Source organism: Aegilops tauschii, chromosome 4, assembly GCF_002575655.3.
Source record: "Aegilops tauschii subsp. strangulata cultivar AL8/78 chromosome 4, Aet v6.0, whole genome shotgun sequence".
NCBI lineage: Eukaryota > Viridiplantae > Streptophyta > Magnoliopsida > Poales > Poaceae > Aegilops > Aegilops tauschii.
In genome coordinates this window covers 15,198,425-15,270,513 of record NC_053038.3, presented here as the reverse complement: position 1 = coordinate 15,270,513, position 72,089 = coordinate 15,198,425, and the positions used below count along the sequence as shown (strand labels likewise).

The 72,089-nt window shown below is 48.9% G+C and overlaps 3 long non-coding RNA genes across 3 annotated transcripts in view; all 3 read left to right on the top strand.

Moving 5' to 3' along the window:
• The window catches only part of LOC109739277 (uncharacterized), a 3,214-nt gene extending 1,757 nt beyond the window's left edge, over positions 1–1,457 (top strand). The window contains exon 2 of the long non-coding RNA XR_012181209.1: positions 700–1,457. This is a non-coding gene — a long non-coding RNA (uncharacterized lncRNA). The remainder of the gene's footprint in view (positions 1–699) is intronic.
• Positions 1,458–16,482: 15,025 nt separating this feature from the next.
• LOC141021170 (uncharacterized) lies at positions 16,483–18,715 on the top strand. The gene is made up of 2 exons (XR_012181208.1): positions 16,483–16,588; positions 17,958–18,715. It is a non-coding gene; the product is annotated as an uncharacterized lncRNA (long non-coding RNA).
• A 26,807-nt stretch (positions 18,716–45,522) lies between these two features.
• LOC141021169 (uncharacterized) lies at positions 45,523–47,778 on the top strand. The gene is made up of 2 exons (XR_012181207.1): positions 45,523–45,650; positions 47,021–47,778. It is a non-coding gene; the product is annotated as an uncharacterized lncRNA (long non-coding RNA).
• Positions 47,779–72,089: the final 24,311 nt, after the last annotated feature.

The window sequence follows — 72,089 nt, the reverse complement described above, 5'->3', positions numbered from 1 at the left end:
TTTATCAACTGTGTTTGAGCGTAGTAGATTTGTTGCATATTCATGTTCTAGCTCTGTTTGGATAGGTAACAATATTTTTTGGGATCCTAAAATATTTATGCACAGCACTTAACCTGCAGCTGCTGATTAATGTTCTAGTCATATGTGCTGCTTTTCAGCTCTGTTGTTTGGATAGGTATTAGGTTATCGTTTGGGTTTATTTATTATATGTGATACTAATATTTGCCAATGATGATGTATCTTTTGCCAACCAATCTCTAGTCTTCTTCTTGAGGACTGTAAATGCTGGTTTGGTTTTCTGTGCTCACTATGCCCTTGCACATGGGATGCAATTTTTTATTAGCAATTATTTCCCAGCTGTTTAGTTTATTGTTTCCTTTGATGGTGAGGCATTAATTCTGGAGATGCAATTTTCTTGCTCACACAATAATACAATGAATGATGGGATCTCTATCTACTTTGAACCAAATTATATTATATTCCCTCTGTTAATTATTTTTCTGTTTTGGGTGATTGAGTGTATTCATTCTTTTTGTTTAGTTGCCTATCAGAATACATGGTTGAATTGCTTTCACTTCATATTAATAACTATTCTGTCGCACAATGCAAATATGCTGCTGTCCTAACTAATTAAGTAGAAGCTTGGTGCTCTATGGTTTCTTCCTGACATTAAATCCTCCCCTGTTTATGCTGTACCAGCTGGTAGCAGCAACTGTTATGCTGCAGTCTTCTTTGCCGCCAAAAGGAAAAGATGCTCTACAAAATCCACTCCCATGCCCAAATCCAAGACCTGCAGGCCCGCTCCGATGAGCTGGGCCACTCCAATGACATGCAGGTGAATCTTGTCTCTCTGGAGTCGGTGCGCATAGCGCGCGAGTCGTATGCACTCCTCTGCCCGCTGATCATGGAGTCGAGGTCCTGGGCATGCCCGGAGCTGGATTCCCTCTCGGTTGTGGCAGGCTTGTCGCTGGAAATCCAAAAGCTCGAGCATGATGTGTTACCCCAGCTCATGGTTCAGGAGGCCAAGCTGGAACGGGGCGCCCTGGAAGCCCTCCTACTCATGAAGAACTCAGCAATTAAGCTCTTACATCGGAGTAAGTGCTTTAAGGAAGCCTTGGGCTTAGTGCTTGACGAGGAGGATCTGGTCTCAGACCGAGTTGAAGAGCTGAGCATAGTGCTAAAGGATATTGCTGTTCATGTACTCGAATATAATTGCAACATTGACTGGATTCAGGTGCGTCTCCCGTGGCTGGTCCAGCGGGTCACCGATGTGTTGGAGACCCCGGTTCGTTTCCGTGATTCTAATGAGTACTGATGAGTAGACTTATCAGCCAGCTCGAGGCTGTTGTGATGAGTATTTCTTAGGGGCGTGGCAAACAGTTTAGAATCAACCCTTTATGTTTGGATGTGTTATTAATGGATTTTAAATGATATGTATCTTGGGTAGTGTTTTCTCATTCTGTGCTAGTAGGGTACAACTTGCAATTACTTTCATTTTTTTTTGTTGAGAAACATCCATTCTGTGTTTTGCTGTACAGTCGCATGGAGGTATTCTCTCTTTTTGGGGAATATATGCCAAAAGAATATAGTATGTTAGAAAAGAAATCCCAAATTTAAGTCTTTTAAGAGGTACTACATACGGATGAATATAGACATACTTTAGAACGTGGATTCACTCATTTTGCTCCGTATGTAGTTTCCTAGTGAAATCTCTTAAAATACTTGTATATTTAGGAACGGAGGGATCTGTGAGTGTCCATGATTAAAGCTTTGCAAATATCATAAACAAAACATTACTTGAAGCTGAATTGAATTGAAATGTGATTAGCCTTCCACTAGCCAGCCAAGGAGGAAGGAGCCCATCGTGCGCCACCATTCCATCCTCCATATCTCCATTTCCTCTTGTCGCGCCGCAGTCCTCAACTCCACCTTGTCGTCACCAGCCCCTTCTTCGCCCACCCCCCCTTCTCCTGACACGTAGATCTAGTTGCATCGGTCGCCGCGCAACAATCCTAGCCACGACGAGCTCCACCACCGTGCGGTTCCGGAGCCGCGTCGCAGTCCTCAACTAAACTAGGCTGCTCCACCTGTTGGGCATCGTAGCATAATTTTAAAATTTTCTACGCATCACCAAGATCCATCTATGGAGTGTACTAGCAACGAGAGGGAAGGAGTGCATCTACATACCCTTGTAGATCGCGAGCGGAAGCGTTCAAGTGAACGGGGTTGATGGAGTCGTACTCGTCGTGATCCAAATCACCGATGACCGAGCGCCGAACGGACGGCACCTCCGCGTTCAACACACGTACGGTTGGGAAGACGTCTCCTCCTTGATCCAGCAAGGGGGAAGGAGAGGTTGATGGAGATCCAGCAGCACGACGGCGTGGTGGTGGAAGTAGCGGGGATCCTGGCAGGGCTTCGCCAAGCGCAAGCGGGAGGGAGAGGTGTCACGGGAGGGAGAGGGAGGCGCCAGGGGCTAGGGTACTGCTGCCCTCCCTTCCCCCCCACTATATATAGGCCCCCTGGGGGGGGGGGCGCCGGCCCTTGGGATCCCATCTACATGGGGGGGCGGCGGCCAAGGGGGGAAACTTGCCCCCCAAGCCAGGTGGGGCGCCCCCACCCCCAGGGTTTCCAACCCTAGGCGCAGGGGAGGCCCATGGGGGGCGCACCAGCCCGCCAGGGGCTGGTTCCCCTCCCACTTCAGCCCATGGGGCCCTCCGGGATAGGTGGCCCCACCCGGTGGACCCCCGGGACCCTTCCGGTGGTCCCGGTACAATACCGATAACCCCCGAAACTTTTCCGGTGGCCGAAACTGGACTTCCTATATATAATTCTTCACCTCCGGACCATTCCGGAACTCCTCCTGATGTCCGGGATCTCATCCGGGACTCCGAACAACTTTCGGGTTTCCGCATACTAGTATCTCTACAACCCTAGCGTCACCGAACCTTAAGTGTGTAGACCCTACGGGTTCGGGAGACATGCAGACATGACTGAGACGACTCTCCGGTCAATAACCAACAGCGGGATCTGGATACCCATGTTGGCTCCCACATGTTCCACGATGATCTCATCGGATGAACCACGATGTCGAGGATTCAATCAATCCCGTATTCAATTCCCTTTGTCAATCGGTACGTTACTTGCCCGAGATTCGATCGTCGGTATCCCAATACCTCGTTCAATCTCGTTACCGGCAAGTCACTTTACTCGTACCGTAATGCATGATCCCGTGACCAACCACTTGGTCACTTTGAGCTCATTATGATGATGCATTACCGAGTGGGCCCATAGATACCTCTCCGTCATACGGAGTGACAAATCCCAGTCTCGATCCGTGTCAACCCAACAGACACTTTCAGAGATACCTGTAGTGTATCTTTATAGTCACCCAGTTACGTTGTGACGTTTGATACACCCAAAGCACTCCTACGGCATCCGGGAGTTACACGATCTCATGGTCTAAGGAAAAGATACTTGACATTGGAAAAGCTCTAGCAAACGAACTACACGATCTTTGTGCTATGCCTAGGATTGGGTCTTGTCTATCACATCATTCTCCTAATGATGTGATCCCGTTATCAATGACATCCAATGTCCATAGTCAGGAAACCATGACTATCTGTTGATCAACGAGCTAGTCAACTAGAGGCTTACTAGGGACATGTTGTGGTCTATGTATTCACACATGTATTACGATTTCCGGATAACACAATTATAGCATGAACAATAGACAATTATCATGAACAAAGAAATATAATAATAACCATTTTATTATTGCCTCTAGGGCATATTTCCAACAGTCTCCCACTTGCACTAGAGTCAATAATCTAGTTACATTGTGATGAATCGAACACCCATAGAGTTCTGGTGTTGATCATGTTTTGCTCTAGGGAGAGGTTTAGTCAACGGATCTGCTACATTCAGGTCCGTATGTACTTTACAAATATCTATGTCTCCATTTTGAACACTTTCACGAATGGAGTTGAAGCGACGCTTGATATGCGTGGTCTTCCTGTGAAACCTGGGCTCCTTGGCAAGGGCAATAGCTCCAGTGTTATCACAGAAGAGAGTCATCGGGCCCGACGCATTGGGAATCACCCCTAGGTCGGTAATGAACTCCTTCATCCAGACTGCTTCTTGTGCTGCCTCTGAGGCAGCCATGTACTCCGCTTCACATGTAGATCCCGCCACGACGCTTTGCTTGCAACTGCACCAGCTTACTGCCCCACCATTCAAAATATACACGTATCCGGTTTGTGACTTAGAGTCATCCAGATCTGTGTCGAAGCTAGCATCGACGTAACCCTTTATGACGAGCTCTTCGTCACCTTCATAAACGAGAAACATATCCTTAGTCCTTTTCAGGTACTTCAGGATATTCTTGACCGCTGTCCAGTGTTCCATGTCGGGATTACTTTGGTACCTTCCTACCAAACTTACGACAAGGTTTACATCCGGTCTTGTACACAGCATGGCATACATAATAGACCCTATGGCTGAGGCATAGGGCACGACACTCATCTTTTCTCTATCTTCTGCCGTGGTCGGGCATTGAGCCGTGCTCAATTGCACACCTTGCAATACAGGCAAGAACCCCTTCTTGGACTGATCCATATTGAACTTCTTCAATATCTTGTCAAGGTATGTACTCTGTGAAAGACCAATGAGGCGTCTTGATCTATCTCTATAGATCTTGATGCCTAATATATAAGCAACTTCTCCAAGGTCCTTCATTGAAAAACACTTGTTCAAATAGGCCTTTATACTTTCCAAGAATTCTATATCATTTCCCATCAATAGTATGTCATTCACATATAATAAGAGAAATGCTGCAGAGCTCCCACTCACTTTCTTGTAAACACAGGCTTCTCCATAAGTCTGTGTAAACCCAAATGCTTTGATCATCTCATCAAATCGAATGTTCCAACTCCGAGATGCTTGCACCAGCCCATAGATGGAGCGCTGGAGCTTGCATACCTTGTTAGCATTCTTAGGATCGACAAAACCTTCCGGCTGCATCATATACAATTCTTCCTTAAGAAAGCCGTTAAGGAATGCCGTTTTGACGTCCATTTGCCATATCTCATAATCATAGAATGCGGCAATTGCTAACATGATTCGGACGGACTTCAGCTTCGCTACGGGTGAGAAAGTCTCATTGTAGTCAACCCCTTGAACTTGTCGATAACCCTTAGCGACAAGTCGAGCCTTATAGATGGTAACATTACCATCCGCGTCCGTCTTCTTCTTAAAGATCCATTTATTTTCTACGGCTCGCCGATCATCGGGCAAGTCAGTCAAAGTCCATACTTCGTTTTCATACATGGATCCTATCTCGGATTGCATGGCTTCAAGCCATTTGTTGGAATCCGGGCCCGCCATCGCTTCTTCATAGTTCGAAGGTTCACCGTTGTCTAACAACATGATTTCCATGACAGGGTTGCCGTACCACTCTGGTGCGGAACGTGTCCTGGTGGACCTACGAAGTTCAGCAGTAACTTGATCTGAAGCTTCATGATCATCATCATTAACTTCCTCTCTAGTCAGTGCAGGCACCACAGGAACATTTTCCTGAGCTGCGCTACTTTCCGGTTCAAGAGGTAGTACTTCATCAAGTTCCACTTTCCTCCCACTTACTTCTTTCGAGAGAAACTCTTTCTCCAGAAAGGACCCGTTCTTGGCAACAAAGATCTTGCCTTCGGATCTGAGGTAGAAGGTATACCCAATGGTTTCCTTAGGGTATCCTATGAAGACGCATTTCTCCGACTTGGGTTCGAGCTTTTCAGGTTGAAGTTTCTTGACATAAGCATCGCATCCCCAAACTTTTAGAAACGACAGCTTAGGTTTCTTTCCAAACCATAATTCATACGGTGTCGTCTCAACGGATTTCGACGGAGCCCTATTTAAAGTGAATGCGGCAGTCTCTAAAGCATAGCCCCAAAATGAGAGTGGTAGATCCGTAAGAGACATCATAGATCGCACCATATCCAATAGAGTGTGATTACGACGTTCGGACACACCGTTACGCTGAGGTGTTCCAGGCGGCGTGAGTTGTGAAACGATTCCACATTTCCTTAAGTGCGTACCAAATTCGTGACTTAAATATTCTCCCCCACGATCTGATCGTAAGAACTTTATCTTTCTGTCACGTTGATTCTCAACCTCACTTTGAAATTCCTTGAACTTTTCAAAGGTCTCGCACTTGTGTTTCATTAGGTAGACATACCCATATCTACTCAAGTCATCAGTGAGAGTGAGAACATAACAATAGCCACCGCAAGCCTCAGCACTCATTGGACCGCACACATCAGTATGTATGATTTCCAACAAGTTGGTTGCTCGCTCCATTGTTCCGGAGAACGGAGTCTTGGTCATCTTACCCATGAGGCATGGTTCGCACGTGTCAAATGATTCGTAATCAAGAGACTCCAAAAGTCCATCCGCATGGAGCTTCTTCATGTGCTTGACACCAATGTGACCAAGGCGGCAGTGCCACAAGTATGTGGCACTATCGTTATCAACTTTACATCTTTTGGTATTCACACTATGAATATGTGTAACATCACGTTCGAGATTCATTAAGAATAAACCATTGACCAGCGGGGCATGACCATAAAACATATCTCTCATATAAATAGAACAACCATTATTCTCGGATTTAAATGAGTAGCCTGTAGGGGAACGCGACAGAAAACAAAAATTTTCCGACCTACGCACCAGCCCAGGACCACTATGGAGACTGCATACATGGTTTGATCTTTTTCGTTACCGACTCGTAGCGCAGCGGGAAGTAGAGTCGATGACGATCGGCGGTGCAGATCCCCGCAGCTAGGATTTACAACCTCCCAACCGCGAGGATGTATACCCTCATCTGCTCCTCAGACAGCCCTCCGGGAGGCGGTCGAACAGCCCCCCCCGGACGGTGTCGCGGACAGCCCTTCGGGAGGACCTTCGAAACTCGAACGGTCACTCGGACAGCCCTTCGGGAGGACCTTCGAAACTCGGACGGTCACACGGACAGCCCTTCGGGAGGCACTCACGAACTAAGACCGAAACTACGATCTCTCTACAGAGTTGCACACATACGATGTCATCTATCCGGCAGGGCTTCGCCGTCCAGAACTAGTTCCTGCCGGAACCCAGACAGCCTTACGGCTCTACGAAACTCTTTTCGTGGGAGGGAGAGAAGAAGCCAGATAATGCATGGCATGTGTATGAGAGCAAGGGATGAGTGTGGAGGGCTGCCCCTCCACCTCTATTTATAGGAAATCCCAAGGGGGTAGGGTAGTTTCACAAAAAACCCAAAATGCACATGAATGAAGTCCTTCCACAAGGACCTAGGAGTGAAACCAAGGAACAAGAGGGTCCCCAAGGGGGGATACCCCATGTGGACGGCCACACCCCCATGAGGGGCCCAAAAAATGGCTCCTATCCATCCATGTCATCCCCAAGATCTTTTGGAGCAAAGCCCCAAAAGGTGGCTTTCCATAAAGTAACCATAAAGCTGATTTTCACTATTCACGACGACATTTTTCAGCGTCTGATCGAACTGAAAATATTTATGTGGGCTAAGAACATTTCCAGTACCCACTAAAATGATTTTCAACGCGTTCCGAAACAATTCCGGTTTTAGTGATTTTCATCTGCGAAACGCATCTGAAGTGGCTCCGGCAGCTCCGGAACATTTCCGGTTTTTATCTCAGAAAATTCCAAAAAGCTTCCAGAATGATTCTGGCATCCTCCAAGAATTATCAGGCATGTGCCGAAACCAATTTGACTTAATGGTGTATCCCGAAACAACTTTTCGGTATCATCGAAACTTATCCGATGACCTCTCTCTGCGGTACGATTCCGCTGTCCGAAACTTTTCGGTGTCCGAAACTTTTTCGGTGATTTTCTCTCAGACTCCCTGTCTAGTATTCAGCAGATAGATGACCCTTAAGCGTGTGACCCTATAGGTTCGGTGAAGTATAGACATGACCCGGAACCCCTTCCGATCAATGATCAACATCGGAGCCGTGGACACCCATATTGACCCCTATACCCACACGAATAAATATTCGAGTGAACCTCCAGTTGCCGTGTGCTATTCCTGTTGCTTCGCGATATGTTACAAATACCCGAGGTGAGACATGTTGGCATTCCCGTGGATCAACAACTTGTCCACTATGCTAGTTACCTCATTACCGGTATTGTTCTCTTTTCTCGTTATCGTATTCCGGCATCCCCGTGATCAAATCACAAAGTGTCTGGCCAGACGATGATGGATACCGTAACACCGAGAGGGCCCAGAGATATCTCTCCATCGTCGGAGGAGCAAATCCCAATCTTGAGCTATCAAGTTACTTGACACACTTTTCCATGAACCCGTAAGCCGCCGTAATAGCCACCCATTTACGGATGACGTTTAACAAACCCCAAAGTTCATGAAGCAAGCATGAAGAAACTCGATACTCTCATGGTCTAAGGAATCATGCAAACGTTAACCATCTCTGTGTTATGTACCAATAAACTTGTGACGAATGAATCTCATAGCATAACATCAATTCGGGTCGATTCAACACAAATGTCATTCCTGACATTGTGCCCTCAAAGTTGCTTGGCATAGACATGCCCATGATTGGGAAAACATAATCATCATGCAACACTTGAGCTAGTCTTAGAGGCACGACTAGGAATACATTTTACCGTTTATTATTCCACACGTGCATATGGGTTCTCCCCAGAGCCTTTATGGATATACGGGCTCGGGAACCACAGCAGTTATAGCATGGAACATAAACATAATTATGAACAAGGAGATAATCAATAACATTTATTATTGCCTCTAGGGCATATCTCCTACATAGCCATCTCGCATTAAACGAGATCCAGATACAATGTTCATGCTCAAAGCTGGCACTAAATAACAATTATTGAGGTTTAAAACTAATCCCGTAGGTAAATGTAGAGGTAGCGTGCCGACGGCGATCACATCGACCTTGGAACCATTCCCGACGCGCATCGTCACCTCGTCCTTCGCCAGTCTCCGCTTATTCCGCAGCTCCTGTTTTGAGTTACAAATATGAGCAACCGCACCGGTATCAAATACCCAGGAGCTACTACGAGTACGGGTAAGGTACACATCAATTACATGTATATCACATATACCTTTGGTGTTGCCGGCCTTCTTGTCCGCTAAGTACTTGGGGCAGTTCCGCTTCCAGTGACCACTTCCCTTGCAATAAAAGCACTCAGTCTCAGGCTTGGGTCCATTCTTTGGCTTCTTCCCGGCAACTGGCTTACCGGGCGCGGCAACTCCCTTGCCGTCCTTCTTGAAGTTCTTCTTACCCTTGCCTTTCTTGAACTTAGTGGTTTTATTCACCATCAACACTTGATGTTCCTTTCTGATTTCTACCTCCGCTGATTTCAACATTGAATATACCTCAGGAATGGTTTTTTCCATCCCCTGCATATTGAAGTTCATCACAAAGCTCTTGTAGCTCGGTGGAAGCGACTGAAGGATGCTGTCAATGACCGCGTCATCCGGGAGATTAACTCCCAGCTGAGTCAAGCGGTTGTGCAACCCAGACATTTTGAGTATGTGCTCACTGACAGAACTGTTTTCCTCCATCTTACAACTGAAGAACTTGTCGGAGACTTCATATCTCTCGACCCGGGCATGAGCTTGGAAAACCATTTTCAGCTCTTCGAACATCTCATATGCTCCGTGTTGCTCAAAACGCTTTTGGAGCCCCGGTTCTAAGCTGTAAAGCATGCCGCACTGAACGAGGGAGTAATCATCAGCACGTGACTGCCAAGCGTTCATAACGTCTTGGTTCTCTGGGATGGGTGCGTCACCTAGCGGTGCTTCTAGGACATAATCTTTCTTGGCAGCTATGAGGATGATCCTCAGGTTCCGGACCCAGTCCGTATAGTTGTTGCCATCATCTTTCAGCTTGGTTTTCTCTAGGAACGCGTTGAAGTTGAGGGCAACGTGGGCCATTTGATCTACAAGACATATTGTAAAGATTTTAGACTAAGTTCATGATAATTAAGTTCATCTAATAAAATTATTCAATGAACTCCCACTCAGATAGACATCCCTCCAGTCATCTAAGTGAAACATGATCCGAGTCAACTAGGCCGTGTCCGATCATCACGTGAGACGGACTAGTCAAACATTGGTGAACATCTTCATGTTGATCGTATCTTCTATACGACTCATGCTCGACCTTTCGGTCTTCCGTGTTCCGAGGCCATGTCTGTACATGCTAGGCTCGTCAAGTCAACCTAAGTGTATTGCGTGTGTTCCGAGGCCATGTCTGTACATGCTAGGCTCATCAACACCCGTTGTATGCGAACGTTAGAATCTATCACACCCGATCATCACGTGGTGCTTCGAAACAACGAACCTTCGCAACGGTGCATAGTTAGGGGGGACACTTTCTTGAAATTATTATAAGGGATCATCTTATTTACTACCGTCGTACTAAGCAAATAAGAAGTAAAACATGATAAACATCACATGGAATCAAGTAGTGACATGATATGACCAATATCATTTTGCTCCTTTTGATCTCCATCTTCGGGGCGCCATGATCATCTTCGTCACCGGCATGACACCATGATCTCCAACATCGTGTCTTCATGAAGTTGTCACGCCAACGATTACTTCTACTTCTATGGCTAACGTGTTTAGCAATAAAGTAAAGTAATTTACATGGCGTTATTCAATGAAACGCATGTCATACAAAAAATAAAGACAACTCCTATGGCTCCTGCCGGTTGTCATACTCATCGACATGCAAGTCGTGATTCCTATTACAAGAACATGATCAATCTCATACATCACATATATCATTCATAACATCTTCTGGCCATATCACATCACATGACACTTGCTGCAAAAACAAGTTAGACGTCCTCTAATTGTTGTTGCATGTTTTTACGTGGCTTCTATAGGTTTCTAGCAAGAACGTTTCTTACCTACGTAAAACCACAACGTGATATGCCAATTACTATTTACCCTTCATAAGGACCCTTTTCATCGAATCCGCTAAAGTGGGAGAGACAGACACCCGCTAGCCACCTTATGCAACTAGTGCATGTCAGTCGGTGGAACATGTCTCACGTAAGCGTACGTGTAAGGTCGGTCCGGGCCGCTTCATCCCACGATGCCGCCGAATCAAGATAAGACTAGTAGCGGCAAGTAAATTGACATGATCTATGCCCACAACTGCTTTCTGTTCTACTCGTGCATAGTAACTACGCATAAACCTGGCTCATGATGCCACTGTTGGGGATTGTAGAAGAATTTTAAAACTTTCTACGCATCACCAAGATCCATCTATGGAGTGTACTAGCAACGAGAGGGAAGGAGTGCATCTACATACCCTTGTAGATCGCGAGCGGAAGCGTTCAAGTGAACGGGGTTGATGGAGTCGTACTCGTCGTGATCCAAATCACCGATGACCGAGCGCCGAACGGACGACACCTCCGCATTCAACACACGTACGGTTGGGAAGACGTCTCCTCCTTCTTGATCCAGCAAGGGGGAAGGAGAGGTTGATGGAGATCCAGCAGCACGACGGCGTGGTGGTGGAAGTAGCGGGGATCCCGGCAGGGCTTCGCCAAGCGCAAGCGGGAGGGAGAGGTGTCACGGGAGGGAGAGGGAGGCGCCAGGGGCTAGGGTACTGCTGCCCTCCCTCCCCCCACTATATATAGGCCCCCTGGGGGGGCGCCGGCCCTGGGGATCCCATCTACATGGGGGGGCGGCGGCCAAGGGGGGAAACTTGCCCCCCAAGCCAGGTGGGGCGCCCCCCACCCCCAGGGTTTCCAACCCTAGGCGCAGGGGGAGGCCCATGGGGGGCGCACCAGCCCACCAGGGGCTAGTTCCCCTCCCACTTCAGCCCATGGGGCCCTCCGGGATAGGTGGCCCCACCCGGTGGACCCACGAAACTTTCCCGGTGGCTGAAACTGGACTTCCTATATATAATTCTTCACCTCCGGACCATTCCGGAACTCCTCCTGATGTCCAGGATCTCATTCGGGACTCTGAACAACTTTCGGGTTTCCGCATACTAGTATCTCTACAACCCTAGCGTCACCGAACCTTAAGTGTGTAGACCCTACGGGTTCGGGAGACATGCAGACATGACCGAGACGACTCTCCGGTCAATAACCAACAGCGGGATCTGGATACCCATGTTGGCTCCCACATGTTCCACGATGATCTCATCGGATGAACCACGATGTCGAGGATTCAATCAATCCCGTATTCAATTCCCTTTGTCAATCGGTACGTTACTTGCCCGAGATTCAATCGTCGGTATCCCAATACCTCGTTCAATCTCGTTACCGGCAAGTCACTTTACTCGGACCGTAATGCATGATCCCGTGACCAACCACTTGGTCACTTTGAGCTCATTATGATGATGCATTACCGAGTGGGCCCAGAGATACCTCTTCGTCATACGGAGTGACAAATCCCAGTCTTGATCCATGTCAACCCAACAAACACTTTCAGAGATACCTGTAGTGTATCTTTATAGTCACCTAGTTACGTTGTGACGTTTGGTACACCCAAAGCACTCCTACGGCATCCGGGAGTTACACGATCTCATGGTCTAAGGAAAAGATACTTGACATTGGAAAAGCTCTTGCAAACGAACTACACGATCTTTGTGCTATGCTTAGGATTGGGTCTTGTCCATCACATCATTCTCCTAATGATGTGATCCCGTTATCAATGACATCCAATGTCCATAGTCAGGAAACCATGACTATCTGTTGATCAACGAGCTAGTCAACTAGAGGCTTACTAGGGACATGTTGTGGTCTATGTATTCACACATGTATACGATTTCCGGATAACACAATTATAGCATGAACAATAGACAATTATCATGAACAAAGAAATATAATAATAACCATTTTATTATTGCCTCTAGGGCATATTTCCAACACCACCTTGCCGTCACCAGCCCCTTCTCCTGACACGCAGATCTAGTTGCGTCGGTCGCCGCACAACAACCCTAGCCACGACGAGCTCCTCCACCGTGCGGTTCGGGAGCCGCGCCGCAGTCCTCAACTAAACTAGGCTGCTCCACCTTGCCGTCACCAGCTCCTTCTCCGCCCACCTCCCCCTTCTCCTGACACGCAGATCTAGTTGCGTCGGTCGCCGCACAACAACCCTAGCCACGACGAGATCCTCCACCGTGCGGTCCGGGAGCCGCGTCGCAGTTCTCAACTAAACTAGGCTGCTCCACCTTGCCGTCACCAGCCCCTTCTCCGCCCACCTCCCCCTTCTCCTGACACGCAGATCTAGTTGCATCGGTCGCCGCGCAACAACCCTAGCCATGACGAGCTCCACCACCGTGCGGTCCGGGAGCCACGCCGCAGTCCTCAACTAAACTAGGCTGCTCCACCTTGCCGTCACCAGCCCCTTCTCCGCCCACCTGCCCCTTCTCCTGACACGCAGATCTAGTTGCGCCGGTCGCCGCGCAACAACCCTAGCCACGACGAGCTCCACCACTGTGCTGTCCAGGAGCCGCGCTGCAGTCCTCAACTAAACTAGGCTGCTCCACCTTGCCGTCACCAGCCCTTTCTCCGCCCACCTCCCCCTTCTCCTGACACGCCCTAAACCCTCTAGATCTTAAAAGCCCCGTATCTTTTATTCTGTTAGGTTTTTGGGGATTCTAAAAATCTTCAACGGGGTTCCCCCAGTTGAATTCGGATGTAACTTTTCGAGTAGATGATTTTTCATATAAAAAACTTTTTAATCCGAGTTCATATGCAAAAGTTATGCCCATTTTACTAAATTGCAGAGAGATTTTGCAAATAAAGTCGAAATTCATATTTGTAAATTTTCCCAACAACTAGACAACATATCACATAGGAAACTTATTTTCTTTTATTTTTTTGACATTTCCATCATTTTATTTTATTTTTATTTTAAACTGAAAAGGCGGTCAGGGGGTGCATTTAGTAATGGCGCACCTTTACAAAGTGCGTCATTACTATATATATGACTTGGTCAAACCTTGGTCAAAGTTAGTAATGGCGCACTTTGTATAGGTGCGCCATTACTAAGTTTGACATAGTAATGGCGCACCTATGCAAAGTGCGCCATAATAAGTTTGACCAAGGTGTGATCCAGTCGTACACATAGGTATGACGCACTTTGTAAAGGTGCGACATTACTATGTCAACTTAGTAATGGCGCACCTATAAATATTTAGACACCAATATTATGCACCGCAATGCATATTTAGACACCAATATTATGCTTTCCATTGGCGGCTATGTAACAGCGTTGACTGACAGGATGTGTCGAGTTCGCTCCCTCCCGTGCCCGACATTTTTAGGAATTTTATGCCGCTGGAGTTGCTCCTTACAAGTTTGCGCTGCTTATTATTAATAAAATTTATTCAGCTCTTGCGTCTTAGGACACGCAGTCATGAGTCATGCGCCGCGAGTTCGGTCCCACTTTATCACCAAGTATTTTTCGGATGTTTTTGGGGAGTCGCTACCAACTTTGGGCAATGCGAATGGGCGGGCACGTTAGTTCGGCACCCCAAGAAAGAAGGCTATCCGTGAAATGAAGAACTATTGTACAGACATGGGGATGAACACGAAGCGAAAAATTTGCACCCGTTCTACCTTAGGATGGAAGCGAATTGTAAATATGAGACGAAAACTAATTTGGGGAACAAAAGCGGAAACGAAAATGAAATTGGGGAACATAATTTTCATATCTGCACATGCATATTGTGTTTTTTCATGTATAGCCAACTCTAGACCAGACTAGATACATGGGCTAACTCAAATGTCCTTGAACTTATACTTGTATATGCTGCCAAAAATAAAAATCACGCATAATAGTATACATTATTGTGATATATCATAATAGTTACAGTCACCTTAGCAATTGTCTTTTTGGATTTTATTCTATATTTCTTTGAAGTTCAATAGTTTTTTGAGTTCCAACGATTTTCCACTTTTTATTTGTGCCCCCATGGTAGTATCTTCTTTCCTATTCATTTCCACACAAATTTATACTCCCCCATATCCATATCTCAATTAGCGAAAGGTAGTTTCGCTCCCGGACGGCGTCCAAGCTTGAGGATCTGTCAGTCTATTTCGATAGAAGATGGTGGATCCAAGCAGTGGCAGAGCAAGACAAAAGCCACTAGGGGGCAAAGGTAGATGACAAAGATCTGGGGGGCACAACACTAATTTTCCTCTCATCTAGGCCCTTCAAAAAATCTTCTCACTTTTCTCCAAAGTTGGGTGGGTGGGTCCCCTGGCCTCAACATAGCTTCGCCACTGGATCGAAGACCTGTGGTCGTCCATGCGTCCTTTGGTCACCTTTCCCCTGGAAGCAGCTGTGGTAACTGCTCCAGGGCGTTGGTTCGTCCATAGGTGGTTGACTTCCTGACCGCAAGATAAAAAGTCTTGCCGGCTCTACAGAGGAGCAACGTCGGCACCGGCGCGCCATCCCCTTGTCCTGAAGGTTGTTGTCGGAGATACCCCAGATGTTTGTTTTTGATTTCTTGTTTGTTTGGGTTGTTTTTTGTAATGTTGGTTCTTTGAATATATTGAGCTTAGGCTTTTTTTTCACTAGTGCTAATTTTTTGGTTCTTAGGCCCTGTTTGGTTCATAAGTCCTAGGACATTTTTAAGTCCTAACTTATAAGTCCCAAGTCCCTAAAAAGTCCCTACCTGTTTGGTTCCTGGGACTTAACATGGACTAAAAGACCATATTACAACTATAAGTCCCTATAAGACTCTCCTTGAGAGTCTTATTTCATAAGGCCCAAATGCCCACTTTAAGTCCCTATAAGTCCCTCCTATTTGGTTTAGATGGGACTTATAGGGACTTTTTTAAGTCCCTAGACCAATAAGTCCCTGGAAACAAACACCCTCTTAGATTAGAATAATTTGCTTTTTGAGACAATATAATTCTCTGATAAAAGGCATGAAAATGAAGGTAAAATATGGTAGAAATCAGCCCACTCCGTTTTCACCCAATTGACAATGGATTGCTCAAACGCGGGAGCTATTTCTCGCATTCAACGAGCCTAAAGATTTCTCTCGCTGAAGGATTCCGACTATCGCGCCGGCCCACTATCGCACAACAAAATAGAAAAACCTATCAAGAAAACGATGGCGCGAGCAAAGTTGGCCGGCCCGGCCCAGCCTGGGTCCAACGAGCCAGGCACAGCACGGTCCGGCCCGGCCAGGCACGCTAAGTACGCATGCCGGCCTCTTTGGCCCAGGCACGACCCCTTCACTACATGGGTCGGCACGTCGGCCCGTTTGTCCTGAGTAGGCACGTCGAGGCACGGGCGCAACATCGATCGTTATTGCCTCATTGGCAAACCTGGCCAAATGGGCCAGCCCGGCGCGGCAGGGCACGGCCTGGGTTAAACGGGCCAGGCACGGCTCTGTGCTTTTACCTCCTATAAAAGCCGCCCGCCTCCGTCTCTCCCCCGCACTCCATCTCCATCGCCTCGCTGCCGTTCCCCGCAACCTGTCGACCCAATCTCAATCTCACATCATCTACATCGTCCTCTCCAGATCTTACGCCCGCCCCGCCCGAGGTGAGCACTTGTACATCCCGATCAGCTTGGAGTTCCGATTGGTTGGTAGGCGCTGGTTCGTAGGTCTCGGATCCAGCCAGCGTGGTCTCCCTCCGGAGTTGCTCGTTCCGATTGTGGTTGGTAGGCGCGGCGCGGGTTCATAGGTCTCGGATCCAGCGCCGTCTTGTATCCTGCCTGGCTTTGGCTTTGAGTATTCGTATGAGGAACCTCGACTAGGATAGGATTTAATTAGTTAGGGTTTGTTTGGTAACACCACCTAGGGTTCGATTATCCGTAATAAGGAATCAATCTGACATTTTAGTTAGGGTTTGCTTGGTTGTGGTCAGATTTTGGTTTCTCAACTCTGCCTGTCGCGATTTTGGGCGGAAATTGATGATTTCGGGGGCAAAATTGGAGGGATTTTGTGGATGAAAGATGGGGAAACTTGGGGAAATGCTAGATCCACTCGAAACCAAGCAAATCCATGGATCAAAATCAACAAAACTTCATCATGCCAACAAATCAAAAAAAAATTGGGGCTATTTTTGGTGGGGAAATTTCGAATTAGGACGAAAAATCAACAATATCAAGCTAGAAAACGAAAAAGGACATGTTAGCTTGATAGGTATTAATTTGGATGGAATTCATGCTATGTTGTTCGATTTCAGTTTATGCCAGAATGTTAATTTTTTTTATCAACTGTGTTTGAGCGTAGTAGATTTGTTGCATATTCATGTTCTAGCTCTGTTTGGATAGGTAACAATATTTTTTGGGATCCTAAAATATTTATGCACAGCACTTAACCTGCAGCTGCTGATTAATGTTCTAGTCATATGTGCTGCTTTCCAGCTCTGTTGTTTGGATAGGTATTTGGTTATCGTTTGGGTTTATTTATTATATGTGATACTAATATTTGCCAATGATGATGTATCTTTTGCCAACCAATCTCTAGTCTTCTTCTTGAGGACTGTAAATGCTGGTTTGGTTTTCTGTGCTCACTATGCCCTTGCACATGGGATGCAATTTTTTATTAGCAATTATTTCCCAGCTGTTTAGTTTATTGTTTCCTTTGATGGTGAGGCATTAATTCTGGAGATGCAATTTTCTTGCTCACACAATAATACAATGAATGATGGGATCTCTATCTACTTTGAACCAAATTATATTATATTCCCTCTGTTAATTATTTTTCTGTTTTGGGTGATTGAGTGTATTCATTCTTTTTGTTTAGTTGCCTATCAGAATACATGGTTGAATTGCTTTCACTTCATATTAATAACTATTCTGTCGCACAATGCAAATATGCTGCTGTCCTAACTAATTAAGTAGAAGCTTGGTGCTGTATGGTTTCTTCCTGACATTAAATCCTCCCCTGTTTGTGCTGTACCAGCTGGTAGCAGCAACTGTTATGCTGCAGTCTTCTTTGCCGCCAAAAGGAAAAGATGCTCTACAAAATCCACTCCCATGCCCAAATCCAAGACCTGCAGGCCCGCTCCGATGAGCTGGGCCACTCCAATGACATGCAGGTGAATCTTGTCTCTCTGGAGTCGGTGCGCATAGCGCGCGAGTCGTATGCACTCCTCTGCCCGCTGATCATGGAGTCGAGGTCCTGGGCATGCCCGGAGCTGGATTCCCTCTCGGTTGTGGCAGGCTTGTCGCTGGAAATCCAAAAGCTCGAGCATGATGTGTTACCCCAGCTCATGGTTCAGGAGGCCAAGCTGGAACGGGGCGCCCTGGAAGCCCTCCTACTCATGAAGAACTCAGCAATTAAGCTCTTACATCGGAGTAAGTGCTTTAAGGAAGCCTTGGGCTTAGTGCTTGACGAGGAGGATCTGGTCTCAGACCGAGTTGAAGAGCTGAGCATAGTGCTAAAGGATATTGCTGTTCATGTACTCGAATATAATTGCAACATTGACTGGATTCAGGTGCGTCTCCCGTGGCTGGTCCAGCGGGTCACCGATGTGTTGGAGACCCCGGTTCGTTTCCGTGATTCTAATGAGTACTGATGAGTAGACTTATCAGCCAGCTCGAGGCTGTTGTGATGAGTATTTCTTAGGGGCGTGGCAAACAGTTTAGAATCAACCCTTTATGTTTGGATGTGTTATTAATGGATTTTAAATGATATGTATCTTGGGTAGTGTTTTCTCATTCTGTGCTAGTAGGGTACAACTTGCAATTACTTTCATTTTTTTTTGTTGAGAAACATCCATTCTGTGTTTTGCTGTACAGTCGCATGGAGGTATTCGCTCTTTTTGGGGAATATATGCCAAAAGAATATAGTATGTTAGAAAAGAAATCCCAAATTTAAGTCTTTTAAGAGGTACTACATACGGATGAATATAGACATACTTCAGAACGTGGATTCACTCATTTTGCTCCGTATGTAGTTTCCTAGTGAAATCTCTTAAAAGACTTGTATATTTAGGAACGGAGGGATCTGTGAGTGTCCATGATTAAAGCTTTGCAAATATCATAAACAAAACATTACTTGAAGCTGAATTGAATTGAAATGTGATTAGCCTTCCACTAGCCAGCCAAGGAGGAAGGAGCCCATCGTGCGCCACCATTCCATCCTCCATATCTCCATTTCCTCTTGTCGCGCCGCAGTCCTCAACTCCACCTTGTCGTCACCAGCCCCTTCTTCGCCCACCCCCCCTTCTCCTGACACGTAGATCTAGTTGCATCGGTCGCCGCGCAACAATCCTAGCCACGACGAGCTCCACCACCGTGCGGTTCCGGAGCCGCGTCGCAGTCCTCAACTAAACTAGGCTGCTCCACCTGTTGGGCATCGTAGCATAATTTTAAAATTTTCTACGCATCACCAAGATCCATCTATGGAGTGTACTAGCAACGAGAGGGAAGGAGTGCATCTACATACCCTTGTAGATCGCGAGCGGAAGCGTTCAAGTGAACGGGGTTGATGGAGTCGTACTCGTCGTGATCCAAATCACCGATGACCGAGCGCCGAACGGACGGCACCTCCGCGTTCAACACACGTACGGTTGGGAAGACGTCTCCTCCTTGATCCAGCAAGGGGGAAGGAGAGGTTGATGGAGATCCAGCAGCACGACGGCGTGGTGGTGGAAGTAGCGGGGATCCTGGCAGGGCTTCGCCAAGCGCAAGCGGGAGGGAGAGGTGTCACGGGAGGGAGAGGGAGGCGCCAGGGGCTAGGGTACTGCTGCCCTCCCTCCCCCCCACTATATATAGGCCCCCTGGGGGGGCGCCGGCCCTTGGGATCCCATCTACATGGGGGGGGCGGCGGCCAAGGGGGGAAACTTGCCCCCCAAGCCAGGTGGGGCGCCCCCCACCCCCAGGGTTTCCAACCCTAGGCGCAGGGGAGGCCCATGGGGGGCGCACCAGCCCGCCAGGGACTGGTTCCCCTCCCACTTCAGCCCATGGGGCCCTCCGGGATAGGTGGCCCCACCCGGTGGACCCCCGGGACCCTTCCGGTGGTCCCGGTACAATACCGATAACCCCCGAAACTTTTCCGGTGGCCGAAACTGGACTTCCTATATATAATTCCTCACCTCCGGACCATTCCGGAACTCCTGATGTCCAGGATCTCATCCGGGACTCCGAACAACTTTCGGGTTTCCGCATACTAGTATCTCTACAACCCTAGCGTCACCGAACCTTAAGTGTGTAGACCCTACGGGTTCGGGAGACATGCAGACATGACTGAGACGACTCTCCGGTCAATAACCAACAGCGGGATCTGGATACCCATGTTGGCTCCCACATGTTCCACGATGATCTCATCGGATGAACCACGATGTCGAGGATTCAATCAATCCCGTATTCAATTCCCTTTGTCAATCGGTACGTTACTTGCCCGAGATTCGATCGTCGGTATCCCAATACCTCGTTCAATCTCGTTACCGGCAAGTCACTTTACTCGTACCGTAATGCATGATCCCGTGACCAACCACTTGGTCACTTTGAGCTCATTATGATGATGCATTACCGAGTGGGCCCAGAGATACCTCTCCGTCATACGGAGTGACAAATCCCAGTCTCGATCCGTGTCAACCCAACAGACACTTTCAGAGATACCTGTAGTGTATCTTTATAGTCACCCAGTTACGTTGTGACGTTTGATACACCCAAAGCACTCCTACGGCATCCGGGAGTTACACGATCTCATGGTCTAAGGAAAAGATACTTGACATTGGAAAAGCTCTAGCAAACGAACTACACGATCTTTGTGCTATGCTTAGGATTGGGTCTTGTCTATCACATCATTCTCCTAATGATGTGATCCCGTTATCAATGACATCCAATGTCCATAGTCAGGAAACCATGACTATCTGTTGATCAACGAGCTAGTCAACTAGAGGCTTACTAGGGACATGTTGTGGTCTATGTATTCACACATGTATTACGATTTCCGGATAACACAATTATAGCATGAACAATAGACAATTATCATGAACAAAGAAATATAATAATAACCATTTTATTATTGCCTCTAGGGCATATTTCCAACAGTCTCCCACTTGCACTAGAGTCAATAATCTAGTTACATTGTGATGAATCGAACACCCATAGAGTTCTGGTGTTGATCATGTTTTGCTCTAGGGAGAGGTTTAGTCAACGGATCTGCTACATTCAGGTCCGTATGTACTTTACAAATATCTATGTCTCCATTTTGAACACTTTCACGAATGGAGTTGAAGCGACGCTTGATATGCGTGGTCTTCCTGTGAAACCTGGGCTCCTTGGCAAGGGCAATAGCTCCAGTGTTATCACAGAAGAGAGTCATCGGGCCCGACGCATTGGGAATCACCCCTAGGTCGGTAATGAACTCCTTCATCCAGACTGCTTCTTGTGCTGCCTCTGAGGCAGTCAAGTACTCCGCTTCACATGTTGTGACGCCCCCGATTTGACCGTACACTAATCATGCACGCAAATGTGTACGACCAAGATCAGGGACTCACGGGAAGATATCACAACACAACTCTAAAACATAAATAAGTCATACAAGCATTATAATACAAGCCAGGGGCCTCGAGGGCTCGAATACAAGTGCTCGATCATAGACGAGTCAGCGGAAGCAACAATATCTGAGTACAGACATAAGTTAAACAAGTTTGCCTTAAGAAGGCTAGCACAAAAGTAGCAACGATCGAAAAGGCAAGGCCTCCTGCCTGGGACCTCCTAACTACTCCTGGTCGTCGTCAGCGGCCTGCACGTAGTAGTAGGCACCTCCAGTGTCGTAGGTGTCGTCGTCGACGGTGGCGTCTGGCTCCTGAACTCCAGCATCTGATTGCGACAATCCGGTATAGAAAGGGGAAAAGAGGGAGAAAAGCAACCGTGAGTACTCATCCAAAGTACTCGCAAGCAAGGAGCTACACTACATATGCATGGTTATATGTGTAAAGGGACATATCAGTGGACTGAACTGCAGAATGCCGGAATAAGAGGGGGATAGCTAGTCCTGTCGAAGACTACGCTTCTGGGCATCTCCATCTTGCAGCATATAGGAGAGAGTAGATTGAAGTCCTCCAAGTAGCATCGCATAGCATAATCCTACCCAGCGATCCCCTCCTCGTCGCCCTGTTAGAGAGCGATCACCGGGTTGTATCTGGCACTTGGAAGGGTGTATTTTACTCAGTATCCAGTTCTAGTTGTCATAAGCTCAAGGTACAACTAATTAGTTTTTTAGTTAATTAACTACTGGGTCCACCTGTCAGTGAGAGATTAATTAAACTAATTATTTTTATTTATAAAACATTTTCTTTTCTTTTTTTAATTTTTGCGGCGGGGCCCGCATGTCAGTGACTGGGCCTGCCCAGTCAGCAGTTGACTGGGTCAACCCAGTCAACTGGGGCCCGTGGGGGCCACTGGCAGGGTCACTGGGGGTGGGCCAGGCCAGCCACGTCGGCGGCCGGCGCCGGCGCAACTCCGGCGACCAAAACCACGGCGGTCCCTCGCCGGAGTTGGCCGGAATCGCGCTACGGGGCTCGGGGAGGAACGGGGCTAGGCCCATTCGAAAGAGTTCGCAGCGCCGCATCCAGGGGTGGCCGGGGCTTCGCCGGACTCGGCCGGAATCGGCGCCGGCGAGCGGCGGAGGCGGCGGCGCGCACGGGTGCTCGACGGGGACATGGCTACGGCAGGCGGTCGAGCAAGCGGAGGGGCTGGGGAGCTTCTACGTGCGGTGGGGAGCGCTGTGGGCTTGAGCCCGTGACCATTTGGTCACCGGAGACCCGCCGGCGGCGAGCTCCGCGGCGCGGCGTTCGGGCGCGCGTGGGGCCGGGGGGGGTTTGGGCCGCGGGTCCAGTGGGGGGGAGGCCTGCTCTTTTTTTTCTTTTGACTGTTTTGTTTTCTGTTTTCTCTTATTTGTTTATTTCCTTTTTTGTTTTATTTCATTTAAAAGTAATTAGACATTTTATAAAAATGTGATTTCTCCACCATAATTACCAGTGTATTATTTAGAACCCACTGAACATTTTTTTTTGAATTTTTGAAGACTTTTATTTTCCACTTTTAAATTTAATTGAAGTTTGAACTAGGAGTTTGACAAGGGTGTGGTTCAAATGTGATCTAGCCCTGTTTAGCAATAAGATTAGCTTAATCACAGGGGGTTACTGTAGCATGATTCTCAGGGTGTTACAAATCTCCTCCACTACAAGAAATCTCGTCCCGAGATTTAGGAGGTAGAAGGAAACAGTGCGGGGTATTCTTCGCGCAGACGATCCTCTCGTTCCCAAGTGGCCTCATCTTCAGAATGGTGCGACCACTGGACTTTGAGAAACTTGATCGCCTTCTGACGTGTGCGGCGTTCAGCTTGGTCGAGAATGCGGACCGGATGCTCCTTATAGGAGAGGTCTTGCTGCAATTCGAGCACTTCGTGATCCACCGCTCGGATTGGATCCTTGAAGCAACGGCGGAGCTGTGACACATGGAACACATCGTGAACCTGAGAAAGGTTCGGCGGTAGTTCCAGTTGGTATGCCACTTTTCCACGCCTTTCGAGAATAGTGAATGGGCCAATATAGCGAGGAGCTAGTTTGCCCTTGATCCCGAATCGGTGAGCACCCTTCATAGGTGTGACTCGAAGATAAGCCTTTTCGCCAGGTTGATAGACCATGTCTTTATGATGACGGTCATACTGACTCTTCTGACGTGACTGAGCAGTTTTGAGATTCTCGCGTATAATGCGGACTTGTTCTTCGGCATCTTGGATAATATCCGGACCGAAGAGTGGACGTTCCCCAGTTTCTGACTAGTTCAGAGGGGTTCGGCACTTTCGTCCATATAACACTTCGAAGGGGGCCATCTTCAGACTAGCTTGATAGCTATTATTATAGGAGAACTCAGCATACGGGAGAGATTCCTCCCATTTCTTGCCGAAGGAAATAATGCAAGCTCGAAGCATGTCTTCGAGAACTTGATTGACGCGTTCAACTTGTCCTTGCGATTGAGGGTGAAACGCAGTACTGAATGACAGATGAGTTCCCATTGCTTCTTGGAAACTTGCCCAGAATCTTGAAGTGAATAAGCTGCCACGGTCTGAGCTGATAACCAATGGAATACCGTGGAGTGAAACAATCCTGGACATATAGAGCGTTGCCAACTGGCTAGCAGTAATCGTTTCTTTGACTGCCAGGAAATGTGCAACTTTGGAAAGCCGGTCAATGACGACAAGAATAGCATCATTACCTTTCTGCGATTTGGGAAATCCAGTGACGAAGTCCATCTCAACATGGTCCCATTTCCATTCAGGAATAGAGATAGGTTGCAGAGTTCCAGCAGGCCTTTGATGTTCTGCTTTGATGCGACGGCAAACGTCACACTCAGCAACATAACGAGCAATGTCTTGCTTCATATTAGTCCACCAGAATCTCTGACGGATATCTTGGTATATCTTTGTACTACCAGGATGGATACAAAGAGGCGTATCATGAGCTTCTTTCATAACTTCCTGTGTCATATCCAGGTTTTTCTCTGCACATGGCACCACTAGGCGGCCCTTGAAGTATAGGGTGCCATCTTCAGAAATGGTGAAGAATGAGGGCTTTCCTTCTGCGAGGTAGCGCTTAATCTTGTGGGCTTCAGAGTCATACCCCTGTAGCCTTTTGATGCTGTCCTCGAGATCTGGTTTAGCAACTAGGGTATTGAGGGAACCCTGGGTAACAACACGGAGGTTCATCTTGCGGAACTCCTTAGGGGGGGGAGCGAGTGCACCCGGAGGAACAATATGGAGGTTCAGCTTCCTGAATTCTTCAACAAGCGAGGGCTGAACTTTGTGAACCTGGAGGTGGTTGCAGTAAGACTTGCGGCTCAAGGCATCAACCATTACATTAGCCTTGCCTGGAGTATAGGAAATACCCAAGTCAAAGTCTGCAACGAGCTCCATCCATCTCTGTTGACGGAGGTTCAGATCTGGTTGAGTAAACAGATACTTCAGACTTTGGTGGTCAGTGAAGATCTCGCAACGATTACCGAGAAGGTAATGTCGCCACTGTTTCAGCGCATGAATGACGGCAGCAAGTTCGAGGTCGTGAACTGGGTAGTTCTCTTCGTGAGGGCGCAATTGTCGAGAGGCATAAGCAATCACTCTGCGGTCTTGCATTAGGACACAACCTAAGCCTTGATGGGAAGCGTCGCAGTAAATGACAAAGTTCTTCTTAGTATCAGGTGGAGCTAGAACTGGAGCAGAAGTCAACTTGTCTTTGAGTGCTTGGAAACTTTCCTGACATTTGTCTGTCCATTGGAACTTGACGCCCTTATGCAACAGGTTAGTCAGAGGCCTGGCGATCTTAGAGAAGTTCTCGACGAATCGACGGCAATAGCTGGCGAGACCGAGAAAACTTCTGACTTGCTTAACGTTCTTGGGAGGAGTCCAATCAAGAATAGCCTGAACTCGCTCGGGGTTGACGGCAATACCATCCTTAGAGATGACATGCCCCAGATAGGTTACTTCGGGTAGCCAGAATTCACATTTGGAGAACTTGGCATATAGTTGATGTTCTCGTAGCTTTTCCAGCACAAGACGAAGATGTTCAGCATGTTCTTCTTCGTTCTTGGAAAATATCAGGATATCATCCAGATAAACCACGACGAACTTGTCGAGGTAATCCATGAATATGTAGTTCATCAGACGAGAGAAGGTGGCTGGAGCATTGGTTAAACCAAAAGACATGACGGTGTACTCGTATGAACCATAGCGAGTCACGAAGGCGGTCTTTGGGATATCCTCTTCGCGAACACGGATCTGGTGGTAGCCCAACCTCAAGTCGAGCTTAGAGAACACTGACGAACCCGCCAGTTGATCATACAGATCATTGATCCGAGGAAGAGGGTATTTATTCTGAATGGTAGCTTGGTTTATAGGACGGTAGTCTTGAACTAATCGGTTTGTCCCATCCTTCTTCTTGACAAAGAGAGAAGGTGCTCCCCAAGGAGAGCAACTTGGGCGAATGAATCCTTTGCGAAGAGACTTGTCGATTTCCTCCTTAAGCTCAAGGAGTTCATGCGGCGGCATTTTGTAGGGTCACTTGGCTATAGGAGTGGTGCCTGGTTTCAAGTCGATGATGAATTCGACAGCTCTAGCAGGGGGAATCCCTGGAAGCTCTTCAGGGAAGACGTCGAGGAATTCACGCACGACGGGAATATTTTCAATGCCCTCGAGTGGTGCAGCGTTCAATGCATTCAATGCATAGAGCCTTGCCTCGGCATTTTGCACCAGATTAGCTTGGTAAGCAACTATTTCATCTGAAGGGTGTAGCAGATGGACAGTTTTAGTGGAGCAAACTATAGAAGCAGTATGCGCTTTCAACCAATCCATACCCAAGATGAGGTCGATGTTAGACGTCTTCAGGATAATGGGAGAGGCATAGAATTCCAGCCCTTTGATTTCCACGGGGACATCGATGCCAACCAAGGAGGTTTGACACTGTCCCACGGGGGTTTTGACCAATACAGAGGTGTTCATCTCCTCGCATTTAACGTCGTGCTTGTATGCAAAATCTTCTGACATGAATGAATGCGATGCACCTGTATCAAATAAAACGGATGCTGGTACTGAATTTACGAGGAGTGTACCCATCACAGTAGCAGGCTGGTCTTGAGCTTCGTTGAGATCAACGTGGTTGGCATGAGCACGACCATAAGACTTAGCATTGTTGTTGCGGGGCTGATTGTTACCACGGCCAGTTGCTGGAAGGGCCAGTTGATTCTGGTTCTGGTTGCATTCTTTAGCACGGTGCCCTGGCTGACCACACCTGAAGCACAAGCCATTATTCGGAGTGGGAACAGGAGCTTGGGATGGTGGAGCTGGAAGTCTTGACTGCCTGGACGGTGGTGTAGGCAGGCGAGGTGCAGCATAGGTCTGCTTTGGGGCAGAAGCATTTGGACGATACATGCTGTTCGGGATCCATATCTTACGCTTCTGTGAGGGCGGGCCCGAAGATGAGCCCGTGTCACGGTTGCGCCTGTGAGAGCTCTGGTATTCCTGCAGGCCAATTTCGACATTGATGGCCTTGTTCACCAAGGTGGCGAAATCAGCAAAGTCATGCACTAGGAGTGCGAGCTTGATGTCAGCTTGAAGGCCATCACGGAACTTCTCCTGTCTGCGTGCATCAGTTGCAATGTCTTCTTCAGCATAGCGGGACAAGTCCAGAAACTCCCGCTGATAAGCTTCGACAGATTAGTTGCCTTGGGTGAGGTTGCGGAACTCACGCTTCTTCCGGTCCATGACTCCCTGAGGAATGAAGCGGGCACGAAAAGCAGCTTGGAAGTCTGGCCAGGTGATGATTGTTCCAGCTGGCAGAGTACGCCTGTGGCTGTCCCACCATTGAGCTGCGGGTCCCTTCAAGAAGAAGGAAGCAAAATTGACATAGCTGGCAGGGGCTACATCAGCAGACTCCAACTCATAGGTGATGTCATGGAGCCAGTCATCAGCATCCAGAGGCTGAGTTGAGCTGCGGTAGATGGTTGGGTTGAGGCGTATGAAATCTTGAAGAGTCACTTGGGCTGGCTGTTGGTTCATATTGGGGCGAGGAAACTGGGCCATCATATTTTCCATGAATTGGCGGTTCAGTTCAAACTGTTGGATCATACCAGCCATGTACTCAGGTGGTGGTGGGGCATCGCCACCACGACCACGACCACCTGGTCTAACCATCCTGCTAATATATAACAGGGGTAGTTCAGCATTGAGAAAATTGGCAATGACAAGAATCATTCATGATGAAACATGCATAATTGAAAGGAGCACGATAGCTACTACATAGTAGTCGGCATAACTTACAAAAGGGGTCATGCATAGAGTTCAGTACATGGACTAAAGCATCATAGGCGGCACACAGGCTCGCGGCGACTGAAACTAATACTACAAGCAAGTCTACATCAGTCCCAAGAGGTACTGTGGAGGTAATCGTAGCCCGACAGCTGGTAGTGAGGCAACGGATAGCTCTCCACGTCAGCAGGCTGGGGGCCGCGGATACTCAGGTGTAGAGCCCGACGCTCAGGTGGCAGAAGAGAACCAAGTGCGGGAGAGTAGCCTCCCACCTCTGGCCAACCAACACCGTGGGGCATCACGGTCCTGGCTGGGTAGATCGCAGCACGCGGTACCTGTCCAGATCGGACAAAGGGGTGCAGCAGCGTCAGAGCACGGTAAAGGTGCTGACGGGTGGTGTACATCTCGTGGCGAAGAGCTCGGTTAGCTCGATCCAGCCCATCAGCATGCAGAACCAGGTGCTGATGGTAGAAGGGCTCCCGGGTGACAGTGGAGTAGGCAGCAGTGTAGTATCCCTCCGCACCAATATCAGAGGCGATAGCAATGTGCCTGAAGGGGGAGGTGTCCAACTCCCGATACTCTCCACGAAGACGTGTCAGAGCAGCATAGGCTGCATCGTGGACAGCCATATCGATGGTCACACCAACACCATGTGCTGTGTGCAGCACAGTGGTGGAGTCGTACTCCCGAGAGTAGAGGTGGACGATGGCACGGTACTGCTCCTGGTTAAAGTCCTGGAACTCCTCGTAGACGGTGTACTCAGGGTGCCAGCGATAACCCAGATAGGTCATCAGCTCAGCTAGCACCGCAGGTGATCCCGAGGCACCAACGGCCATCGTGTGGCGAACAACCTGCCTCGTGGGTTCCATCTGAAAGCAAAGACGTTTCAAAGGAGTCAAATGACAGTGTGTGAATTGTCCAAAATACTATTCTAAGAAACAACTATGGCTTATCCATCTTAGGGGTGAACGCGGTCACGGGATCCTAGTGTTAGAGTTAGTAAACTCGTTTAACCCGAATAGAAGAGAGCTCAGAGTCCCAGAGTAAAGGTCGGGGAGTAAAAGATCCTAGTACCACCCAATGGCGACGTGGGCCCGTAAGCCGCACAGCCATGTTAGTAAAAGTTTTGCAATGACTAGACTCGACTTCGGCCAAGGAGTGTGGAAGGGGGTTCCTACAGGCAGTCGGCTCTGATACCAACTTGTGACGCCCCCGATTTGACCGTACACTAATCATGCACGCAAATGTGTACGACCAAGATCAGGGACTCACAGGAAGATATCACAACACAACTCTAAAACATAAATAAGTCATACAAGCATTATAATACAAGCCAGGGGCCTCGAGGGCTCGAATACAAGTGCTCGATCATAGACGAGTCAGCGGAAGCAACAATATCTGAGTACAGACATAAGTTAAACAAGTTTGCCTTAAGAAGGCTAGCACAAAAGTAGCAACGATCGAAAAGGCAAGGCCTCCTGCCTGGGACCTCCTAACTACTCCTGGTCATCGTCAGCGGCCTGCACGTAGTAGTAGGCACCTCCAGTGTCGTAGGTGTCGTCGTCGACGGTGGCGTCTGGCTCCTGAACTCCAGCATCTGATTGCGACAATCCGGTATAGAAAGGGGAAAAGAGGGAGAAAAGCAACCGTGAGTACTCATCCAAAGTACTCGCAAGCAAGGAGCTACACTACATATGCATGGTTATATGTGTAAAGGGACATATCAGTGGACTGAACTGCAGAATGCCGGAATAAGAGGGGGATAGCTAGTCCTGTCGAAGACTACGCTTCTGGGCATCTCCATCTTGCAGCATATAGGAGAGAGTAGATTGAAGTCCTCCAAGTAGCATCGCATAGCATAATCCTACCCAGCGATCCCCTCCTCGTCGCCCTGTTAGAGAGCGATCACCGGGTTGTATCTGGCACTTGGAAGGGTGTATTTTACTCAGTATCCAGTTCTAGTTGTCATAAGCTCAAGGTACAACTCTAGGTCGTCCTTTTACCGAGGGACACGGCTATTCGAATAGATAGACTTCCCTGCAGGGGTGCACCACATAACCCAACACGCTCGATCCCATTTGGCCGGACACACTTTTCTGGGCCATGCCCGGCCTCGTAAGATCAACACGTCGCAGCCCCACCTAGGCTCAACCGAGAGGCCAGCACGTCGGTCTAAACCTATGCGCGCAGGGGTCTGGGCCCATCGCCCTATGCACACCTGCACGTTGCGTACGCGGCCGGAAGCAGACCTAGCCTAGTGGCGTTCCAGTCCAATCCGGCGCGCGCCACTCAGTCGCTGACGTCAAAAGAGCTTCGGCTGATACCACGACGTCGGGATACCCATAACTACTCCCACGTAGATGGTTAGTGCGTATAGACCAAATGGCCAGACTCAGATCAAATACCAAGATCTCGTTAAGCGTGTTAAGTATCCGCGAACGCCGACCAGGGCCAGGCCCACCTCTCACCTAGGCGGTCTCAACCTGCCCTGTCGCTCCGCCACAAAGATCCACTTGCGGGTACTCCTACGAGCCGACCCGACTTTAGTCATCACATGTATCATGTGTATAGTATATAAGTATATGCCCGTGTTCACCGCCCAGGTGATCACGGCCCGATAGTATAGCACAGCAGACGGACAAGAATGTAGGGCCACTGATGGAAATCTAGCATCCTAGACTAAGCATGTAGGATTGCAGGTAAAGGTAACAACAGTAGTAGCAAGGATAGGCTATGCATCAGGATAGGATATCGAAAGTAGTAACATGCTACACTACTCTAATGCAAGTAGTAGAGAGTAGAGTAGGCGATATCTGGTGATCAAGGGGGGGGCTTGCCTGGTTGCTCTGGCAAGTAGGAGGGGTCGTCGACTCCGTAGTCGAACTGGGCAGCAGCAGTGTCGGTCTCGTAGTCTACCGGAGAGAAGAGGGGGAAGAAACAGTAAATACAATGCAAACACAAGCATGACGATGCGTGACATGACAATGAGCGGTGCTAGGGGTGTCCTAACGCGACAGTAGGTGGTACCGGGGAAGGGGGGGAACATCCGGGAGGTATTCCCGATGTTTCGCGTTTTCGGACAGACGGACCGGAGGGGGAAAGTTGCTAGTTCGATAGGTTAGGGAGGTGTGGTGGATGAACGGACTGCGTATTCGGATTCGTCTCGTCGTTCTGAGCAACTTTCATATAGAAAACATTTTCATCCGAGTTACGGTTTAAAAGATATGAATTTTCAAAGTTTATTTGAATTTCTGGAATTATTTAATTAACAGAAAAGGGATATGACGTCAGCATGACGTAGGAGTGACATCAGCGGTCAACAGTCCGGGTTGACTGGTCAAACTGACAAGGGGGACCCACCTGTCATAGACAGTGGGTTAACAGAGGATTAACTAATTAGTTTTTTAGTTAATTAACTACTGGGCCCACCTGTCAGTGAGAGATTAATTAAACTAATTATTTTTATTTATAAAACATTTTCTTTTCTTTTCTTTTTTTTAATTTTTGCGGCGGGGCCCGCATGTCAGTGACTGGGCCTGCCCAGTCAGCAGTTGACTGGGTCAACCCAGTCAACTGGGGCCCGTGGGGGCCACTGGCAGGGTCACTGGGGGTGGGCCAGGCCAGCCACGTCGGCGGCCGGCGCCGGCGCAACTCCGGCGACCAAAACCACGGCGGTCCCTCGCCGGAGTTGGCCGGAATCGCGCTACGGGGCTCGGGGAGGAACGGGGCTAGGCCCATTCGAAAGAGTTCGCAGCGCCGCATCCAGGGGTGGCCGGGGCTTCGCCGGACTCGGCCGGAATCGGCGCCGGCGAGCGGCGGAGGCGGCGGCGCGCACGGGTGCTCGACGGGGACATGGCTACGGCAGGCGGTCGAGCAAGCGGAGGGGCTGGGGAGCTTCTACGTGCGGTGGGGAGCGCTGTGGGCTTGAGCCCGTGACCATTTGGTCACCGGAGACCCGCCGGCGGCGAGCTCCGCGGCGCGGCGTTCGGGCGCGCGTGGGGGAGCAGCTACGGAGCGCGGGCGAGCTAGCGGAGAGGGGGAGGAGGTAGAGGAGCTCACAGTGGAGCCGTAGGGGGTGGCAGCGAGCTCGGGGAGGGCGCGGGGTAGCCGGAGTCGGCGATGATCGACGGCGGACGTGCGGGGAAGACGAGCTCGGGGAGGTCGATGCAGTGACGCTCGGCTCGTTCCCGATGGCGCAGTCGGTGTAGTCGACGGCGGGGAGTCGCTCGGGCACGTCGTCGGGGCGATCTGAGCACGGTGGCCGCGGGAACTACGGTGAACGGCGGCGAGCGCTCTCAGGCAGAGGGGAACGGAGGGGAGAGGGAGGGGGATCTGGCGGGGGAGAAGGCGCAGAGGCCGAGGGAGAGCGGGGGTGAGTGGGAGAGAGGCCCGAGGAGGCGGGGGAGCTGGCGCCCTTATCCTCCCCGTCGCCGGCAAGGGGGTGCGGCGGGGACGGCCACTGTTCCGCCCCCGGTCGGGGGAACAGGGAAGGGGCGAGGGGGAGAGTGGGCTGGGCCGGGGCGCGGGGCGCGGGTGGCGGCCCAGCTTGGGCCAGGGGGGGGGGGTTTGGGCCGCGGGTCCAGTGGGGGGGGAGGCCTGCTTGACATTGGGGGGGGAGGCCTGCCAGGGGGGGGGGGTTTGGGCCGCGGCATCCGGGAGTTACACGATCTCATGGTCTAAGGAAAAGATACTTGACATTGGAAAAGCTCTAGCAAACGAACTACACGATCTTTGTGCTATGCTTAGGATTGGGTCTTGTCTATCACATCATTCTCCTAATGATGTGATCCCGTTATCAATGACATCCAATGTCCATAGTCAGGAAACCATGACTATCTGTTGATCAACGAGCTAGTCAACTAGAGGCTTACTAGGGACATGTTGTGGTCTATGTATTCACACATGTATTACGATTTCCGGATAACACAATTATAGCATGAACAATAGACAATTATCATGAACAAAGAAATATAATAATAACCATTTTATTATTGCCTCTAGGGCATATTTCCAACAGTCTCCCACTTGCACTAGAGTCAATAATCTAGTTACATTGTGATGAATCGAACACCCATAGAGTTCTGGTGTTGATCATGTTTTGCTCTAGGGAGAGGTTTAGTCAACGGATCTGCTACATTCAGGTCCGTATGTACTTTACAAATATCTATGTCTCCATTTTGAACACTTTCACGAATGGAGTTGAAGCGACGCTTGATATGCGTGGTCTTCCTGTGAAACCTGGGCTCCTTGGCAAGGGCAATAGCTCCAGTGTTATCACAGAAGAGAGTCATCGGGCCCGACGCATTGGGAATCACCCCTAGGTCGGTAATGAACTCCTTCATCCAGACTGCTTCTTGTGCTGCCTCTGAGGCAGCCATGTACTCCGCTTCACATGTAGATCCCGCCACGACGCTTTGCTTGCAACTGCACCAGCTTACTGCCCCACCATTCAAAATATACACGTATCCGGTTTGTGACTTAGAGTCATCCAGATCTGTGTCGAAGCTAGCATCGACGTAACCCTTTATGACGAGCTCTTCGTCACCTTCATAAACGAGAAACATATCCTTAGTCCTTTTCAGGTACTTCAGGATATTCTTGACCGCTGTCCAGTGTTCCATGTCGGGATTACTTTGGTACCTTCCTACCAAACTTACGACAAGGTTTACATCCGGTCTTGTACACAGCATGGCATACATAATAGACCCTATGGCTGAGGCATAGGGCACGACACTCATCTTTTCTCTATCTTCTGCCGTGGTCGGGCATTGAGCCGTGCTCAATTGCACACCTTGCAATACAGGCAAGAACCCCTTCTTGGACTGATCCATATTGAACTTCTTCAATATCTTGTCAAGGTATGTACTCTGTGAAAGACCAATGAGGCGTCTTGATCTATCTCTATAGATCTTGATGCCTAATATATAAGCAACTTCTCCAAGGTCCTTCATTGAAAAACACTTGTTCAAATAGGCCTTTATACTTTCCAAGAATTCTATATCATTTCCCATCAATAGTATGTCATTCACATATAATAAGAGAAATGCTGCAGAGCTCCCACTCACTTTCTTGTAAACACAGGCTTCTCCATAAGTCTGTGTAAACCCAAATGCTTTGATCATCTCATCAAATCGAATGTTCCAACTCCGAGATGCTTGCACCAGCCCATAGATGGAGCGCTGGAGCTTGCATACCTTGTTAGCATTCTTAGGATCGACAAAACCTTCCGGCTGCATCATATACAATTCTTCCTTAAGAAAGCCGTTAAGGAATGCCGTTTTGACGTCCATTTGCCATATCTCATAATCATAGAATGCGGCAATTGCTAACATGATTCGGACGGACTTCAGCTTCGCTACGGGTGAGAAAGTCTCATTGTAGTCAACCCCTTGAACTTGTCGATAACCCTTAGCGACAAGTCGAGCCTTATAGATGGTAACATTACCATCCGCGTCCGTCTTCTTCTTAAAGATCCATTTATTTTCTATGGCTCGCCGATCATCGGGCAAGTCAGTCAAAGTCCATACTTCGTTTTCATACATGGATCCTATCTCGGATTGCATGGCTTCAAGCCATTTGTTGGAATCCGGGCCCGCCATCGCTTCTTCATAGTTCGAAGGTTCACCGTTGTCTAACAACATGATTTCCATGACAGGGTTGCCGTACCACTCTGGTGCGGAACGTGTCCTGGTGGACCTACGAAGTTCAGCAGTAACTTGATCTGAAGCTTCATGATCATCATCATTAACTTCCTCTCTAGTCAGTGCAGGCACCACAGGAACATTTTCCTGAGCTGCGCTACTTTCCGGTTCAAGAGGTAGTACTTCATCAAGTTCCACTTTCCTCCCACTTACTTCTTTCGAGAGAAACTCTTTCTCCAGAAAGGACCCGTTCTTGGCAACAAAGATCTTGCCTTCGGATCTGAGGTAGAAGGTATACCCAATGGTTTCCTTAGGGTATCCTATGAAGACGCATTTCTCCGACTTGGGTTCGAGCTTTTCAGGTTGAAGTTTCTTGACATAAGCATCGCATCCCCAAACTTTTAGAAACGACAGCTTAGGTTTCTTTCCAAACCATAATTCATACGGTGTCGTCTCAACGGATTTCGACGGAGCCCTATTTAAAGTGAATGCGGCAGTCTCTAAAGCATAGCCCCAAAATGAGAGTGGTAGATCCGTAAGAGACATCATAGATCGCACCATATCCAATAGAGTGTGATTACGACGTTCGGACACACCGTTACGCTGAGGTGTTCCAGGCGGCGTGAGTTGTGAAACGATTCCACATTTCCTTAAGTGCGTACCAAATTCGTGACTTAAATATTCTCCCCCACGATCTGATCGTAAGAACTTTATCTTTCTGTCACGTTGATTCTCAACCTCACTTTGAAATTCCTTGAACTTTTCAAAGGTCTCGCACTTGTGTTTCATTAGGTAGACATACCCATATCTACTCAAGTCATCAGTGAGAGTGAGAACATAACAATAGCCACCGCAAGCCTCAGCACTCATTGGACCGCACACATCAGTATGTATGATTTCCAACAAGTTGGTTGCTCGCTCCATTGTTCCGGAGAACGGAGTCTTGGTCATCTTACCCATGAGGCATGGTTCGCACGTGTCAAATGATTCGTAATCAAGAGACTCCAAAAGTCCATCCGCATGGAGCTTCTTCATGCGCTTGACACCAATGTGACCAAGGCGGCAGTGCCACAAGTATGTGGCACTATCGTTATCAACTTTACATCTTTTGGTATTCACACTATGAATATGTGTAACATCACGTTCGAGATTCATTAAGAATAAACCATTGACCAGCGGGGCATGACCATAAAACATATCTCTCATATAAATAGAACAACCATTATTCTCGGATTTAAATGAGTAGCCTGTAGGGGAACGCGACAAAAAACAAAAATTTTCCGACCTACGCACCAGCCCAGGACCACTATGGAGACTGCATACATGGTTTGATCTTTTTCGTTACCGACTCGTAGCGCAGCGGGAAGTAGAGTCGATGACGATCGGCGGTGCAGATCCCCGCAGCTAGGATTTACAACCTCCCAACCGCGAGGATGTATACCCTCATCTGCTCCTCAGACAGCCCTCCGGGAGGCGGTCGAACAGCCCCCCCGGACGGTGTCGCGGACAGCCCTTCGGGAGGACCTTCGAAACTCGAACGGTCACTCGGACAGCCCTTCGGGAGGACCTTCGAAACTCGGACGGTCACACGGACAGCCCTTCGGGAGGCACTCACGAACTAAGACCGAAACTACGATCTCTCTACAGAGTTGCACACATACGATGTCATCTATCCGGCAGGGCTTCGCCGTCCAGAACTAGTTCCTGCCGGAACCCAGACAGCCTTACGGCTCTACGAAACTCTTTTCGTGGGAGGGAGAGAAGAAGCCAGATAATGCATGGCATGTGTATGAGAGCAAGGGATGAGTGTGGAGGGCTGCCCCTCCACCTCTATTTATAGGAAATCCCAAGGGGGTAGGGTAGTTTCACAAAAAACCCAAAATGCACATGAATGAAGTCCTTCCACAAGGACCTAGGAGTGAAACCAAGGAACAAGAGGGTCCCCAAGGGGGGATACCCCATGTGGACGGCCACACCCCCATGAGGGGCCCAAAAAATGGCTCCTATCCATCCATGTCATCCCCAAGATCTTTTGGAGCAAAGCCCCAAAAGGTGGCTTTCCATAAAGTAACCATAAAGCTGATTTTCACTATTCACGACGACATTTTTCAGCGTCTGATCGAACTGAAAATATTTATGTGGGCTAAGAACATTTCCAGTACCCACTAAAATGATTTCCAACGCGTTCCGAAACAATTCCGGTTTTAGTGATTTTCATCTGCGAAACGCATCTGAAGTGGCTCCGGCAGCTCCGGAACATTTCCGGTTTTTATCTCAGAAAATTCCAAAAAGCTTCCAGAATGATTCTGGCATCCTCCAAGAATTATCAGGCATGTGCCGAAACCAATTTGACTTAATGGTGTATCCCGAAACAACTTTTCGGTATCATCGAAACTTATCCGATGACCTCTCTCTGCGGTACGATTCCGCTGTCCGAAACTTTTCGGTGTCCGAAACTTTTTCGGTGATTTTCTCTCAGACTCCCTGTCTAGTATTCAGCAGATAGATGACCCTTAAGCGTGTGACCCTATAGGTTCGGTGAAGTATAGACATGACCCGGAACCCCTTCCGATCAATGATCAACATCGGAGCCGTGGACACCCATATTGACCCCTATACCCACACGAATAAATATTCGAGTGAACCTCCAGTTGCCGTGTGCTATTCCTGTTGCTTCGCGATATGTTACAAATACCCGAGGTGAGACATGTTGGCATTCCCGTGGATCAACAACTTGTCCACTATGCTAGTTACCTCGTTACCGGTATTGTTCTCTTTTCTCGTTATCGTATTCCGGCATCCCCGTGATCAAATCACAAAGTGTCTGGCCAGACGATGATGGATACCGTAACACCGAGAGGGCCCAGAGATATCTCTCCATCGTCGGAGGAGCAAATCCCAATCTTGAGCTATCAAGTTACTTGACACACTTTTCCATGAACCCGTAAGCCGCCGTAATAGCCACCCATTTACGGATGACGTTTAACAAACCCCAAAGTTCATGAAGCAAGCATGAAGAAACTCGATACTCTCATGGTCTAAGGAATCATGCAAACGTTAACCATCTCTGTGTTATGTACCAATAAACTTGTGACGAATGAATCTCATAGCATAACATCAATTCGGGTCGATTCAACACAAATGTCATTCCTGACATTGTGCCCTCAAAGTTGCTTGGCATAGACATGCCCATGATTGGGAAAACATAATCATCATGCAACACTTGAGCTAGTCTTAGAGGCACGACTAGGAATACATTTTACCGTTTATTATTCCACACGTGCATATGGGTTCTCCCCAGAGCCTTTATGGATATACGGGCTCGGGAACCACAGCAGTTATAGCATGGAACATAAACATAATTATGAACAAGGAGATAATCAATAACATTTATTATTGCCTCTAGGGCATATCTCCTACATAGCCATCTCGCATTAAACGAGATCCAGATACAATGTTCATGCTCAAAGCTGGCACTAAATAACAATTATTGAGGTTTAAAACTAATCCCGTAGGTAAATGTAGAGGTAGCGTGCCGACGGCGATCACATCGACCTTGGAACCATTCCCGACGCGCATCGTCACCTCGTCCTTCGCCAGTCTCCGCTTATTCCGCAGCTCCTGTTTTGAGTTACAAATATGAGCAACCGCACCGGTATCAAATACCCAGGAGCTACTACGAGTACGGGTAAGGTACACATCAATTACATGTATATCACATATACCTTTGGTGTTGCCGGCCTTCTTGTCCGCTAAGTACTTGGGGCAGTTCCGCTTCCAGTGACCACTTCCCTTGCAATAAAAGCACTCAGTCTCAGGCTTGGGTCCATTCTTTGGCTTCTTCCCGGCAACTGGCTTACCGGGCGCGGCAACTCCCTTGCCGTCCTTCTTGAAGTTCTTCTTACCCTTGCCTTTCTTGAACTTAGTGGTTTTATTCACCATCAACACTTGATGTTCCTTTCTGATTTCTACCTCCGCTGATTTCAACATTGAATATACCTCAGGAATGGTTTTTTCCATCCCCTGCATATTGAAGTTCATCACAAAGCTCTTGTAGCTCGGTGGAAGCGACTGAAGGATGCTGTCAATGACCGCGTCATCCGGGAGATTAACTCCCAGCTGAGTCAAGCGGTTGTGCAACCCAGACATTTTGAGTATGTGCTCACTGACAGAACTGTTTTCCTCCATCTTACAACTGAAGAACTTGTCGGAGACTTCATATCTCTCGACCCGGGCATGAGCTTGGAAAACCATTTTCAGCTCTTCGAACATCTCATATGCTCCGTGTTGCTCAAAACGCTTTTGGAGCCCCGGTTCTAAGCTGTAAAGCATGCCGCACTGAACGAGGGAGTAATCATCAGCACGTGACTGCCAAGCGTTCATAACGTCTTGGTTCTCTGGGATGGGTGCGTCACCTAGCGGTGCTTCTAGGACATAATCTTTCTTGGCAGCTATGAGGATGATCCTCAGGTTCCGGACCCAGTCCGTATAGTTGTTGCCATCATCTTTCAGCTTGGTTTTCTCTAGGAACGCGTTGAAGTTGAGGGCAACGTGGGCCATTTGATCTACAAGACATATTGTAAAGATTTTAGACTAAGTTCATGATAATTAAGTTCATCTAATAAAATTATTCAATGAACTCCCACTCAGATAGACATCCCTCCAGTCATCTAAGTGAAACATGATCCGAGTCAACTAGGCCGTGTCCGATCATCACGTGAGACGGACTAGTCAAACATTGGTGAACATCTTCATGTTGATCGTATCTTCTATACGACTCATGCTCGACCTTTCGGTCTTCCGTGTTCCGAGGCCATGTCTGTACATGCTAGGCTCGTCAAGTCAACCTAAGTGTATTGCGTGTGTTCCGAGGCCATGTCTGTACATGCTAGGCTCGTCAACACCCGTTGTATGCGAACGTTAGAATCTATCACACCCGATCATCACGTGGTGCTTCGAAACAACGAACCTTCGCAACGGTGCATAGTTAGGGGGAACACTTTCTTGAAATTATTATAAGGGATCATCTTATTTACTACCGTCGTACTAAGCAAATAAGAAGTAAAACATGATAAACATCACATGGAATCAAGTAGTGACATGATATGACCAATATCATTTTGCTCCTTTTGATCTCCATCTTCGGGGCGCCATGATCATCTTCGTCACCGGCATGACACCATGATCTCCATCATCGTGTCTTCATGAAGTTGTCACGCCAACGATTACTTCTACTTCTATGGCTAACGTGTTTAGCAATAAAGTAAAGTAATTTACATGGCGTTATTCAATGAAACGCATGTCATACAAAAAATAAAGACAACTCCTATGGCTCCTGCCGGTTGTCATACTCATCGACATGCAAGTCGTGATTCCTATTACAAGAACATGATCAATCTCATACATCACATATATCATTCATAACATCTTCTGGCCATATCACATCACATGACACTTGCTGCAAAAACAAGTTAGACGTCCTCTAATTGTTGTTGCATGTTTTTACGTGGCTTCTATAGGTTTCTAGCAAGAACGTTTCTTACCTACGTAAAACCACAACGTGATATGCCAATTACTATTAACCCTTCATAAGGACCCTTTTCATCGAATCCGCTAAAGTGGGAGAGACAGACACCCGCTAGCCACCTTATGCAACTAGTGCATGTCAGTCGGTGGAACATGTCTCACGTAAGCGTACGTGTAAGGTCGGTCCGGGCCGCTTCATCCCACGATGCCGCCGAATCAAGATAAGACTAGTAGCGGCAAGTAAATTGACATGATCTATGCCCACAACTGCTTTCTGTTCTACTCGTGCATAGTAACTACGCATAAACCTGGCTCATGATGCCACTGTTGGGGATTGTAGAAGAATTTTAAAACTTTCTACGCATCACCAAGATCCATCTATGGAGTGTACTAGCAACGAGAGGGAAGGAGTGCATCTACATACCCTTGTAGATCGCGAGCGGAAGCGTTCAAGTGAACGGGGTTGATGGAGTCGTACTCGTCGTGATCCAAATCACCGATGACCGAGCGCCGAACGGACGACACCTCCGCATTCAACACACGTACGGTTGGGAAGACGTCTCCTCCTTCTTGATCCAGCAAGGGGGAAGGAGAGGTTGATGGAGATCCAGCAGCACGACGGCGTGGTGGTGGAAGTAGCGGGGATCCCGGCAGGGCTTCGCCAAGCGCAAGCGGGAGGGAGAGGTGTCACGGGAGGGAGAGGGAGGCGCCAGGGGCTAGGGTACTGCTGCCCTCCCTCCCCCCACTATATATAGGCCCCCTGGGGGGGCGCCGGCCCTGGGGATCCCATCTACATGGGGGGCGGCGGCCAAGGGGGGAAACTTGCCCCCCAAGCCAGGTGGGGCGCCCCCCACCCCCAGGGTTTCCAACCCTAGGCGCAGGGGGAGGCCCATGGGGGGCGCACCAGCCCACCAGGGGCTAGTTCCCCTCCCACTTCAGCCCATGGGGCCCTCCGGGATAGGTGGCCCCACCCGGTGGACCCCCGGGACCCTTCCGGTGGTCCCGATACAATACCGATAACCCCCGAAACTTTCCCGGTGGCCGAAACTTGACTTCCTATATATAATTCTTCACCTCCAGACCATTCCGGAACTCCTCCTGATGTCCGGGATCTCATTCGGGACTCTGAACAACTTTCGGGTTTCCGCATACTAGTATCTCTACAACCCTAGCGTCACCGAACCTTAAGTGTGTAGACCCTACGGGTTCGGGAGACATGCAGACATGACCGAGACGACTCTCCGGTCAATAACCAACAGCGGGATCTGGATACCCATGTTGGCTCCCACATGTTCCACGATGATCTCATCGGATGAACCACGATGTCGAGGATTCAATCAATCCCGTATTCAATTCCCTTTGTCAATCGGTACGTTACTTGCCCGAGATTCGATCGTCGGTATCCCAATACCTCGTTCAATCTCGTTACCGGCAAGTCACTTTACTCGTACCGTAATGCATGATCCCGTGACCAACCACTTGGTCACTTTGAGCTCATTATGATGATGCATTACCGAGTGGGCCCAGAGATACCTCTCCGTCATACGGAGTGACAAATCCCAGTCTCGATCCATGTCAACCCAACAGACACTTTCAGAGATACCTGTAGTGTATCTTTATAGTCACCTAGTTACGTTGTGACGTTTGGTACACCCAAAGCACTCCTACGGCATCCGGGAGTTACACGATCTCATGGTCTAAGGAAAAGATACTTGACATTGGAAAAGCTCTTGCAAACGAACTACACGATCTTTGTGCTATGCTTAGGATTGGGTCTTGTCCATCACATCATTCTCCTAATGATGTGATCCCGTTATCAATGACATCCAATGTCCATAGTCAGGAAACCATGACTATCTGTTGATCAACGAGCTAGTCAACTAGAGGCTTACTAGGGACATGTTGTGGTCTATGTATTCACACATGTATACGATTTCCGGATAACACAATTATAGCATGAACAATAGACAATTATCATGAACAAAGAAATATAATAATAACCATTTTATTATTGCCTCTAGGGCATATTTCCAACACCACCTTGCCGTCACCAGCCCCTTCTCCTGACACGCAGATCTAGTTGCGTCGGTCGCCGCACAACAACCCTAGCCACGACGAGCTCCTCCACCGTGCGGTTCGGGAGCCGCGCCGCAGTCCTCAACTAAACTAGGCTGCTCCACCTTGCCGTCACCAGCTCCTTCTCCGCCCACCTCCCCCTTCTCCTGACACGCAGATCTAGTTGCGTCGGTCGCCGCACAACAACCCTAGCCACGACGAGATCCTCCACCGTGCGGTCCGGGAGCCGCGCCGCAGTTCTCAACTAAACTAGGCTGCTCCACCTTGCCGTCACCAGCCCCTTCTCCGCCCACCTCCCCCTTCTCCTGACACGCAGATCTAGTTGCATCGGTCACCGCGCAACAACCCTAGCCATGACGAGCTCCACCACCGTGCGGTCCGGGAGCCACGCCGCAGTCCTCAACTAAACTAGGCTGCTCCACCTTGCCGTCACCAGCCCCTTCTCCGCCCACCTGCCCCTTCTCCTGACACGCAGATCTAGTTGCGCCGGTCGCCGCGCAACAACCCTAGCCACGACGAGCTCCACCACCGTGCTGTCCAGGAGCCGCGCTGCAGTCCTCAACTAAACTAGGCTGCTCCACCTTGCCGTCACCAGCCCTTTCTCCGCCCACCTCCCCCTTCTCCTGACACGCCCTAAACCCTCTAGATCTTAAAAGCCCCGTATCTTTTATTCTGTTAGGTTTTTGGGGATTCTAAAAATCTTCAACGGGGTTCCCCCAGTTGAATTCGGATGTAACTTTTCGAGTAGATGATTTTTCATATAAAAAACTTTTTAATCCGAGTTCATATGCAAAAGTTATGCCCATTTTACTAAATTGCAGAGAGATTTTGCAAATAAAGTCGAAATTCATATTTGTAAATTTTCCCAACAACTAGACAACATATCACATAGGAAACTTATTTTCTTTTATTTTTTTGACATTTCCATCATTTTCTTTTATTTTTATTTTAAACTGAAAAGGCGGTCAGGGGGTGCATTTAGTAATGGCGCACCTTTACAAAGTGCGTCATTACTATATATATGACTTGGTCAAACCTTGGTCAAAGTTAGTAATGGCGCACTTTGTATAGGTGCGCCATTACTAAGTTTGACATAGTAATGGCGCACCTATGCAAAGTGCGCCATAATAAGTTTGACCAAGGTGTGATCCAGTCGTACACATAGGTATGACGCACTTTGTAAAGGTGCGACATTACTATGTCAACTTAGTAATGGCGCACCTATAAATATTTAGACACCAATATTATGCACCGCAATGCATATTTAGACACCAATATTATGCTTTCCATTGGCGGCTATGTAACAGCGTTGACTGACAGGATGTGTCGAGTTCGCTCCCTCCCGTGCCCGACATTTTTAGGAATTTTATGCCGCTGGAGTTGCTCCTTACAAGTTTGCGCTGCTTATTATTAATAAAATTTATTCAGCTCTTGCGTCTTAGGACACGCAGTCATGAGTCATGCGCCGCGAGTTCGGTCCCACTTTATCACCAAGTATTTTTCGGATGTTTTTGGGGAGTCGCTACCAACTTTGGGCAATGCGAATGGGCGGGCACGTTAGTTCGGCACCCCAAGAAAGAAGGCTATCCGTGAAATGAAGAACTATTGTACAGACATGGGGATGAACACGAAGCGAAAAATTTGCACCCGTTCTACCTTAGGATGGAAGCGAATTGTAAATATGAGACGAAAACTAATTTGGGGAACAAAAGCGGAAACGAAAATGAAATTGGGGAACATAATTTTCATATCTGCACATGCATATTGTGTTTTTTCATGTATAGCCAACTGTAGACCAGCCTAGATACATGGGCTAACTCAAATGTCCTTGAACTTATACTTGTATATGCTGCCAAAAATAAAAATCACGCATAATAGTATACATTATTGTGATATATCATAATAGTTACAGTCACCTTAGCAATTGTCTTTTTGGATTTTATTCTATATTTCTTTGAAGTTCAATAGTTTTTTGAGTTCCAACGATTTTCCACTTTTTATTTGTGCCCCCATGGTAGTATCTTCTTTCCTATTCATTTCCACACAAATTTATACTCCCCCATATCCATATCTCAATTAGCGAAAGGTAGTTTCGCTCCCGGACGGCGTCCAAGCTTGAGGATCTGTCAGTCTATTTCGATAGAAGATGGTGGATCCAAGCAGTGGCAGAGCAAGACAAAAGCCACTAGGGGGCAAAGGTAGATGACAAAGATCTGGGGGGCACAACACTAATTTTCCTCTCATCTAGGCCCTTCAAAAAATCTTCTCACTTTTCTCCAAAGTTGGGTGGGTGGGTCCCCTGGCCTCAACATAGCTTCGCCACTGGATCGAAGACCTGTGGTCGTCCATGCGTCCTTTGGTCACCTTTCCCCTGGAAGCAGCTGTGGTAACTGCTCCAGGGCGTTGGTTCGTCCATAGGTGGTTGACTTCCTGACCGCAAGATAAAAAGTCTTGCCGGCTCTACAGAGGAGCAACGTCGGCACCGGCACGCCATCCCCTTGTCCTGAAGGTTGTTGTCGGAGATACCCCAGATGTTTGTTTTTGATTTCTTGTTTGTTTGGGTTGTTTTTTGTAATGTTGGTTCTTTGAATATATTGAGCTTAGGCTTTTTTTTCACTAGTGCTAATTTTTTGGTTCTTAGGCCCTGTTTGGTTCATAAGTCCTAGGACATTTTTAAGTCCTAACTTATAAGTCCCAAGTCCCTAAAAAGTCCCTACCTGTTTGGTTCCTGGGACTTAACATGGACTAAAAGACCATATTACAACTATAAGTCCCTATAAGACTCTCCTTGAGAGTCTTATTTCATAAGGCCCAAATGCCCACTTTAAGTCCCTATAAGTCCCTCCTATTTGGTTTAGATGGGACTTATAGGGACTTTTTTAAGTCCCTAGACCAATAAGTCCCTGGAAACAAACACCCTCTTAGATTAGAATAATTTGCTTTTTGAGACAATATAATTGTCTGATAAAAGGCATGAAAATGAAGGTAAAATATGGTAGAAATCAGCCCACTCCGTTTTCACCCAATTGACAATGGATTGCTCAAATGCGGGAGCTATTTCTCGCATTCAACGAGCCTAAAGATTTCTCTCGCTGAAGGATTCCGACTATCGCGCCGGCCCACTATCGCACAACAAAATAGAAAAACCTATCAAGAAAACGATGGCGCGAGCAAAGTTGGCCGGCCCGGCCCAGCCTGGGTCCAACGAGCCAGGCACAGCACGGTCCGGCCCGGCCAGGCACGCTAAGTACGCATGCCGGCCTCTTTGGCCCAGGCACGACCCCTTCACTACATGGGTCGGCACGTCGGCCCGTTTGTCCTGAGTAGGCACGTCGAGGCACGGGCGCAACATCGATCGTTATTGCCTCATTGGCAAACCTGGCCAAATGGGCCAGCCCGGCCCGGCAGGGCACGGCCTGGGTTAAACGGGCCAGGCACGGCTCTGTGCTTTTACCTCCTATAAAAGCCGCCCGCCTCCGTCTCTCCCCCGCACTCCATCTCCATCGCCTCGCCGCCGTTCCCCGCAACCTGTCGACCCAATCTCAATCTCACATCACCTACATCGTCCTCTCCAGATCTTACGCCCGCCCCGCCCGAGGTGAGCACTTGTACATCCCGATCAGCTTGGAGTTCCGATTGGTTGGTAGGCGCTGGTTCGTAGGTCTCGGATCCAGCCAGCGTGGTCTCCCTCCGGAGTTGCTCGTTCCGATTGTGGTTGGTAGGCGCGGCGCGGGTTCATAGGTCTCGGATCCAGCGCCGTCTTGTATCCTGCCTGGCTTTGGCTTTGAGTATTCGTATGAGGAACCTCGACTAGGATAGGATTTAATTAGTTAGGGTTTGTTTGGTAACACCACCTAGGGTTCGATTATCCGTAATAAGGAATCAATCTGACATTTTAGTTAGGGTTTGCTTGGTTGTGGTCAGATTTTGGTTTCTCAACTCTGCCTGTCGCGATTTTGGGCGGAAATTGATGATTTCGGGGGAAAATTGGAGGGATTTTGTGGATGAAAGATGGGGAAACTTGGGGAAATGCTAGATCCACTCGAAACCAAGCAAATCCATGGATCAAAATCAACAAAACTTCATCATGCCAACAAATCAAAAAAAAAATTGGGGCTATTTTTGGTGGGGAAATTTCGAATTAGGACGAAAAATCAACAATATCAAGCTAGAAAACGAAAAAGGACATGTTAGCTTGATAGGTATTAATTTGGATGGAATTCATGCTATGTTGTTCGATTTCAGTTTATGCCAGAATGTTAATTTTTTTTTATCAACTGTGTTTGAGCGTAGTAGATTTGTTGCATATTCATGTTCTAGCTCTGTTTGGATAGGTAACAATATTTTTTGGGATCCTAAAATATTTATGCATAGCACTTAACCTGCAGCTGCTGATTAATGTTCTAGTCATATGTGCTGCTTTCCAGCTCTGTTGTTTGGATAGGTATTTGGTTATCGTTTGGGTTTATTTATTATATGTGATACTAATATTTGCCAATGATGATGTATCTTTTGCCAACCAATCTCTAGTCTTCTTCTTGAGGACTGTAAATGCTGGTTTGGTTTTCTGTGCTCACTATGCCCTTGCACATGGGATGCAATTTTTTATTAGCAATTATTTCCCAGCTGTTTAGTTTATTGTTTCCTTTGATGGTGAGGCATTAATTCTGGAGATGCAATTTTCTTGCTCACACAATAATACAATGAATGATGGGATCTCTATCTACTTTGAACCAAATTATATTATATTCCCTCTGTTAATTATTTTTCTGTTTTGGGTGATTGAGTGTATTCATTCTTTTTGTTTAGTTGCCTATCAGAATACATGGTTGAATTGCTTTCACTTCATATTAATAACTATTCTGTCGCACAATGCAAATATGCTGCTGTCCTAACTAATTAAGTAGAAGCTTGGTGCTGTATGGTTTCTTCCTGACATTAAATCCTCCCCTGTTTGTGCTGTACCAGCTGGTAGCAGCAACTGTTATGCTGCAGTCTTCTTTGCCGCCAAAAGGAAAAGATGCTCTACAAAATCCACTCCCATGCCCAAATCCAAGACCTGCAGGCCCGCTCCGATGAGCTGGGCCACTCCAATGACATGCAGGTGAATCTTGTCTCTCTGGAGTCGGTGCGCATAGCGCGCGAGTCGTATGCACTCCTCTGCCCGCTGATCATGGAGTCGAGGTCCTGGGCATGCCCGGAGCTGGATTCCCTCTCGGTTGTGGCAGGCTTGTCGCTGGAAATCCAAAAGCTCGAGCATGATGTGTTACCCCAGCTCATGGTTCAGGAGGCCAAGCTGGAACGGGGCGCCCTGGAAGCCCTCCTACTCATGAAGAACTCAGCAATTAAGCTCTTACATCGGAGTAAGTGCTTTAAGGAAGCCTTGGGCTTAGTGCTTGACGAGGAGGATCTGGTCTCAGACCGAGTTGAAGAGCTGAGCATAGTGCTAAAGGATATTGCTGTTCATGTACTCGAATATAATTGCAACATTGACTGGATTCAGGTGCGTCTCCCGTGGCTGGTCCAGCGGGTCACCGATGTGTTGGAGACCCCGGTTCGTTTCCGTGATTCTAATGAGTACTGATGAGTAGACTTATCAGCCAGCTCGAGGCTGTTGTGATGAGTATTTCTTAGGGGCGTGGCAAACAGTTTAGAATCAACCCTTTATGTTTGGATGTGTTATTAATGGATTTTAAATGATATGTATCTTGGGTAGTGTTTTCTCATTCTGTGCTAGTAGGGTACAACTTGCAATTACTTTCATTTTTTTTTGTTGAGAAACATCCATTCTGTGTTTTGCTGTACAGTCGCATGGAGGTATTCGCTCTTTTTGGGGAATATATGCCAAAAGAATATAGTATGTTAGAAAAGAAATCCCAAATTTAAGTCTTTTAAGAGGTACTACATACGGATGAATATAGACATACTTCAGAACGTGGATTCACTCATTTTGCTCCGTATGTAGTTTCCTAGTGAAATCTCTTAAAAGACTTGTATATTTAGGAACGGAGGGATCTGTGAGTGTCCATGATTAAAGCTTTGCAAATATCATAAACAAAACATTACTTGAAGCTGAATTGAATTGAAATGTGATTAGCCTTCCACTAGCCAGCCAAGGAGGAAGGAGCCCATCGTGCGCCACCATTCCATCCTCCATATCTCCATTTCCTCTTGTCGCGCCGCAGTCCTCAACTCCACCTTGTCGTCACCAGCCCCTTCTTCGCCCACCCCCCCTTCTCCTGACACGTAGATCTAGTTGCATCGGTCGCCGCGCAACAATCCTAGCCACGAGAGCTCCACCACCGTGCGGTTCCGGAGCCGCGTCGCAGTCCTCAACTAAACTAGGCTGCTCCACCTGTTGGGCATCGTAGCATAATTTTAAAATTTTCTACGCATCACCAAGATCCATCTATGGAGTGTACTAGCAACGAGAGGGAAGGAGTGCATCTACATACCCTTGTAGATCGCGAGCGGAAGCGTTCAAGTGAACGGGGTTGATGGAGTCGTACTCGTCGTGATCCAAATCACCGATGACCGAGCGCCGAACGGACGGCACCTCCGCGTTCAACACACGTACGGTTGGGAAGACGTCTCCTCCTTGATCCAGCAAAGGGGAAGGAGAGGTTGATGGAGATCCAGCAGCACGACGGCGTGGTGGTGGAAGTAGCGGGGATCCTGGCAGGGCTTCGCCAAGCGCAAGCGGGAGGGAGAGGTGTCACGGGAGGGAGAGGGAGGCGCCAGGGGCTAGGGTACTGCTGCCCTCCCTCCCCCCCACTATATATAGGCCCCCTGGGGGGGCGCCGGCCCTTGGGATCCCATCTACATGGGGGGGGCGGCGGCCAAGGGGGGAAACTTGCCCCCCAAGCCAGGTGGGGCGCCCCCCACCCCCAGGGTTTCCAACCCTAGGCGCAGGGGAGGCCCATGGGGGGCGCACCAGCCCGCCAGGGACTGGTTCCCCTCCCACTTCAGCCCATGGGGCCCTCCGGGATAGGTGGCCCCACCCGGTGGACCCCCGGGACCCTTCCGGTGGTCCCGGTACAATACCGATAACCCCCGAAACTTTTCCGGTGGCCGAAACTGGACTTCCTATATATAATTCTTCACCTCCGGACCATTCCGGAACTCCTGATGTCCGGGATCTCATCCGGGACTCCGAACAACTTTCGGGTTTCCGCATACTAGTATCTCTACAACCCTAGCGTCACCGAACCTTAAGTGTGTAGACCCTACGGGTTCGGGAGACATGCAGACATGACTGAGACGACTCTCCGGTCAATAACCAACAGCGGGATCTGGATACCCATGTTGGCTCCCACATGTTCCACGATGATCTCATCGGATGAACCACGATGTCGAGGATTCAATCAATCCCGTATTCAATTCCCTTTGTCAATCGGTACGTTACTTGCCCGAGATTCGATCGTCGGTATCCCAATACCTCGTTCAATCTCGTTACCGGCAAGTCACTTTACTCGTACCGTAATGCATGATCCCGTGACCAACCACTTGGTCACTTTGAGCTCATTATGATGATGCATTACCGAGTGGGCCCAGAGATACCTCTCCGTCATACGGAGTGACAAATCCCAGTCTCGATCCGTGTCAACCCAACAGACACTTTCAGAGATACCTGTAGTGTATCTTTATAGTCACCCAGTTACGTTGTGACGTTTGATACACCCAAAGCACTCCTACGGCATCCGGGAGTTACACGATCTCATGGTCTAAGGAAAAGATACTTGACATTGGAAAAGCTCTAGCAAACGAACTACACGATCTTTGTGCTATGCTTAGGATTGGGTCTTGTCTATCACATCATTCTCCTAATGATGTGATCCCGTTATCAATGACATCCAATGTCCATAGTCAGGAAACCATGACTATCTGTTGATCAACGAGCTAGTCAACTAGAGGCTTACTAGGGACATGTTGTGGTCTATGTATTCACACATGTATTACGATTTCCGGATAACACAATTATAGCATGAACAATAGACAATTATCATGAACAAAGAAATATAATAATAACCATTTTATTATTGCCTCTAGGGCATATTTCCAACAGTCTCCCACTTGCACTAGAGTCAATAATCTAGTTACATTGTGATGAATCGAACACCCATAGAGTTCTGGTGTTGATCATGTTTTGCTCTAGGGAGAGGTTTAGTCAACGGATCTGCTACATTCAGGTCCGTATGTACTTTAAAAATATCTATGTCTCCATTTTGAACACTTTCACGAATGGAGTTGAAGCGACGCTTGATATGTGTGGTCTTCCTGTGAAACCTGGGCTCCTTGGCAAGGGCAATAGCTCCAGTGTTATCACAGAAGAGAGTCATCGGGCCCGACGCATTGGGAATCACCCCTAGGTCGGTAATGAACTCCTTCATCCAGACTGCTTCTTGTGCTGCCTCTGAGGCAGCCAACTACTCCGCTTCACATGTTGTGACGCCCCCGATTTGACCGTACACTAATCATGCACGCAAATGTGTACGACCAAGATCAGGGACTCACGGGAAGATATCACAACACAACTCTAAAACCTAAATAAGTCATACAAGCATTATAATACAAGCCAGGGGCCTCGAGGGCTCGAATACAAGTGCTCGATCATAGACGAGTCAGCGGAAGCAACAATATCTGAGTACAGACATAAGTTAAACAAGTTTGCCTTAAGAAGGCTAGCACAAAAGTAGCAACGATCGAAAAGGCAAGGCCTCCTGCCTGGGACCTCCTAACTACTCCTGGTCGTCGTCAGCGGCCTGCACGTAGTAGTAGGCACCTCCAGTGTCGTAGGTGTCGTCGTCGACGGTGGCGTCTGGCTCCTGAACTCCAGCATCTGATTGCGACAATCCGGTATAGAAAGGGGAAAAGAGGGAGAAAAGCAACCGTGAGTACTCATCCAAAGTACTCGCAAGCAAGGAGCTACACTACATATGCATGGTTATATGTGTAAAGGGACATATCAGTGGACTGAACTGCAGAATGCCGGAATAAGAGGGGGATAGCTAGTCCTGTCGAAGACTACGCTTCTGGGCATCTCCATCTTGCAGCATATAGGAGAGAGTAGATTGAAGTCCTCCAAGTAGCATCGCATAGCATAATCCTACCCAGCGATCCCCTCCTCGTCGCCCTGTTAGAGAGCGATCACCGGGTTGTATCTGGCACTTGGAAGGGTGTATTTTACTCAGTATCCAGTTCTAGTTGTCATAAGCTCAAGGTACAACTCCGGGTCGTCCTTTTACCGAGGGACACGGCTATTCGAATAGATAGACTTCCCTGCAGGGGTGCACCACATAACCCAACATGCTCGATCCCATTTGGCCGGACACACTTTTCTGGGCCATGCCCGGCCTCGTAAGATCAACACGTCGCAGCCCCACCTAGGCTCAACCGAGAGGCCAGCACGTCGGTCTAAACCTATGCGCGCAGGGGTCTGGGCCCATCGCCCTATGCACACCTGCACGTTGCGTACGCGGCCGGAAGCAGACCTAGCCTAGTGGCGTTCCAGTCCAATCCGGCGCGCGCCACTCAGTCGCTGACGTCAAAAGAGCTTCGGCTGATACCACGACGTCGGGATACCCATAACTACTCCCACGTAGATGGTTAGTGCGTATAGACCAAATGGCCAGACTCAGATCAAATACCAAGATCTCGTTAAGCGTGTTAAGTATCCGCGAACGCCGACCAGGGCCAGGCCCACCTCTCACCTAGGCGGTCTCAACCTGCCATGTCGCTCCGCCACAAAGATCCACTTGCGGGTACTCCTACGAGCCGACCCGACTTTAGTCATCACATGTATCATGTGTATAGTATATAAGTATATGCCCGTGTTCACCGCCCAGGTGATCACGGCCCGATAGTATAGCACAGCAGACGGACAAGAATGTAGGGCCACTGATGGAAATCTAGCATCCTAGACTAAGCATGTAGGATTGCAGGTAAAGGTAACAACAGTAGTAGCAAGGATAGGCTATGCATCAGGATAGGATATCGAAAGTAGTAACATGCTACACTACTCTAATGCAAGTAGTAGAGAGTAGAGTAGGCGATATCTGGTGATCAAGGGGGGGCTTGCCTGGTTGCTCTGGCAAGTAGGAGGGGTCGTCGACTCCGTAGTCGAACTGGGCAGCAGCAGTGTCGGTCTCGTAGTCTACCGGAGAGAAGAGGGGGAAGAAACAGTAAATACAATGCAAACATAAGCATGACGATGCGTGACATGACAATGAGCGGTGCTAGGGGTGTCCTAACGCGACAGTAGGTGGTACCGGGGAAGGGGGGGAACATCCGGGAGGTATTCCCGATGTTTCGCGTTTTCGTACAGACGGACCGGAGGGGGAAAGTTGCTAGTTCGATAGGTTAGGGAGGTGTGGTGGATGAACGGACTGCGTATTCGGATTCGTCTCGTCGTTCTGAGCAACTTTCATATAGAAAACATTTTCATCCGAGTTACGGTTTAAAAGATATGAATTTTCAAAGTTTATTTGAATTTCTGGAATTATTTAATTAACAGAAAAGGGATATGACGTCAGCATGACGTAGGAGTGACATCAGCGGTCAACAGTCCGGGTTGACTGGTCAAACTGACAAGGGGGACCCACCTGTCATAGACAGTGGGTTAACAGAGGATTAACTAATTAGTTTTTTAGTTAATTAACTACTGGGTCCACCTGTCAGTGAGAGATTAATTAAACTAATTATTTTTATTTATAAAACATTTTCTTTTCTTTTTTTAATTTTTGCGGCGGGGCCCGCATGTCAGTGACTGGGCCTGCCCAGTCAGCAGTTGACTGGGTCAACCCAGTCAACTGGGGCCCGTGGGGGCCACTGGCAGGGTCACTGGGGGTGGGCCAGGCCAGCCACGTCGGCGGCCGGCGCCGGCGCAACTCCGGCGACCAAAACCACGGCGGTCCCTCGCCGGAGTTGGCCGGAATCGCGATACGGGGCTCGGGGAGGAACGGGGCTAGGCCCATTCGAAAGAGTTCGCAGCGCCGCATCCAGGGGTGGCCGGGGCTTCGCCGGACTCGGCCGGAATCGGCGCCGGCGAGCGGCGGAGGCGGCGGCGCGCACGGGTGCTCGACGGGGACATGGCTACGGCAGGCGGTCGAGCAAGCGGAGGGGCTGGGGAGCTTCTACGTGCGGTAGGGAGCGCTGTGGGCTTGAGCCCGTGACCATTTGGTCACCGGAGACCCGCCGGCGGCGAGCTCCGCGGCGCGGCGTTCGGGCGCGCGTGGGGGAGCAGCTACGGAGCGCGGGCGAGCTAGCGGAGAGGGGGAGGAGGTAGAGGAGCTCACAGTGGAGCCGTAGGGGGTGGCAGCGAGCTCGGGGAGGGCGCGGGGTAGCCGGAGTCGGCGATGATCGACGGCGGACGTGCGGGGAAGACGAGCTCGGGGAGGTCGATGCAGTGACGCTCGGCTCGTTCCCGATGGCGCAGTCGGTGTAGTCGACGGCGGGGAGTCGCTCGGGCACGTCGTCGGGGCGATCTGAGCACGGTGGCCGCGGGAACTACGGTGAACGGCGGCGAGCGCTCTCGGGCAGAGGGGAACGGAGGGGAGAGGGAGGGGGATTTGGCGGGGGAGAAGGCGCAGAGGCCGAGGGAGAGCGGGGGCGAGTGGGAGAGAGGCCCGAGGAGGCGGGGGAGCTGGCGCCCTTATCCTCCCCGTCGCCGGCGAGGGGGTGCGGCGGGGACGGCCACTGTTCCGCCCCCGGTCGGGGGAACAGGGAAGGGGCGAGGGGGAGAGTGGGCTGGGCCGGGGCGCGGGGCGCGGGTGGCGGCCCAGCTTGGGCCGGGGGGGGTTTGGGCCGCGGGTCCAGTGGGGGGGGAGGCCTGCTCTTTTTTTTCTTTTGACTGTTTTGTTTTCTGTTTTCTCTTATTTGTTTATTTCCTTTTTTGTTTTATTTCATTTAAAAGTATTTAGACATTTTATAAAAATGTGATTTCTCCACCATAATTACCAGTGTATTATTTAGAACCCACTGAACATTTTTTTTTGAATTTTTGAAGACTTTTATTTTCCACTTTTAAATTTAATTGAAGTTTGAACTAGGAGTTTGACAAGGGTGTGGTTCAAATGTGATCTAGCCCTGTTTAGCAATAAGATTAGCTTAATCACAGGGGGTTACTGTAGCATGATTCTCAGGGTGTTACAAATCTCCTCCACTACAAGAAATCTCGTCCCGAGATTTAGGAGGTAGAAGGAAACAGTGCGGGGTATTCTTCGCGCAGACGATCCTCTCGTTCCCAAGTGGCCTCATCTTCAGAATGGTGCGACCACTGGACTTTGAGAAACTTGATCGCCTTCTGACGTGTGCGGCGTTCAGCTTGGTCGAGAATGCGGACCGGATGCTCCTTATAGGAGAGGTCTTGCTGCAATTCGAGCACTTCGTGATCCACCGCTCGGATTGGATCCTTGAAGCAACGGCGGAGCTGTGACACATGGAACACATCGTGAACCTGAGAAAGGTTCGGCGGTAGTTCCAGTTGGTATGCCACTTTTCCACGCCTTTCGAGAATAGTGAATGGGCCAATATAGCGAGGAGCTAGTTTGCCCTTGATCCCGAATCGGTGAGCACCCTTCATAGGTGTGACTCGAAGATAAGCCTTTTCGCCAGGTTGATAGACCATGTCTTTATGATGACGGTCATACTGACTCTTCTGACGTGACTGAGCAGTTTTGAGATTCTCGCGTATAATGCGGACTTGTTCTTCGGCATCTTGGATAATATCCGGACCGAAGAGTGGACGTTCCCCAGTTTCTGACTAGTTCAGAGGGGTTCGGCACTTTCGTCCATATAACACTTCGAAGGGGGCCATCTTCAGACTAGCTTGATAGCTATTATTATAGGAGAACTCAGCATACGGGAGAGATTCCTCCCATTTCTTGCCGAAGGAAATAATGCAAGCTCGAAGCATGTCTTCGAGAACTTGATTGACGCGTTCAACTTGTCCTTGCGATTGAGGGTGAAACGCAGTACTGAATGACAGATGAGTTCCCATTGCTTCTTGGAAACTTGCCCAGAATCTTGAAGTGAATAAGCTGCCACGGTCTGAGCTGATAACCAATGGAATACCGTGGAGTGAAACAATCCTGGACATATAGAGCGTTGCCAACTGGCTAGCAGTAATCGTTTCTTTGACTGCCAGGAAATGTGCAACTTTGGAAAGCCGGTCAATGACGACAAGAATAGCATCATTACCTTTCTGCGATTTGGGAAATCCAGTGACGAAGTCCATCTCAACATGGTCCCATTTCCATTCAGGAATAGAGATAGGTTGCAGAGTTCCAGCAGGCCTTTGATGTTCTGCTTTGATGCGACGGCAAACGTCACACTCAGCAACATAACGAGCAATGTCTTGCTTCATATTAGTCCACCAGAATCTCTGACGGATATCTTGGTACATCTTTGTACTACCAGGATGGATACAAAGAGGCGTATCATGAGCTTCTTTCATAACTTCCTGTGTCATATCCAGGTTTTTCTCTGCACATGGCACCACTAGGCGGCCCTTGAAGTATAGGGTGCCATCTTCAGAAATGGTGAAGAATGAGGGCTTTCCTTCTGCGAGGTAGCGCTTAATCTTGTGGGCTTCAGAGTCATACCCCTGTAGCCTTTTGATGCTGTCCTCGAGATCTGGTTTAGCAACTAGGGTATTGAGGGAACCCTGGGTAACAACACGGAGGTTCATCTTGCGGAACTCCTTAGGGGGGGGAGCGAGTGCACCCGGAGGAACAATATGGAGGTTCAACTTCCTGAATTCTTCAACAAGCGAGGGCTGAACTTTGTGAACCTGGAGGTGGTTGCAGTAAGACTTGCGGATCAAGGCATCAACCATTACATTAGCCTTGCCTGGAGTATAGGAAATACCCAAGTCAAAGTCTGCAACGAGCTCCATCCATCTCTGTTGACGGAGGTTCAGATCTGGTTGAGTAAACAGATACTTCAGACTTTGGTGGTCAGTGAAGATCTCGCAACGATTACCGAGAAGGTAATGTCGCCACTGTTTCAGCGCATGAATGACGGCAGCAAGTTCGAGGTCGTGAACTGGGTAGTTCTCTTCGTGAGGGCGCAATTGTCGAGAGGCATAAGCAATCACTCTGCGGTCTTGCATTAGGACACAACCTAAGCCTTGACGGGAAGCATCGCAGTAAATGACAAAGTTCTTCTTAGTATCAGGTGGAGCTAGAACTGGAGCAGAAGTCAACTTGTCTTTGAGTGCTTGGAAACTTTCCTGACATTTGTCTGTCCATTGGAACTTGACGCCCTTATGCAACAGGTTAGTCAGAGGCCTGGCGATCTTAGAGAAGTTCTCGACGAATCGACGGCAATAGCTGGCGAGACCGAGAAAACTTCTGACTTGCTTAACGTTCTTGGGAGGAGTCCAATCAAGAATAGCCTGAACTCGCTCGGGGTTGACGGCAATACCATCCTTAGAGATGACATGCCCCAGATAGGTTACTTCGGGTAGCCAGAATTCACATTTGGAGAACTTGGCATATAGTTGATGTTCTCGTAGCTTTTCCAGCACAAGACGAAGATGTTCAGCATGTTCTTCTTCGTTCTTGGAAAATATCAGGATATCATCCAGATAAACCACGACGAACTTGTCGAGGTAATCCATGAATATGTAGTTCATCAGACGAGAGAAGGTGGCTGGAGCATTGGTTAAACCAAAAGACATGACGGTGTACTCGTATGAACCATAGCGAGTCACGAAGGCGGTCTTTGGGATATCCTCTTCGCGAACACGGATCTGGTGGTAGCCCAACCTCAAGTCGAGCTTAGAGAACACTGACGAACCCGCCAGTTGATCATACAGATCATTGATCCGAGGAAGAGGGTATTTATTCTGAATGGTAGCTTGGTTTATAGGACGGTAGTCTTGAACTAATCGGTTTGTCCCATCCTTCTTCTTGACAAAGAGAGAAGGTGCTCCCCAAGGAGAGCAACTTGGGCGAATGAATCCTTTGCGAAGAGACTTGTCGATTTCCTCCTTAAGCTCAAGGAGTTCATGCGGCGGCATTTTGTAGGGTCACTTGGCTATAGGAGTGGTGCCTGGTTTCAAGTCGATGATGAATTCGACAGCTCTAGCAGGGGGAATCCCTGGAAGCTCTTCAGGGAAGACGTCGAGGAATTCACGCACGATGGGAATATTTTCAATGCCCTCGAGTGGTGCAGCGTTCAATGCATTCAATGCATAGAGCCTTGCCTCGGCATTTTGCACCAGATTAGCTTGGTAAGCAACTATTTCATCTGAAGGGTGTAGCAGATGGACGGTTTTAGTGGCGCAAACTATAGAAGCAGTATGCGCTTTCAACCAATCCATACCCAAGATGAGGTCGATGTTAGACGTCTTCAGGATAATGGGAGAGGCATAGAATTCCAGCCCTTTGATTTCCACGGGGACATCGATGCCAACCAAGGAGGTTTGACACTGTCCCACGGGGGTTTTGACCAATACAGAGGTTTTCATCTCCTCGCATTTAACGTCGTGCTTGTATGCAAAATCTTCTGACATGAATGAATGCGATGCACCTGTATCAAATAAAACGGATGCTGGTACTGAATTTACGAGGAGTGTACCCATCACAGTAGCAGGCTGGTCTTGAGCTTCGTTGAGATCAACGTGGTTGGCATGAGCACGACCATAAGACTTAGCATTGTTGTTGCGGGGCTGATTGTTACCACGGCCAGTTGCTGGAAGGGCCAGTTGATTCTGGTTCTGGTTGCATTCTTTAGCACGGTGCCCTGGCTGACCACACCTGAAGCACAAGCCATTATTCGGAGTGGGAACAGGAGCTTGGGATGGTGGAGCTGGAAGTCTTGACTGCCTGGACGGTGGTGTAGGCAGGCGAGGTGCAGCATAGGTCTGCTTTGGGGCAGAAGCATTTGGACGATACATGCTGTTCGGGATCCATATCTTACGCTTCTGTGAGGGCGGGCCCGAAGATGAGCCCGTGTCACGGTTGCGCCTGTGAGAGCTCTGGTATTCCTGCAGGCCAATTTCGACATTGATGGCCTTGTTCACCAAGGTGGCGAAATCAGCAAAGTCATGCACTAGGAGTGCGAGCTTGATGTCAGCTTGAAGGCCATCACGGAACTTCTCCTGTCTGCGTGCATCAGTTGCAATGTCTTCTTCAGCATAGCGGGACAAGTCCAGAAACTCCCGCTGATAAGCTTCGACAGATTTGTTGCCTTGGGTGAGGTTGCGGAACTCACGCTTCTTCCGGTCCATGACTCCCTGAGGAATGAAGCGGGCACGAAAAGCAGCTTGGAAGTCTGGCCAGGTGATGATTGTTCCAGCTGGCAGAGTACGCCTGTGGCTGTCCCACCATTGAGCTGCGGGTCCCTTCAAGAAGAAGGAAGCAAAATTGACATAGCTGGCAGGGGCTACATCAGCAGACTCCAACTCATAGGTGATGTCACGGAGCCAGTCATCAGCATCCAGAGGCTGAGTTGAGCTGCGGTAGATGGTTGGGTTGAGGCGTATGAAATCTTGAAGAGTCACTTGGGCTGGCTGTTGGTTCATATTGGGGCGAGGAAACTGAGCCATCATATTTTCCATGAATTGGCGGTTCAGTTCAAACTGTTGGATCAAACCAGCCATGTACTCAGGTGGTGGTGGGGCATCGCCACCACGACCACGACCACCTGGTCTAACCATCCTGCTAATATATAACAGGGGTAGTTCAGCATTGAGAAAATTGGCAATGACAAGAATCATTCATGATGAAACATGCATAATTGAAAGGAGCACGATAGCTACTACATAGTAGTCGGCATAACTTACAAAAGGGGTCATGCATAGAGTTCAGTACATGGACTAAAACATCATAGGCGGCACACAGGCTCGCGGCGACTGAAACTAATACTACAAGCAAGTCTACATCAGTCCCAAGAGGTACTGTGGAGGTAATCGTAGCCCGACAGCTGGTAGTGAGGCAACGGATAGCTCTCCACGTCAGCAGGCTGGGGGCCGCGGATACTCAGGTGTAGAGCCCGACGCTCAGGTGGCAGAAGAGAACCAAGTGCGGGAGAGTAGCCTCCCACCTCTGGCCAACCAACACCGTGGGGCATCACGGTCCTGGCTGGGTAGATCGCAGCACGCGGTACCTGTCTAGATCGGACAAAGGGGTGCAGCAGCGTCAGAGCACGGTAAAGGTGCTGACGGGTGTTGTACATCTCGTGGCAAAGAGCTCGGTTAGCTCGATCCAGCCCATCAGCATGCAGAACCAGGTGCTGATGGTAGAAGGGCTCCCGGGTGACAGTGGAGTAGGCAGCAGTGTAGTATCCCTCCGCACCAATATCAGAGGCGATAGCAATGTGCCTGAAGGGGGAGGTGTCCAACTCCCGATACTCTCCACGAAGACGTGTCAGAGCAGCATAGGCTGCATCGTGGACAGCCATATTGATGGTCACACCAACACCATGTGCTGTGTGCAGCATAGTGGTGGAGTCGTACTCCCGAGAGTAGAGGTGGACGATGGCACGGTACTGCTCCTGGTTAAAGTCCTGGAACTCCTCGTAGACGGTGTACTCAGGGTGCCAGCGATAACCCAGATAGGTCATCAGCTCAGCTAGCACCGCAGGTGATCCCGAGGCACCAACGGCCATCGTGTGGCGAACAACCTGCCTCGTGGGTTCCATCTGAAAGCAAAGACGTTTCAAAGGAGTCAAATGACAGTGTGTGAATTGTCCAAAATACTATTCTAAGAAACAACTATGGCTTATCCATCTTAGGGGTGAACGCGGTCACGGGATCCTAGTGTTAGAGTTAGTAAACTCGTTTAACCCGAATAGAAGAGAGCTCAGAGTCCCAGAGTAAAGGTCGGGGAGTAAAAGATCCTAGTACCACCCAATGGCGACGTGGGCCCGTAAGCCGCACAGCCATGTTAGTAAAAGTTTTGCAATGACTAGACTCGACTTCGGCCAAGGAGTGTGGAAGGGGGTTCCTACAGGCAGTCGGCTCTGATACCAACTTGTGACGCCCCCGATTTGACCGTACACTAATCATGCACGCAAATGTGTACGACCAAGATCAGGGACTCACGGGAAGATATCACAACACAACTCTAAAACATAAATAAGTCATACAAGCATTATAATACAAGCCAGGGGCCTCGAGGGCTCGAATACAAGTGCTCGATCATAGACGAGTCAGCGGAAGCAACAATATCTGAGTACAGACATAAGTTAAACAAGTTTGCCTTAAGAAGGCTAGCACAAAAGTAGCAACGATCGAAAAGGCAAGGCCTCCTGCCTGGGACCTCCTAACTACTCCTGGTCGTCGTCAGCGGCCTGCACGTAGTAGTAGGCACCTCCAGTGTCGTAGGTGTCGTCGTCGACGGTGGCGTCTGGCTCCTGAACTCCAGCATCTGATTGCGACAATCCGGTATAGAAAGGGGAAAAGAGGGAGAAAAGCAACCGTGAGTACTCATCCAAAGTACTCGCAAGCAAGGAGCTACACTACATATGCATGGTTATATGTGTAAAGGGACATATCAGTGGACTGAACTGCAGAATGCCGGAATAAGAGGGGGATAGCTAGTCCTGTCGAAGACTACGCTTCTGGGCATCTCCATCTTGCAGCATATAGGAGAGAGTAGATTGAAGTCCTCCAAGTAGCATCGCATAGCATAATCCTACCCAGCGATCCCCTCCTCGTCGCCCTGTTAGAGAGCGATCACCGGGTTGTATCTGGCACTTGGAAGGGTGTATTTTACTCAGTATCCAGTTCTAGTTGTCATAAGCTCAAGGTACAACTCCGGGTCGTCCTTTTACCGAGGGACACGGCTATTCGAATAGATAGACTTCCCTGCAGGGGTGCACCACATAACCCAACATGCTCGATCCCATTTGGCCGGACACACTTTTCTGGGCCATGCCCGGCCTCGTAAGATCAACACGTCGCAGCCCCACCTAGGCTCAACCGAGAGGCCAGCACGTCGGTCTAAACCTATGCGCGCAGGGGTCTGGGCCCATCGCCCTATGCACACCTGCACGTTGCGTACGCGGCCGGAAGCAGACCTAGCCTAGTGGCGTTCCAGTCCAATCCGGCGCGCGCCACTCAGTCGCTGACGTCAAAAGAGCTTCGGCTGATACCACGACGTCGGGATACCCATAACTACTCCCACGTAGATGGTTAGTGCGTATAGACCAAATGGCCAGACTCAGATCAAATACCAAGATCTCGTTAAGCGTGTTAAGTATCCGCGAACGCCGACCAGGGCCAGGCCCACCTCTCACCTAGGCGGTCTCAACCTGCCATGTCGCTCCGCCACAAAGATCCACTTGCGGGTACTCCTACGAGCCGACCCGACTTTAGTCATCACATGTATCATGTGTATAGTATATAAGTATATGCCCGTGTTCACCGCCCAGGTGATCACGGCCCGATAGTATAGCACAGCAGACGGACAAGAATGTAGGGCCACTGATGGAAATCTAGCATCCTAGACTAAGCATGTAGGATTGCAGGTAAAGGTAACAACAGTAGTAGCAAGGATAGGCTATGCATCAGGATAGGATATCGAAAGTAGTAACATGCTACACTACTCTAATGCAAGTAGTAGAGAGTAGAGTAGGCGATATCTGGTGATCAAGGGGGGGCTTGCCTGGTTGCTCTGGCAAGTAGGAGGGGTCGTCGACTCCGTAGTCGAACTGGGCAGCAGCAGTGTCGGTCTCGTAGTCTACCGGAGAGAAGAGGGGGAAGAAACAGTAAATACAATGCAAACACAAGCATGACGATGCGTGACATGACAATGAGCGGTGCTAGGGGTGTCCTAACGCGACAGTAGGTGGTACCGGGGAAGGGGGGGAACATCCGGGAGGTATTCCCGATGTTTCGCGTTTTCGGACAGACGGACCGGAGGGGGAAAGTTGCTAGTTCGATAGGTTAGGGAGGTGTGGTGGATGAACGGACTGCGTATTCGGATTCGTCTCGTCGTTCTGAGCAACTTTCATATAGAAAACATTTTCATCCGAGTTACGGTTTAAAAGATATGAATTTTCAAAGTTTATTTGAATTTCTGGAATTATTTAATTAACAGAAAAGGGATATGACGTCAGCATGACGTAGGAGTGACATCAGCGGTCAACAGTCCGGGTTGACTGGTCAAACTGACAAGGGGGACCCACCTGTCATAGACAGTGGGTTAACAGAGGATTAACTAATTAGTTTTTTAGTTAATTAACTACTGGGCCCACCTGTCAGTGAGAGATTAATTAAACTAATTATTTTTATTTATAAAACATTTTCTTTTCTTTTCTTTTTTTAATTTTTGCGGCGGGGCCCGCATGTCAGTGACTGGGCCTGCCCAGTCAGCAGTTGACTGGGTCAACCCAGTCAACTGGGGCCCGTGGGGGCCACTGGCAGGGTCACTGGGGGTGGGCCAGGCCAGCCACGTCGGCGGCCGGCGCCGGCGCAACTCCGGCGACCAAAACCACGGCGGTCCCTCGCCGGAGTTGGCCGGAATCGCGCTACGGGGCTCGGGGAGGAACGGGGCTAGGCCCATTCGAAAGAGTTCGCAGCGCCGCATCCAGGGGTGGCCGGGGCTTCGCCGGACTCGGCCGGAATCGGCGCCGGCGAGCGGCGGAGGCGGCGGCGCGCACGGGTGCTCGACGGGGACATGGCTACGGCAGGCGGTCGAGCAAGCGGAGGGGCTGGGGAGCTTCTACGTGCGGTAGGGAGCGCTGTGGGCTTGAGCCCGTGACCATTTGGTCACCGGAGACCCGCCGGCGGCGAGCTCCGCGGCGCGGCGTTCGGGCGCGCGTGGGGGAGCAGCTACGGAGCGCGGGCGAGCTAGCGGAGAGGGGGAGGAGGTAGAGGAGCTCACAGTGGAGCCGTAGGGGGTGGCAGCGAGCTCGGGGAGGGCGCGGGGTAGCCGGAGTCGGCGATGATCGACGGCGGACGTGCGGGGAAGACGAGCTCGGGGAGGTCGATGCAGTGACGCTCGGCTCGTTCCCGATGGCGCAGTCGGTGTAGTCGACGGCGGGGAGTCGCTCGGGCACGTCGTCGGGGCGATCTGAGCACGGTGGCCGCGGGAACTACGGTGAACGGCGGCAAGCGCTCTCAGGCAGAGGGGAACGGAGGGGAGAGGGAGGGGGATCTGGCGGGGGAGAAGGCGCAGAGGCCGAGGGAGAGCGGGGGCGAGTGGGAGAGAGGCCCGAGGAGGCGGGGGTGCTGGCGCCCTTATCCTCCCCGTCGCCGGCAAGGGGGTGCGGCGGGGACGGCCACTGTTCCGCCCCCGGTCGGGGGAACAGGGAAGGGGCGAGGGGGAGAGTGGGCTGGGCCGGGGCGCGGGGCGCGGGTGGCGGCCCAGCTTGGGCCAGGGGGGGGGGGGGTTTGGGCCGCGGGTCCAGTGGGGGGGGAGGCCTGCTTGACATTGGGGGGGGAGGCCTGCCAGGGGGGGGGGGTTTGGGCCGCGGCATCCGGGAGTTACACGATCTCATGGTCTAAGGAAAAGATACTTGACATTGGAAAAGCTCTAGCAAACGAACTACACGATCTTTGTGCTATGCTTAGGATTGGGTCTTGTCTATCACATCATTCTCCTAATGATGTGATCCCGTTATCAATGACATCCAATGTCCATAGTCAGGAAACCATGACTATCTGTTGATCAACGAGCTAGTCAACTAGAGGCTTACTAGGGACATGTTGTGGTCTATGTATTCACACATGTATTACGATTTCCGGATAACACAATTATAGCATGAACAATAGACAATTATCATGAACAAAGAAATATAATAATAACCATTTTATTATTGCCTCTAGGGCATATTTCCAACAGTCTCCCACTTGCACTAGAGTCAATAATCTAGTTACATTGTGATGAATCGAACACCCATAGAGTTCTGGTGTTGATCATGTTTTGCTCTAGGGAGAGGTTTAGTCAACGGATCTGCTACATTCAGGTCCGTATGTACTTTACAAATATCTATGTCTCCATTTTGAACACTTTCACGAATGGAGTTGAAGCGACGCTTGATATGCGTGGTCTTCCTGTGAAACCTGGGCTCCTTGGCAAGGGCAATAGCTCCAGTGTTATCACAGAAGAGAGTCATCGGGCCCGACGCATTGGGAATCACCCCTAGGTCGGTAATGAACTCCTTCATCCAGACTGCTTCTTGTGCTGCCTCTGAGGCAGCCATGTACTCCGCTTCACATGTAGATCCCGCCACGACGCTTTGCTTGCAACTGCACCAGCTTACTGCCCCACCATTCAAAATATACACGTATCCGGTTTGTGACTTAGAGTCATCCAGATCTGTGTCGAAGCTAGCATCGACGTAACCCTTTATGACGAGCTCTTCGTCACCTTCATAAACGAGAAACATATCCTTAGTCCTTTTCAGGTACTTCAGGATATTCTTGACCGCTGTCCAGTGTTCCATGTCGGGATTACTTTGGTACCTTCCTACCAAACTTACGACAAGGTTTACATCCGGTCTTGTACACAGCATGGCATACATAATAGACCCTATGGCTGAGGCATAGGGCACGACACTCATCTTTTCTCTATCTTCTGCCGTGGTCGGGCATTGAGCCGTGCTCAATTGCACACCTTGCAATACAGGCAAGAACCCCTTCTTGGACTGATCCATATTGAACTTCTTCAATATCTTGTCAAGGTATGTACTCTGTGAAAGACCAATGAGGCGTCTTGATCTATCTCTATAGATCTTGATGCCTAATATATAAGCAACTTCTCCAAGGTCCTTCATTGAAAAACACTTGTTCAAATAGGCCTTTATACTTTCCAAGAATTCTATATCATTTCCCATCAATAGTATGTCATTCACATATAATAAGAGAAATGCTGCAGAGCTCCCACTCACTTTCTTGTAAACACAGGCTTCTCCATAAGTCTGTGTAAACCCAAATGCTTTGATCATCTCATCAAATCGAATGTTCCAACTCCGAGATGCTTGCACCAGCCCATAGATGGAGCGCTGGAGCTTGCATACCTTGTTAGCATTCTTAGGATCGACAAAACCTTCCGGCTGCATCATATACAATTCTTCCTTAAGAAAGCCGTTAAGGAATGCCGTTTTGACGTCCATTTGCCATATCTCATAATCATAGAATGCGGCAATTGCTAACATGATTCGGACGGACTTCAGCTTCGCTACGGGTGAGAAAGTCTCATTGTAGTCAACCCCTTGAACTTGTCGATAACCCTTAGCGACAAGTCGAGCCTTATAGATGGTAACATTACCATCCGCGTCCGTCTTCTTCTTAAAGATCCATTTATTTTCTATGGCTCGCCGATCATCGGGCAAGTCAGTCAAAGTCCATACTTCGTTTTCATACATGGATCCTATCTCGGATTGCATGGCTTCAAGCCATTTGTTGGAATCCGGGCCCGCCATCGCTTCTTCATAGTTCGAAGGTTCACCGTTGTCTAACAACATGATTTCCATGACAGGGTTGCCGTACCACTCTGGTGCGGAACGTGTCCTGGTGGACCTACGAAGTTCAGCAGTAACTTGATCTGAAGCTTCATGATCATCATCATTAACTTCCTCTCTAGTCAGTGCAGGCACCACAGGAACATTTTCCTGAGCTGCGCTACTTTCCGGTTCAAGAGGTAGTACTTCATCAAGTTCCACTTTCCTCCCACTTACTTCTTTCGAGAGAAACTCTTTCTCCAGAAAGGACCCGTTCTTGGCAACAAAGATCTTGCCTTCGGATCTGAGGTAGAAGGTATACCCAATGGTTTCCTTAGGGTATCCTATGAAGACGCATTTCTCCGACTTGGGTTCGAGCTTTTCAGGTTGAAGTTTCTTGACATAAGCATCGCATCCCCAAACTTTTAGAAACGACAGCTTAGGTTTCTTTCCAAACCATAATTCATACGGTGTCGTCTCAACGGATTTCGACGGAGCCCTATTTAAAGTGAATGCGGCAGTCTCTAAAGCATAGCCCCAAAATGAGAGTGGTAGATCCGTAAGAGACATCATAGATCGCACCATATCCAATAGAGTGTGATTACGACGTTCGGACACACCGTTACGCTGAGGTGTTCCAGGCGGCGTGAGTTGTGAAACGATTCCACATTTCCTTAAGTGCGTACCAAATTCGTGACTTAAATATTCTCCCCCACGATCTGATCGTAAGAACTTTATCTTTCTGTCACGTTGATTCTCAACCTCACTTTGAAATTCCTTGAACTTTTCAAAGGTCTCGCACTTGTGTTTCATTAGGTAGACATACCCATATCTACTCAAGTCATCAGTGAGAGTGAGAACATAACAATAGCCACCGCAAGCCTCAGCACTCATTGGACCGCACACATCAGTATGTATGATTTCCAACAAGTTGGTTGCTCGCTCCATTGTTCCGGAGAACGGAGTCTTGGTCATCTTACCCATGAGGCATGGTTCGCACGTGTCAAATGATTCGTAATCAAGAGACTCCAAAAGTCCATCCGCATGGAGCTTCTTCATGCGCTTGACACCAATGTGACCAAGGCGGCAGTGCCACAAGTATGTGGCACTATCGTTATCAACTTTACATCTTTTGGTATTCACACTATGAATATGTGTAACATCACGTTCGAGATTCATTAAGAATAAACCATTGACCAGCGGGGCATGACCATAAAACATATCTCTCATATAAATAGAACAACCATTATTCTCGGATTTAAATGAGTAGCCTGTAGGGGAACGCGACAAAAAACAAAAATTTTCCGACCTACGCACCAGCCCAGGACCACTATGGAGACTGCATACATGGTTTGATCTTTTTCGTTACCGACTCGTAGCGCAGCGGGAAGTAGAGTCGATGACGATCGGCGGTGCAGATCCCCGCAGCTAGGATTTACAACCTCCCAACCGCGAGGATGTATACCCTCATCTGCTCCTCAGACAGCCCTCCGGGAGGCGGTCGAACAGCCCCCCCGGACGGTGTCGCGGACAGCCCTTCGGGAGGACCTTCGAAACTCGAACGGTCACTCGGACAGCCCTTCGGGAGGACCTTCGAAACTCGGACGGTCACACGGACAGCCCTTCGGGAGGCACTCACGAACTAAGACCGAAACTACGATCTCTCTACAGAGTTGCACACATACGATGTCATCTATCCGGCAGGGCTTCGCCGTCCAGAACTAGTTCCTGCCGGAACCCAGACAGCCTTACGGCTCTACGAAACTCTTTTCGTGGGAGGGAGAGAAGAAGCCAGATAATGCATGGCATGTGTATGAGAGCAAGGGATGAGTGTGGAGGGCTGCCCCTCCACCTCTATTTATAGGAAATCCCAAGGGGGTAGGGTAGTTTCACAAAAAACCCAAAATGCACATGAATGAAGTCCTTCCACAAGGACCTAGGAGTGAAACCAAGGAACAAGAGGGTCCCCAAGGGGGGATACCCCATGTGGACGGCCACACCCCCATGAGGGGCCCAAAAAATGGCTCCTATCCATCCATGTCATCCCCAAGATCTTTTGGAGCAAAGCCCCAAAAGGTGGCTTTCCATAAAGTAACCATAAAGCTGATTTTCACTATTCACGACGACATTTTTCAGCGTCTGATCGAACTGAAAATATTTATGTGGGCTAAGAACATTTCCAGTACCCACTAAAATGATTTCCAACGCGTTCCGAAACAATTCCGGTTTTAGTGATTTTCATCTGCGAAACGCATCTGAAGTGGCTCCGGCAGCTCCGGAACATTTCCGGTTTTTATCTCAGAAAATTCCAAAAAGCTTCCAGAATGATTCTGGCATCCTCCAAGAATTATCAGGCATGTGCCGAAACCAATTTGACTTAATGGTGTATCCCGAAACAACTTTTCGGTATCATCGAAACTTATCCGATGACCTCTCTCTGCGGTACGATTCCGCTGTCCGAAACTTTTCGGTGTCCGAAACTTTTTCGGTGATTTTCTCTCAGACTCCCTGTCTAGTATTCAGCAGATAGATGACCCTTAAGCGTGTGACCCTATAGGTTCGGTGAAGTATAGACATGACCCGGAACCCCTTCCGATCAATGATCAACATCGGAGCCGTGGACACCCATATTGACCCCTATACCCACACGAATAAATATTCGAGTGAACCTCCAGTTGCCGTGTGCTATTCCTGTTGCTTCGCGATATGTTACAAATACCCGAGGTGAGACATGTTGGCATTCCCGTGGATCAACAACTTGTCCACTATGCTAGTTACCTCGTTACCGGTATTGTTCTCTTTTCTCGTTATCGTATTCCGGCATCCCCGTGATCAAATCACAAAGTGTCTGGCCAGACGATGATGGATACCGTAACACCGAGAGGGCCCAGAGATATCTCTCCATCGTCGGAGGAGCAAATCCCAATCTTGAGCTATCAAGTTACTTGACACACTTTTCCATGAACCCGTAAGCCGCCGTAATAGCCACCCATTTACGGATGACGTTTAACAAACCCCAAAGTTCATGAAGCAAGCATGAAGAAACTCGATACTCTCATGGTCTAAGGAATCATGCAAACGTTAACCATCTCTGTGTTATGTACCAATAAACTTGTGACGAATGAATCTCATAGCATAACATCAATTCGGGTCGATTCAACACAAATGTCATTCCTGACATTGTGCCCTCAAAGTTGCTTGGCATAGACATGCCCATGATTGGGAAAACATAATCATCATGCAACACTTGAGCTAGTCTTAGAGGCACGACTAGGAATACATTTTACCGTTTATTATTCCACACGTGCATATGGGTTCTCCCCAGAGCCTTTATGGATATACGGGCTCGGGAACCACAGCAGTTATAGCATGGAACATAAACATAATTATGAACAAGGAGATAATCAATAACATTTATTATTGCCTCTAGGGCATATCTCCTACATAGCCATCTCGCATTAAACGAGATCCAGATACAATGTTCATGCTCAAAGCTGGCACTAAATAACAATTATTGAGGTTTAAAACTAATCCCGTAGGTAAATGTAGAGGTAGCGTGCCGACGGCGATCACATCGACCTTGGAACCATTCCCGACGCGCATCGTCACCTCGTCCTTCGCCAGTCTCCGCTTATTCCGCAGCTCCTGTTTTGAGTTACAAATATGAGCAACCGCACCGGTATCAAATACCCAGGAGCTACTACGAGTACGGGTAAGGTACACATCAATTACATGTATATCACATATACCTTTGGTGTTGCCGGCCTTCTTGTCCGCTAAGTACTTGGGGCAGTTCCGCTTCCAGTGACCACTTCCCTTGCAATAAAAGCACTCAGTCTCAGGCTTGGGTCCATTCTTTGGCTTCTTCCCGGCAACTGGCTTACCGGGCGCGGCAACTCCCTTGCCGTCCTTCTTGAAGTTCTTCTTACCCTTGCCTTTCTTGAACTTAGTGGTTTTATTCACCATCAACACTTGATGTTCCTTTCTGATTTCTACCTCCGCTGATTTCAACATTGAATATACCTCAGGAATGGTTTTTTCCATCCCCTGCATATTGAAGTTCATCACAAAGCTCTTGTAGCTCGGTGGAAGCGACTGAAGGATGCTGTCAATGACCGCGTCATCCGGGAGATTAACTCCCAGCTGAGTCAAGCGGTTGTGCAACCCAGACATTTTGAGTATGTGCTCACTGACAGAACTGTTTTCCTCCATCTTACAACTGAAGAACTTGTCGGAGACTTCATATCTCTCGACCCGGGCATGAGCTTGGAAAACCATTTTCAGCTCTTCGAACATCTCATATGCTCCGTGTTGCTCAAAACGCTTTTGGAGCCCCGGTTCTAAGCTGTAAAGCATGCCGCACTGAACGAGGGAGTAATCATCAGCACGTGACTGCCAAGCGTTCATAACGTCTTGGTTCTCTGGGATGGGTGCGTCACCTAGCGGTGCTTCTAGGACATAATCTTTCTTGGCAGCTATGAGGATGATCCTCAGGTTCCGGACCCAGTCCGTATAGTTGTTGCCATCATCTTTCAGCTTGGTTTTCTCTAGGAACGCGTTGAAGTTGAGGGCAACGTGGGCCATTTGATCTACAAGACATATTGTAAAGATTTTAGACTAAGTTCATGATAATTAAGTTCATCTAATAAAATTATTCAATGAACTCCCACTCAGATAGACATCCCTCCAGTCATCTAAGTGAAACATGATCCGAGTCAACTAGGCCGTGTCCGATCATCACGTGAGACGGACTAGTCAAACATTGGTGAACATCTTCATGTTGATCGTATCTTCTATACGACTCATGCTCGACCTTTCGGTCTTCCGTGTTCCGAGGCCATGTCTGTACATGCTAGGCTCGTCAAGTCAACCTAAGTGTATTGCGTGTGTTCCGAGGCCATGTCTGTACATGCTAGGCTCGTCAACACCCGTTGTATGCGAACGTTAGAATCTATCACACCCGATCATCACGTGGTGCTTCGAAACAACGAACCTTCGCAACGGTGCATAGTTAGGGGGAACACTTTCTTGAAATTATTATAAGGGATCATCTTATTTACTACCGTCGTACTAAGCAAATAAGAAGTAAAACATGATAAACATCACATGGAATCAAGTAGTGACATGATATGACCAATATCATTTTGCTCCTTTTGATCTCCATCTTCGGGGCGCCATGATCATCTTCGTCACCGGCATGACACCATGATCTCCATCATCGTGTCTTCATGAAGTTGTCACGCCAACGATTACTTCTACTTCTATGGCTAACGTGTTTAGCAATAAAGTAAAGTAATTTACATGGCGTTATTCAATGAAACGCATGTCATACAAAAAATAAAGACAACTCCTATGGCTCCTGCCGGTTGTCATACTCATCGACATGCAAGTCGTGATTCCTATTACAAGAACATGATCAATCTCATACATCACATATATCATTCATAACATCTTCTGGCCATATCACATCACATGACACTTGCTGCAAAAACAAGTTAGACGTCCTCTAATTGTTGTTGCATGTTTTTACGTGGCTTCTATAGGTTTCTAGCAAGAACGTTTCTTACCTACGTAAAACCACAACGTGATATGCCAATTACTATTAACCCTTCATAAGGACCCTTTTCATCGAATCCGCTAAAGTGGGAGAGACAGACACCCGCTAGCCACCTTATGCAACTAGTGCATGTCAGTCGGTGGAACATGTCTCACGTAAGCGTACGTGTAAGGTCGGTCCGGGCCGCTTCATCCCACGATGCCGCCGAATCAAGATAAGACTAGTAGCGGCAAGTAAATTGACATGATCTATGCCCACAACTGCTTTCTGTTCTACTCGTGCATAGTAACTACGCATAAACCTGGCTCATGATGCCACTGTTGGGGATTGTAGAAGAATTTTAAAACTTTCTACGCATCACCAAGATCCATCTATGGAGTGTACTAGCAACGAGAGGGAAGGAGTGCATCTACATACCCTTGTAGATCGCGAGCGGAAGCGTTCAAGTGAACGGGGTTGATGGAGTCGTACTCGTCGTGATCCAAATCACCGATGACCGAGCGCCGAACGGACGACACCTCCGCATTCAACACACGTACGGTTGGGAAGACGTCTCCTCCTTCTTGATCCAGCAAGGGGGAAGGAGAGGTTGATGGAGATCCAGCAGCACGACGGCGTGGTGGTGGAAGTAGCGGGGATCCCGGCAGGGCTTCGCCAAGCGCAAGCGGGAGGGAGAGGTGTCACGGGAGGGAGAGGGAGGCGCCAGGGGCTAGGGTACTGCTGCCCTCCCTCCCCCCACTATATATAGGCCCCCTGGGGGGGCGCCGGCCCTGGGGATCCCATCTACATGGGGGGCGGCGGCCAAGGGGGGAAACTTGCCCCCCAAGCCAGGTGGGGCGCCCCCCACCCCCAGGGTTTCCAACCCTAGGCGCAGGGGGAGGCCCATGGGGGGCGCACCAGCCCACCAGGGGCTAGTTCCCCTCCCACTTCAGCCCATGGGGCCCTCCGGGATAGGTGGCCCCACCCGGTGGACCCCCGGGACCCTTCCGGTGGTCCCGATACAATACCGATAACCCCCGAAACTTTCCCGGTGGCCGAAACTGGACTTCCTATATATAATTCTTCACCTCCAGACCATTCCGGAAC